The sequence below is a fragment of the Spinacia oleracea genome, chromosome 4 (genome assembly GCF_020520425.1).
Source record: "Spinacia oleracea cultivar Varoflay chromosome 4, BTI_SOV_V1, whole genome shotgun sequence".
Lineage (NCBI taxonomy): Eukaryota > Viridiplantae > Streptophyta > Magnoliopsida > Caryophyllales > Amaranthaceae > Spinacia > Spinacia oleracea.
In genome coordinates this window covers 82,263,087-82,335,175 of record NC_079490.1, presented here as the reverse complement: position 1 = coordinate 82,335,175, position 72,089 = coordinate 82,263,087, and the positions used below count along the sequence as shown (strand labels likewise).

Genomic DNA, 72,089 nt, shown 5'->3' with positions numbered 1-72,089 from the left:
CATATTTTCTATCCTATTTGGGCCATACTAGTCACTTCATAACCTGCAAAACAGTACATATACAATATATACCATTCACCCATTCATTATCATGAATGGCCCACATAGCTGGTTAGTAAAACACATTATGCATCACGTAAACATTTGCAGCAATTAATCAAGGGCACCAATAATCTACCAATTATTCAGTCCTTATTAATTCTAATCAAGTTGTTTTAACCTTAAGGATTTGTAGACCTAATCAAGAGTTTATGACTAAAAAGCGCTCCCACTTAAACCAATAAATTCATATGCTTTACCAATTTTAAACATAAAAATGTATTTCTAGTCTAACCGGAAACATACAAATTTAATTAAAATTTAAAGCTCATATCAATTTATAATTGAATCCAAAAATTTAATTTAATTTCAGTCGTATTTAAATTAATTCATGATTTTAATTTTAGTAAAATAATTAGAATAAATAACATTTATTATAATTATAATATTCAAAATTAAAATCCAAGAAAATAATTTAAATTATTAATTTTAAAATTAATTAAAATTACGTGAACTGAAATTTTCAAATTAAACATTCAAAACGATCTAATCGTAACGCAAACACCCTATGCGTTGCACGCCCATGGGCCGTACGCACACAGCCATTGCTGGCCATGTGCGCGCAGCCCATGCGCTCGTCGCATAGCTGCTGCTTCCCTATCGCAAGCCTCCGCACGCATTGGTGCTCGCTGCGCGCGCCAGCGCTCATCGCACGCGAGCTATCGCTCGCAGTGCGCGCGCGCGACATCGCTCGCTGGGCGCGCGACATCGCTCGCTGGGCGCGCGAGCCATCGCTCGCTGGGCGCGCGAGCCATCGCTCGCTGGGCGCGCGACATCGCTCGCTGGGCGCGCGACATCGCTCGTTGTGCGCGCGAGCCATCGCTCGCTGGGGCCCGACATCGCTCGCTGGGCGGGCGACATCGCGCGCTGTGCGCGCGAGTAATGCTGGGCGCAGCGCTCGTGGCACGCGAGCTTGCGCTCGCTGCGCGCGAGGCTGCGCGCTCTTGTGCGAGGCAGCGCGCTTTGTGGCGCAGCTCGCTTGCTGCCCACACGCGACTGCCTTGGCTCGCCCTTCGCCCATGCCCATTCGTTCGTTGCTCGTGGCACACGACACAAGGCAGGGCTGCTGCCTTGTGCTCGTGCACTACGCCCTTGCTCATTGCATTCGTGCCGCACGGGCGACGAGCTCCCTTGCTCGTCGTCGCATGCCCGCATTATACAACACCCCTTAAGGGTTACACGAAGCGTCCATTGCTTCGTGCGTGCAAGTTTTATGAACGAATCGCATAAAAATTTAAAATTTATATTTAAAATTAATGACAAATTAATAAATAATATTAATTTCATAATTTTAGGGCGAAAAATCGAAAATTTATTATCCAATTGATTTCCGATTGTTATGGATTCAAGTCTAGGTCATAAAAATTTAAAATTTATCGTAAATTTACAATTTTTATGGTGGTTTTTAATCATAGGTTTCTAATTAAATTACAATTAATTATGAAAATCAAATTAATTCTAAATTATTCTAATTTTCAACAAATTAATCATAATTACAAATTAGATTGCATAATTAACAAGACTAGGCATTCAAACTTGTTAAACATATGCAGTAGGTCAATCAAAAATTCAAGATTTATCAACAAGAATCGCAAATATTTAATTTAACATCTTAAATTTACGAAATTTTACATTCGAAAAACTAAAACCTTCGAAAAGTCATAGTTAGGCTTCGAATTTGAGAATTCTGGGTTCGGCAGAAAAATACTATTTTTGTCAAAATTTTAGAATGCCTTTTACATGCGGAATTGACACAAAAATCACTCGATTTGGATGAGTAACGAAGAAACTGCCGAAAAACTGCGTACGTATAATTAAATAAACGCAATTTGCAATTAATTAACAATTACGAAAATTAATCACCCCTTTTAATTCTTGCAAATTTGTAATATTTAACCATGTTCATGCAATTTAGAATATGAAAATAATAAGGGGCTCGTGATACCACTGTGAGGTTATGATACATATGACAATTCATAAATCATGCGGAAAAAACCATAAACCCAGAAAAACATATTATTTACACATAATCATTTAGCATAGTTTAGATGCATACTCTTTGTTGCGTGCCTTCCCTAGCTGCGCCCGAACCGAACAAGAACAAGTCTTTAGGACTCCAAGTGTCGTCCCTCCGTAGATAGTCCACAGCACGTCCGGATCCGCCTTAAGATTGACCAACTAGAATCGCCCTTAAGGTTCTAATATTTTCGGTTAGGTAGGCAAGAATATTGGCTGATTTTTCTGCTTAAAAATCTTAGTTTTGAATACTTAAAACTTGTGTATAAATAATGACCCCTAGGCCTTTATTTATAGAGTTATGGAAAAGGAATCGTAATCCTAGTAGGATACGAATTAATTGAAATTAGAATCCTACATGAATTCTATTTAATTAATTTATCCAATTAGGAATAGGAATTTAATCATACACTAACTCTTGTAGATTTAGGAATCACGCATGAGCACAAACTCACACACACACGGCAGCCACAAGGGCTGCCCATGCGCGTGCGAGCAGCAGCCCACGCAGCGCGGCCCACGCATCCGTGGCCTTGGCGCGCGCTGGGCCTGCCTTGCGGTAGGCCTGGGCGCTGCCTTGGCTGGGCTTGTGGCGCGCGTGCTTGCTGGGCGATGGCCCGGCTTCGTGCTGGGCCTTCGTCCGGCAGGCCTCGTCCGATGCTAATTCGTACGATACGCTTCCGATTAAATTTCCAGTTCCGGAATTTATTTCCGATACGAACAATATTTAATATTTCCGATTCCGGAATTAATTTCCGTTTCGAACAAATATTTAATATTTCCGTTTCCGGAATTATTTTCCGATTCCGGTAATATTTCCGATTCTGACAATATTTCCGTTTCCGGCAATATTTCCGATTCTGGTAATATTTCCATTTCCAATAATATTTTCCGATACGTACCATGTTTCCGTTTCCGGCAACATCTACGACTTGGATAATATTCATATTTCCGATACGATCCATATTTCCGTTTCCGGAAATATCATCGTTTCCGGAGTATTCATTTCTTGCCTGTGACGATCTTAGCTCCCACTGAAACCAAGATCCGTCGGTTCCGAATATTCATAGATGGAGTATTTAATGCCATTAAATACTTGATCCGTTTACGTACTATTTGTGTGACCCTACGGGTTCAGTCAAGAGTAAGCTGTGGATTAATATCATTAATTCCACTTGAACTGAAGCGGCCTCTAGCTAGGCATTCAGCTCACTTGATCTCACTGAATTATTAACTTGTTAATTAATACTGAACCGCATTTATTAGACTTAACATAGAATGCATACTTGGACCAAGGGCATTATTTCCTTCAGTTTGAGGTTGTGAACGAACATGTTATATTATTATGGATTCATGTTTGGTGTGATGAACAAGCATGACTGGATTATTGTGGAATTATGTTTTATTGAACAAGCATGTTGTGATTATTTATGATCGTTGAATTTAACGCCAAGCATGTTGTTCAAGTTTTATATGCATGTATGGGTGTTTCACATGCAATGGATTATTTTTATGTTATTGTACGTAATGTCTAGCATACTTTGAGCCAAGTATTCGTGCCTTGTTGCACTATTTATTCTACCCCGTTTGTAGGGTATGTTTGGGAAATCTACGTGAATTGAACTAAGGATTTTTCGTGTCTTGTGCACACCCCGCTTGTTAACTGGCATGTCGGGTTATCTCAATAGTATATTGAAAAGGAACAATGGGAGTAATATCACTTGAGTCTTGCATGTTTGATCACAAGTCCTAATGAATTAAAAAGGAGTGTTGTTTGGTTGCTTTTATTATATGCTTTGTGTTGTGTCTTGAGTCCACTGGGCTAGAAAATATTAATCAACGTAAAGTGCAACCAGAACAAGATTCAAAACTCTTGGAATGTATATACCTTGAGTATGAACAATGGGGGAGTCTTGCCGGAAAACTTGTACTCCTACGAATGATACAAGACGTTGTTTCATTCTTTTTATGCTCTGGAATTCCGTCGGTATGGTCCGACAATCGGTATGGTCCGACATTTACTTTATTTTTATATTTTGGTGTTTGGTTGGCTCCCAACACCTTTCCTTTTACGGATATTTCTTTTTGGCCCGTTCGAAGCTTATTCTTAATTAATCTATGAGTCAAGAGTCGTGTCAAGAGTCGAGTCTTGTCTCCATGATTAATTGTTTACTTATATGACTTTAATTATTTATTTACATGGCTTTTGCATGTGGATTAATTATTGTGAGTGAAGCATGTTAGACTAGGATTTCATTCTAGCTTGTTCGTACTCAGCTTTCGCTGACTTCGTGCTCCATGTTTCTTTTGGTCATGGTCTTTGCCTTAATGACCATATGATGATCTATCATTGCACTTGCGTTGTTGGGAGTAGATTTTAATAAGCAGGTTTTTAGAGATAACTTTAGGGAGAAGTTATCTAGCATGAGATTGTGTTTGAGCGTGTAACACCCCGTATTTTTAAGCCTCTTTTATTATTCTGTAATTATGATTATTATCGTAATTACGTCTTTAATTTTTCCGATATTATTTTTAATTGTCTTATTATGTCTACCTTTTTATTGTGACATAATATCAATTATTAGCCTAATCCTATTCATTTGATAAATCTTATTTCTATTCTTAAATTTGGAAATTTCATTTTTGACCCTAACTCAATTTTTTTTTTAACACACAACGGAGCCTTATATTAGATAAAGCCGCGCTAACGGCAAAGATATTAAAAACTACGATGGCCATATCCCAAAAACTTCCGGCCCAAAAGTTACAGTTATAACTACCATTAAGCCCACTAAAAGTCCAACCAAAAACTTCACCTAGGATCCAAAAACCATACAACACATATATTACATAACCACTAATTAATCCAATTCGGTGAAGAGTAAGATACTTAATAACTTTATTTTTCCAGTAGAATGCCCTTCCCCTTATCCTTGCCATATCCATGGTTAGTTGTTCCATCTTGAGCACTTAAGGAAGAAGAGCCTGCTCCATCTTGTCTCACTGAAACTGGAATAGAACCCACTAGGAAATGATCCTCTGAGGTATCCATATCTTCCACCATGGTCGAATCATTAATTTCCAGAGCTCCCCCTTCCTTTTCAGCAGGTGGAAAAGGGTCTTCAACACCAGTTCGAGGGCAGATAATGTGAAAGTCTTTCTCAAAAGCAGCTTTTGCAAATTCAGGAACTACATAATGCACCTTCTTTCTTTCCAACACATTCATTCCATAAGCAGCCAGCTCATGAGCCACAGTATTATTGGCTCTTGGGATGTGCATGAACTCCACGCTTTCAAACTTAGTCATCAAGCTCACAACATCATTGATAATTGGAGATAACTCATGATGATAATTCTGATCCAAAGTACGTGTCTAGCATAATCTTCAAAGAAATGGCATCAGTTTCTACCTCCAGCTTCTTGATTCCATACTCCTCTGCCATGATCAATCCATCTTTTACAGCATCAAGTTCAGCAGCCAGAGGAGAAACGGAGAAGTATTGGGAGGAGTATCCCAAAAACCAGGAACCAGAAGGTCTCCTAAAAACACCACCACCTCCTGCAATGTTGATTGCTTTCCAAGCACCATCTGTATTAAGTTTAATAAAGTCTTCTGGAGGTGCCTTCCAAGCATTCCTTAACCTATCAGCATGACTCACTTTCGCCTTTCCTTTGCCCTGCAAAATGTGATTAGTGGCAGAGAAATCCACGAATATTGAGTTAAATATGGAAAACACCTTTTTCATTTTATGATCAAAGACTGCCATGTTCTTGGATTTTCAAAGATGCCAAAGACAAACACAGAAAAGAACCTTCCAATCCATTCCTTGAGACATATTAAAACAGATCCACTCACTCCAACTACTATTAAAAAACAAGCTCAGATTAATGTTTTTTGCAAATCTGATTCTTTGAAAAACAAAATTCCATATGATACTAGATTCACAACAATCTCGGAAAAGATGCAAATGATTTTCAGCACTTAAACTACATCGAGTACAGTTGGGATTCAGATTAGGAATAAAGTGGGAGATTTTTTCAGCTACTGGCAGAATCTCATGGGCTGCATTCCAGAGAAGCATTTTATACTTAAAAGGACATTTAACTTTCCATAAGTTTTCCAACTAACAGTATTAGGGTTAGGGTTCCAGGAAGACTCACAAATCGAGAAGTAGACCGACTTTATGGTAAAGTCACCATTATTAGAAAATTTCCAGCGAATAAAATCTTCTTGATTTTGACTAGACAAGGGTGTGGCTAGAATTGTTAGGTTATGATACATATGACAATTCATAAATCATGCGGAAAAACCATTTAGCCAGGAATACATATTATTTACACATAATCATATAGCATAGTTTAGATGCATACTCTTTGTTGCGTGCCTTCCCTAGCTGCGCCCGAACCGAACAAGAACAAGTCTTTAGGACTCCAAGTGTCGTCCCTCCGTAGATAGTCCACAGCACGTCCGGATCCGCCTTAAGATTGACCAACTAGAATCGCCCTTAAGGTACTAAAAATTTCGGCACTTTTGAGCAAGGAATGTGACTGAATTTTTCTCTCAAAACTCACTTTGAATACTTGAAAACTTTTTTTTATAAATTGTGAACCCAGGCCACATATTTATAGGGGTATGGAAAGAGAATTGGAATCCTATTAGGATACGAATTAATTAAATTAGAATCATAATAAAACTCTTATTTAATTAATTTATCAAATAGAATTAGGAATTTAATCATTAAACGAATCATGTACGTTTTAGGTTTCGTATGTGAACACAAACACCCACGCACGCACAGCAGCCCACGAGGGGCGCCATGCGCGCGCGCGCACAGCCCGAGCATCGCAGCCCACGACTGCCGCAGCCTTGGGCGCGCGCTGGGCCTGCCTTACGGTGGGCCTGGCGCAGCCTTGGGCTGGCGTGTTGTGGCGCGCGTTTCCCTTGCTGGACGTGGGCCTGGCTTCGTGCTGGGCCTTCGTCTAGCAAGCTCGTCCGATGCTAATTCGTACGACGCGCTTCCGATTAATTTTCCGATTCCGGAATTCATTTCCGATACGAACAATATTTAACATTTCCGATTCCGGAATTAATTTCCGTTTCGAACAAATATTTAATATTTCCGTTTCCGGAATTATTTTCCGATTCCGATAATATTTCCGATTCAGACAATATTTCCGTTTCCGGCAATATTTCCGATTCCGGCAATATTTCCATTTCCAATAATATTTTCCGATACGTACCATGTTTCCGTTTCCGGCAACATCTACGACTTGGATAATATTTATATTTCCGATACGATCCATATTTCCGTTTCCGGCAATATCATCGTTTCCGGAGTATTCATTTCTTGCCTGTGACGATCTCAGCTCCCACTGAAACCAAGATCCGTCGATTCCGAATATCCATAGATGGAGTATTTAATGTCATTAAATACTTGATCCGTTTACGTACTATTTGTGTGACCCTACGGGTTCAGTCAAGAGTAAGCTGTGGATTAATATCATTAATTCCACTTGAACTGAAGCGGCCTCTAGCTAGGCATTCAGCTCACTTGATCTCACTGAATTATTAACTTGTTAATTAATACTGAACCGCATATATTAGACTTATCATTGAATGCATACTTGGACCAAGGGCATTATTTCCTTCAGTCTCCCACTTGTCCTTAGGGACAAGTGTGCATTTCCTAATTCCTTTGTCGCTCGATGCTTGCTCTTGAACATAAGGTAAGAGTTTGTCATCCTTATTATGTCCAGAGGTGTTCCTCGGTTTCAGAGTTCAACTGATCAAATAAATAGATAATCATAGCCTATGATTCATCCGAGCACGGCCATGCATTTCACAGTTTCTAGCTCTCCGAGTGGCCTTGTACAACTTTTAAGCATCTCATCCCGATTTATGGGAGGACAATCCCAATCTTGCGATCTTGAGATTAGACTTCGTTTGATAGGTGATTACCTGAGCGTTGCCTTTATAGCCTCCTTTTACGGTGCGACGGTTGGTCAACGTCAAAGCAACCAGTTCTCAAACAAGTAATCTCAAATCACTCAGGTATTGAGGATTTAGTGTCTAATAATTTTAATGAAATTTACTTATGACAGATTTTTATCTCTTACAGTAAAGTTTCATAGGTCTTGTCCGATACTAGTCTTCCCAAAGTAAGTATCTATGCAAATGATTATGACATTGCCATGTCCACATAGTTCAAGAAACAGAACTACTAGTCATCTTGCATTCTAGTCGTCTAACGTTTTCTATGCGTCCAATTTTATAGAAAACTCCGACTAGGGACCATTTTCAACCTTTGACATTCAAGTTCACTTGATAGACATTTCTTAGTCACAGGACTGGTCCTGACAGTCTATCTTGAATATATCGTCAAATTGAAGGGACTCATCATTTAATAAACCACAAATTAAATGGAAAATGAATTCTCTTCATTTATTGTGAATGATTAACCAATAATGTTTTACAAAGATTTAAACTCTAAAACTTTAAAACATTAAACAGAGACATCAAAGCCATTCTCCAATATGCTTGATTCCCATAGCTGCAGTGTGCGAGTTGTGCTTTGCCTGCGGCAGAGGTTTAGTCAATGGATCTGATATGTTGTCATCAGTTCCAATTTTGCTTATCTCGACTTCTTTTCTTTCAACGAACTCTCGTAGAAGGTGAAATCTACGAAGTACATGCTTGACTCTCTGGTGGTGTCTAGGCTCCTTTGCCTGTGCAATAGCTCCGTTATTATCACAATACAGGGCTATTGGTCCTTTAATGGAGGGGACTACACCAAGTTCACCTATGAACTTCCTTAGCCATATAGCTTCCTTTGCTGCTTCATGTGCAGCAATGTACTCCGCTTCAGTTGTAGAATCCGCAATGGTGCTTTGCTTAGCACTTTTCCAGCTTACTGCTCCTCCGTTGAGGCAGAAGACAAACCCAGACTGTGATCTGAAATCATCTTTGTCGGTTTGGAAACTTGCGTCCGTATAGCCTTTAACAATTAATTCATCATCTCCACCATAGACCAGGAAGTCATCTTTGTGCCTTTTCAGGTACTTCAGAATATTCTTGGCAGCAGTCCAATGCGCCTCCCCTGGGTCTGACTGGTATCTGCTCGTAGCACTGAGTGCATACGCAACATCCGGGCGTGTACATATCATAGCATACATTATTGAACCAATCAATGATGCATATGGAATCCCATTCATTCGTCTACGCTCATCAAGTGTTTTCGGGCACTGAGTCTTGCTTAGGGTTATTCCATGAGACATGGGTAGGTAGCCTCGCTTGGAGTCCGCCATCTTGAACCTATCAAGCACCTTATTGATATAAGTGCTTTGACTAAGTCCAATCATCCTTTTAGATCTATCTCTGTAAATCTTGATGCCCAGTATGTACTTTGCTTCTCCTAGATCTTTCATCGAAAAACATTTCCCAAGCCAAATCTTGACAGAGTTCAACATAGGAATGTCATTTCCGATAAGTAATATGTCGTCGACATATAATACTAGGAAAGCAATTTTTCTCCCACTGACCTTCTTGTATACACAAGATTCGTCTGCGTTCTTGATGAAACCAAAGTCACTGACTGCTTCATCAAAACGTATATTCCAGCTCCTGGATGCCTGCTTCAATCCGTAGATTGACTTCTTTAGCTTGCATACCTTTTTAGCATTCTTTGGATCCTCAAAACCTTCAGGCTGTGTCATAAACACAGTTTCTGTTAAAACGCCGTTTAAGAAAGCAGTTTTGACATCCATCTGCCATATTTCGTAATCGTAATATGCAGCGATTGCTAACATTATCCGAATAGACTTTAGCATTGCAACTGGTGAAAAGGTTTCATCGGAGTCCACACCGTGGACTTGCCTGTAACCTTTTGCAACCAATCTAGCTTTGAAAACTTCAAGTTTCCCATCCTTGTCCTTTTTCAGTTTGAAAACCCATTTGCTTCCAATGGCTTGGTAGCCATCTGGAAAATCGACCAAATCCCATACTTGGTTTTCAGACATGGAGTCTAATTCAGATTGCATGGCTTCTTGCCATTGCTTGGAGCTAGGGCTCGTCATAGCTTGTTTGTAAGTCGCAGGTTCATCACTTTCAAGTAATAGAACGTCATAGCTCTCGTTCGTCAAAATACCTAAGTACCTTTCTGGTTGAGATCTATATCTTTGCGATCTACGCGGGGTAAAATTTCTAGTTTGACCATGATTCTCACCAGATTCTTCTAAAGATCTCTGAGTTTCATCCTGAATGTCATCTTGAGCATTCTCTAGAGTTTGTTGTTCGACTCGAATTTCTTCGAGGTCTACTTTTCTCCCACTTGTCATTTTGGAAATGTGATCTCTCTCCAAAAAGACACCATCTCGAGCAACAAACACCTTGTTCTCAGATGTATTGTAGAAGTAATACCCCTTTGTTTCCTTTGGATAGCCCACAAGGATACATTTGTCAGATTTTGGATGAAGTTTGTCTGAAATTAATCGTTTGACGTATACTTCACATCCCCAAATCTTAAGAAAAGACACATTTGGAGGCTTTCCAAACCATAATTCGTATGGAGTCTTTTCGACAGCTTTAGACGGAGCTCTATTTATAGTGAGTGCAGCTGTATTTAGTGCATGTCCCCAAAATTCTAATGGAAGTTTGGCCTGACCCATCATTGACCTGACCATGTCTAGCAAGGTTCTGTTCCTCCGTTCCGACACACCGTTCCATTGTGGTGTTCCTGGAGGAGTCAATTCTGATAGAATTCCACATTCTTTCAGATGGTCATCAAATTCATAGCTCAGATATTCACCGCCTCTATCAGACCGCAGTGCCTTAATCTTCTTGCTTAATTGATTCTCTACTTCACTCTGAAATTCCTTGAACTTTTCAAAGGATTCAGACTTATGCTTCATTAGGTAGACATAACCATATCTACTGAAGTCATGAGTGAAAGTGATAAAGTAGCTGAAACCACCTCTAGCATTTGTACTCATTGGTCCACACACATCTGTATGGATTAAACCCAATAGTTCATTTGCTCTTTCTCCAACTTTAGAGAAAGGTTGCTTTGTCATTTTGCCAAGTAAACATGATTCGCATTTACCATAATCCTCTAAGTCAAATGGTTCTAGAATTCCTTCCTTTTGAAGTCTTTCTAAGCGTTTCAAGTTTATATGGCCTAATTGACAATGCCACATCTAGGTGAGATATGAATCATCCTTTTTGGCCCTTTTGGTATTTATGTTATATACTTGTTTGTCGTGATCTAATAAATAAAGTCCATTGACTAATCTAGCAGATCCATAAAACATCTCTTTAAAATAAAACGAACAACTATTGTCTTTTATTAAAAAGGAAAATCCCTTAGCATCTAAGCAAGAAACTGAAATGATGTTTTTAGTAAGACTTGGAACATGGAAACATTCTTCCAGTTCCAAAACTAGCCCGGAGGGCAACGACAAATAGTAAGTTCCTACAGCTAATGCAGCAATCCGTGCTCCATTTCCTACTCGTAGGTCGACTTCACCCTTGCTTAACTTTCTACTTCTTCTTAGTCCCTGTGGATTGGAACATAAGTGTGAGCCACAACCTGTATCTAATACCCAAGAAGTTGAATTAGCAAGTATACAGTCTATAACGAAAATACCTGAAGATGGAACGACTGTTCCGTTCTTCTGATCTTCCTTTAGCTTCAAGCAATCTCTCTTCCAATGCCCCTTCTTCTTGCAGTAGAAGCATTCGGAGTCAGAAGTGGGTTGACTGACCTTCCTCTTTACAGATTTGGCGCCAGTTTGCTTAGTTGGGCTGGCCTTGTTGCCACCTTTCTTAGCATTCCTCTTCTTTCCAGATTTCTTGAACTTGCCCCCACGCACCATAAGCACATCCTGCTTATCACTTTTGAGCGTCTTTTCAGCGGTCTTCAGCATACCGTGAAGCTCAGTGAGCGTTTTGTCCAGACTATTCATACTGTAGTTCAGTTTGAACTGATCATACCCGCTATGAAGAGAATGGAGGATGGTGTCTATAGCCATTTCCTGAGAAAATTGCTGATCCAGCCGACTCATATTCTCAATGAGTCCAATCATTTTGAGAACATGTGGACTTACGGGCTCGCCTTTCTTAAGCTTGGTCTCAAGAATTTGCCTATGAGTCTCGAATCTTTCGACTCGAGCCAGATCTTGGAACATGTTCTTCAACTCACTGATGATTGTGAAAGCTTCTGAGTTGATGAACGTTTTCTGCAGATCCGCACTCATGGTGGCGAGCATTAGATATTTCACATCCTTGTTGGCATCAATCCAACGATTGAGGGCTGCCTGAGTGACCCCGTCGCCTGCGGCTTCGGGCATCGCCTCTTCTAGGACATACTCCTTTTCTTCCTGCATAAGAACTATTTGCAAGTTCCTTTGCCAGTCAAGGAAGTTTTTCCCGTTCAACTTCTCCTTTTCGAGAATTGATCGAATGTTGAATGAATTGTTGTTTGCCATTTTAAAAACTACAATTGAAAAGAATAAACAAATAAATAACCATTCACAGTTTCTCTTAATAAACTTAAATTCTAGCATACATGCATAATTCAATGTTTATTAAGCATTTTATTCAAGTTATGTGTTCCGGCAGGTGTGAATAAAATGATTCCAAGATCCTAAAATCATTGAAGAACTAAGCACAGTTTGTCGACTTAATCCTATAACATCTTAGGTAAGCAAAAACCTTTTACTAATAGTCTAGAAACTATTCTTGGTTGATAGGTACGTCTAAGAACTTATTAGGTAAACCTATCTATTTTGCCACGACATAAAAGGACTCCTTACTTATATCGTTGAGTTTCACCAAAACTAACATGTACTCACAATTATTTGTGTACCTTGCCCCTTTAGGACCAATAAGTAACACCTCGCTGAGCGAAAACTATTACTAGATTGATGTAAAGGATATCCAAGCAAGTGTATATTTTGGCATGGCACCTTTTAACTCAATTTTTAAGTTTGGAACTTAAGGCTCTTACTATGTTGGTTAGATTTTAAGTGAACTAAAATCCTTAATCATGCAACATAATCAAGCTTTTGATCTCATGCATTTTAAGACATATTTAAAAGCAATAAATAACTTAAAACATGCATAAGATAGTTGTGATCTAGTATGGCCCGACTTCATCTTGAAGCTTTAACTTCAAAGTCCGTCTTGAAAATCTCCGTGGGAGGCACCATTTTCTTCAAATAGGATAAGCTATAATTAAAACTAATTACAACTATTTGATGGTACGCAGACCATATTTGAATTGAAAAACAACTTTGGTACTTTAGACCAATTACATTCAAATTAATGGTACGCAGACCATATTTGCTATCCTATTTGGGCCATACTAGTCACTTCATAACCTGCAAAACAGTACATATACAATATATACCATTCACCCATTCATTATCATGAATGGTCCACATAGCTGGTTAGTAAAACACATTATGCATCACGTAAACATTTGCAGCAATTAATCAAGGGCACCAATAATCTACCAATTATTCAGTCCTTATTAATTCTAATCAAGTTGTTTTAACCTTAAGGATTTGTAGACCTAATCAAGAGTTTATGACTAAAAAGGGCTCCTACTCAAACCAATAAATTCATATGCTTTACTAATTTTAAACATAAAAATGTATTTCTAGTCTAACCGGAAACATACAAATTTAATTAAAATTTAAAGCTCATATAAATTTATAATTGAATCCAAAAGTTTAATTTAATTTCAGTCGTATTTAAATTAATTCATGATTTTAATTTTAGTAAAATAATTAGAATAAATAAAAATTTATTATAATTACAATATTCAAAATTAAAATCCAAGAAAATAATTTAAATTATTAATTTTAAAATTAATTAAAATTACGTAAACTGAAAATTTCAAATTAAACATTCAAAACGATCTAATCGCAACGCAAACACCCTACGCATCGCACGCCCATGGGCCACACGCACACAGCCATCGCTGGCCATGTGCGCGCAGCCCATGCGCTGCGTCGCATAGCTGCTGCTTCTACCCTTCGCAAGCCATCGCACGAGTTGGTGCTCGCTGCGCGCGCGCCAGTGCTCGATGCACGCGAGCCATCGCTCGCTGTGCGCGCTCGCCAGCGCTCGATGTGCGCGCTCGCCAGCGCTCGCTTGATGCGAGCCAGCGCTCGCTTGTGCGAGCCAGCGCTTGCTGCGCGAGGCATCGACGCTGGGCGCAGCACTCGTGGCACGCGAGCTTGCGCGCGCTTGCGCGAGGCTGTGCGCGTTGTGGCGCAGCTCGCTTGCTGCCCACACACGACTGCCGTGCCTTGCCTTCGCCCATGCCCATTCGTCCATTGCTCGTAGCCCACGACACAAGGCAGGGCTGCTGCCTTGTGCTCGTGCACCATGCCCTTGCTCATTGCATTCGTGCCGCATGGCGACGAGCTCCCTTGCTCGTCGTCGCATGCCCGCACTATACAACACCCCTAAAGGGTAACACGTAGCGTCCATTGCTTCGTGCGTGCAAGTTATATGAACGAATCGCATAAAATTTAAAAAATTTATATTTAAACTTAATGACAAATTAATAAATTAATATTAATTTCATAATTTTGGGGCGAAAATTCGAAAATTTATTATTCAATTGATTTCCGATTAACATGGATTCAAGTCTAGGTCATAAAAATTTAAAATTTATCATAAATTTACAATTTTTATGGTGGTTTTTAATCATAGGTATCTAATTAAATTATAATTAATTATGAAAATCAAATTAATTCAAAATTATTCTAATTTTCAACAAATTAATCATAATTACAAATTAGATTGCATAATTAACAAGGCTAGGCATTCAAACTTGTTAAACATATACAGTAGGTCAATCAAAAATTCAAGATTTATCAACAAGAATCGCAAATATTTAATTTAACATCTTAAATTTACGAAATTTTGCATTCGAAAAACTAAAACCTTCGAAAAGTCATAGTTAGACTTCGAATTTGAGAATTCTGGGTTTGGCAGAAAAAATACTCTTTTTGTCAAAATTTTAGAATGCCTTTTACATGCGGAATTGACACAAAAATCACTCGATTTGGATGAGTAACGAATAAACTGCCGAAAAACTGCGTACGTATAATTAAATAAACGCAATTTGCAATTAATTAACAATTACGAAAATTAATCACCCCTTTTAATTCTTGCAAATTTGTAATATTTAACCATGTTCATGCAATTTAGATTATGAAAATAATAAGAGGCTCGTGATACCACTGTTAGGTTATGATACATATGACAATTCATAAATCATGCGGAAAAACCATTTAGCCAGGAATACATATTATTTACACATAATCATATAGCATAGTTTAGATGCATACTCTTTGTTGCGTGCCTTCCCTAGCTGCGCCCGAACCGAACAAGAACAAGTCTTTAGGACTCCAAGTGTCGTCCCTCCGTAGATAGTCCACAGCACGTCCGGATCCGCCTTAAGATTGACCAACTAGAATCGCCCTTAAGGTACTAAAAATTTCGGCACTTTTGAGCAAGGAATGTGACTGAATTTTTCTCTCAAAACTCACTTTGAATACTTGAAAACTTTTTTTATAAATTGTGAACCCAGGCCACATATTTATAGGGGTATGGAAAGAGAATTGGAATCCTATTAGGATACGAATTAATTAAATTAGAATCATAATAAAACTCTTATTTAATTAATTTATCAAATAGAATTAGGAATTTAATCATTAAACGAATCTTGTACGTTTTAGGTTTCGTATGTGAACACAAACACCCACGCACGCACAGCAGCCCACGAGGGGCGCCATGCGCGCGCGCGCACAGCCCGAGCATCGCAGCCCACGACTGCCGCAGCCTTGGGCGCGCGCTGGGCCTGCCTTGCGGTGGGCCTGGCGCAGCCTTGGGCTGGCGTGTTGTGGCGCGCGTTTCCCTTGCTGGACGTGGGCCTGGCTTCGTGCTGGGCCTTCGTCTAGCAAGCTCGTCCGATGCTAATTCGTACGACGCGCTTCCGATTAATTTTCCGATTCCGGAATTCATTTCCGATACGAACAATATTTAACATTTCCGATTCCGGAATTAATTTCCGTTTCGAACAAATATTTAATATTTCCGTTTCCGGAATTATTTTCCGATTCCGATAATATTTCCGATTCAGACAATATTTCCGTTTCCGGCAATATTTCCGATTCCGGCAATATTTCCATTTCCAATAATATTTTCCGATACGTACCATGTTTCCGTTTCCGGCAACATCTACGACTTGGATAATATTTATATTTCCGATACGATCCATATTTCCGTTTCCGGCAATATCATCGTTTCCGGAGTATTCATTTCTTGCCTGTGACGATCTCAGCTCCCACTGAAACCAAGATCCGTCGATTCCGAATATCCATAGATGGAGTATTTCATGCCATTAAATACTTGATCCGTTTACGTACTATTTGTGTGACCCTACGGGTTCAGTCAAGAGTAAGCTGTGGATTAATATCATTAATTCCACTTGAACTGAAGCGGCCTCTAGCTAGGCATTCAGCTCACTTGATCTCACTGGATTATTAACTTGTTAATTAATACTGAACCGCATATATTAGACTTATCATTGAATGCATACTTGGACCAAGGGCATTATTTCCTTCAAGAATTAAGTTATAAGTATCTTCTGAAATTAGGTGCTTAATATCCTCCAAATACCATTTATGATCCCGAATGATATGACTAACAAACCAATGCGCCTTAGATTCCGGGACGTCTCTAGTCATAAGCTTATACAACGGTCCATCTCCAACCCAATGATGATACCAGAGAGAAGTGCTCTTCCCATTTCCTATTCCTATAATTAGCCCATTTGCCAATATGTCACGGCCCTTCAAAATATCTCTCCAAATTGGGGAATTTGTGGAAGATGGTAAATAATCCATAAAATTTGATTTTTTCAAATATTTGTCCTTGAGTAAACGCACAATTTTTCTGGATTATTTATCATTTTCCATCCCAATTTTGCCATGAAAACCAAATTCCACTCCTTGAGTTTTCTAATACCTAAGCCCCCTAAGTTCATAGGATTAGTTACTGCACCCCAATTAGTACGAGGAACATAGTGTGATCTGTCCACCTTATTCCACAAAAACCTTCTACAACTTTTCTCCAGCATATTAAGAATACTACAAGGCAAAATACAGGTCTGCATAGAGTAGAGGGGGTACGAATTAAGAACAAATTTGACTATAGTGCATCTTCCTGCCATGTTAAGAAGTTTATCTTGCCACCCTTTTATTCGGTCCATTGTCCTATCCAACAACCCCAAAAAATTACTGATCTTAAGCTTATTAGGCCTAATGTCTACTCCTAAATATTAGCCAAAGCAACTAGTGACCCTAAAACCATGGCCAGCTGAAAGTTCACTCCTGATTACATGACTCATTTTCATAGGGAAGATTAAAGAAGATTTTTGAATGTTAAGCCGAAGGCCAGAAAGGGTGCCAAAATCCTCCAAAGTTTTCAAAACAATATCCAAATTAGTTTTGGTAGCGTTACCGAATAAGAAGACATCATCCGCATAAAAAACATGGGAAATACAGATAGACTTGGTTAATTTTAAAGGCTTCCACTCATTAATTCTTACCTTTTCCTCTATTAAAGTTGAAAGACGGTCTAAGCACATAACAAAAATGTAAGAAGAAAGCGGATCTGCCTGTCTAATTCCCCTAGTTGGATTGAAAGCAGAAGTAATTTCACCATTCCACAAAATAGAAATAGAAGGGGTAGTAATACAACACATAATAAGCCTAATTAAGTGATCCGGGAAATTAAACCACACTAAAGTGTCACGAATAAAATCCCACTCTAAACTATCATAAGCTTTAGTAAGATCAAGTTTTAAAGCAAAAATATTCTGACCCTTTCTCCACTTATGAAAAAAGTGAGCCACCTCCTTTATCAAAATGACGTTATCTTCGATGCCTCTACCCTTAATAAAGCTGGATTGTAAAGGGGTGATAATTCTATGAAGAAAACCTTTTATCCTTGAAGAACAAAGACCATCTTTTTCTTTGTCTGCCTTTCTTCCTCCCTTACACGTATGTAGAACTTGCTCACCAAACTTCTTCACTTTTCATTCTTCAGTCCAAATGCAAAGCAAAATCCAATTCTTCCTTCTTTCTCTCTTATGCTGTGGCAAAAACTTGTCAATTGAACTGCCAAATGTCCAATTTATTTCTCAATTTTCATGACTCATCCATGTCAATAATCAGTATAAATAGCCATTAAAATTCTGTAATCTTGAAGCTCAAAAATCCATCTTCAATTAATTAAGAGATTGATTAGATTTCCTTATTTATTCTCCTCTTTTTCGTGGGTATTGGCATCCATGGCCATTCAATTGGAGCTCTAATTTCTCCCAACAATACCCACAAAGAAAACCCATTTAAACCAGAAATTTATAAACCCGAAACCCGATTCGCTCATGCTTTTCTCCCTTCTTTATCTGCGGTTTCGGGAACCCATGGTTTACTGTTGCCGCCTCCTTTTTCCGCCTCAAAAATCACCGTGAGCCACCGGAGGTCCGGAGCTCCTCTGTCCTGGTGTCGCCTTTGACGGTGTAGCGTCGCCTAATTGCAAGCTTCCCTTTTTTTTTCTTTGTTCTTCGCTGCTTCAAATCTACTATGCTACTGCTTATATTCTCTTTCTCAAAAATAACCCAATCAAGTTTAAAAGGGGTTTGGTAGTGGACCATGAATTGTGAGCAATTGCTAACTGTTATACCCGGGTACAGCCAGCTCTGGCTGTACCCCCGAAAAACGACGCGCTCATATTGTTTGTTCATTCTTGTCGACTGTTTGTTCTTTTATATTGTACTGTTTGTTCATTCTTATTGTGTTGTTTGTTCTTTTTTGTTGTATTGTTTGTTCTTTCATGTTATTTTTTAAATTCATCATCAAATTTTCATAATTGTTGTATTTTTTGTTCTTTCTTCTGAAATTTTATGTTCTTTTTTATATTGTTTGTTCTTTCTTGTTTATTTGTTTGTTTATAATAATCATATGGTTAATGTTCATAATTAAACTCTTCATTAATCTTTTATTCTTTCTTTTTGTATTGTTTGTTCTTTCTTGTTGTACTGTTTGTTCTTTCTTGTTGTTTTTTAAATTCATTCATCAAACTTATTGTTGTATTGTTTGTTCTTTCATGTTGGCTTTAAAATTCATCATAAAATTGTTCATAATTGTTGTATTGTTTGTTCTTTTTTCTGGAATTTTATGTTCTTTTTTATATTGTTTGTTCTTTTTTGTTGAATTATTTGTTCTTTCTTGTTTATTTGTTTGTTCACAATAAATATATGGTTAATGTTCATAATGAAATTGTTCATTTCATTGGTCTTTTATGTTTTTACAAGCGCCTATATTGTTTATTTCCAAATAAATAAATAAATGTTCATTTCCAAAATAGTAAATGTTCATTAATTCCAAATAAATAAATAAATGTTCATTTCCGAAATAGTAAATGTTCATTTTTGTAGTTTATTTCCAAATAAATAAATAAATGTTCATTTCCAAAATAGTAAATGTTCATTCCAAATAAATAAATAAATGTTCATTTCCGGAATAGTAAATGTTCATTTTTGTAGTTTATTTCCAAATAAATAAATAAATGTTCATTTCCAAAATAGTAAATGTTCATTCCAAAGAAATAAATAAATGTTCATTTCCGAAATAGTAAATGTTCATTTTTGTACCAGTATATTAATGTTCATTTTAAACAACACAAAACGACATCGTTTTGGATGGGGTACAGCCAGCTCTGGCTGTACCCGGGTATAGCCAAAAATTTGCGAATTGCGAGTTTAAGGAACAAATATAAATTGGGCTTTGATCTTATGATGGAGTATCTATGATTATGGGCTTTTAAAAATAATGTAAGCATCTCCATTTTAGTTTAAGTTGATTATTAATTTAGGTGAGTAATTTATACGATTATATCTAATTTTGGGTTGTTATGGACTTATGGTTATGTTAATCATGGAGCAAAAAGCCAAAATCAAGCTATTATATGATGTATTTGGGATTACTTAATTAGTGATGGAGCTCATGGACGTTGATAACTGGAGTCCAATTAAGATGATTAATCTTAAGCGATCGAGGTAACTATTATGTCCAGCAATTATATTTATGCCCGTATTTAAAAGTACGCTATTATGTAATTTTTATGTCCAGCACTTATGTATATGCCCGTTTAATGTTTTAAGGTGTAACTATTATGTCCAGCAATTATATTTATGCCCGTATTTAAAAGTACGCTATTATGTAATTTTTATGTCCAGCACTTTAGTTATATGCCCGTATATGAAATGTGTGACTATTACGTGATTACATGTTTATTATGTGTTTTATGAGGTAAATGATATGTTATAGTTTGTGATTATGATCATGATGTTATGATGTTAAAGAAGTTGTTCGGAAATAATTATAATATTTATAAAGTTATTTTAAAGAAAGACGATGTTGCTTTTGTCGGCATGGAAAAGTGAACTAAACTAGTAAATGGGCAAGTTACAGGTAGAGGCAAGTTAGAGGTAAAGTTTGGGAAACAGTTCCCCCTGAAAAGATGAAAGAAAAGTCCCGCCAAAGCATGTACTTGCCAATGAGCTGTAAAGGAAATGATTCCTTGCCGACACAGTTTTCCAGATAACGAGATTAAGTTAGTTATTTCCGAACAATAAATGCTAATGATTGATATGTGCCAAATGATTTTCAAAATAAAACCGTTTTGACGGGCTGGAGTATTACTGAGTTTTCCACTCATTTTTGGATTTTTCCTGTGTTTTTCCTGTTTTCTATTTTTATGATGATGCACATGTCCGATTAAGGAGCTCAAGTTGCTCAAATGAAAGTTATTACTGGAGTTGGTTATTTATTATGGAGATATCGAGATGAGGAATTATTTATTATGGAAATCCTGTTACTGAGGTTGTTATAAGAATATGGATTTATAATTATTTTTGGGGAAGTGGTATTATTTATGGAATGTTATTAAGGATTATTTTATTTGTGGGCCCATACCGACAGGTCCCAGGATTAATTAAGCCTAATTCCGCTGCTAATGATGAGCTAAGTACGGTTTATTACCAAAAATTAAGGTATTGAAAAGTCGGGGCGTTACAGCGTTGTTTTCCCCTACATTCTAAACTCTATTTATTTTATTTAGTCTAGACTATAACGATTTCAAGGTAGTTCATGGATTTTGATTTAGAGTATTTTGGTGAGCTGTTTGGTTCCAACTTGTAGTAAGACCATTAACTATTATTTATTGTTTTGAAAGTTAGTTAATTCCGCTGCGCAATTCTGGTATTACTTAGCTGTTATCACGGTGGCAGTAATACTTTGATAATTCCTTTATTTTAAGTTGGAAAATAGTTTTATAAAGGCAAGTAATTATTAGGGTGTTACATGCAGCTCTTATCCCTTTGTGTTAATTGGGTTTTTTAGTGATTTCTTGAATATTTTGATCCAATTTTGATAAATTACAATCGTTTTGATTTTTATAATTGCCACTTAGAATTGATTTAATTTGAGGTAGTCTGTTGAAATTAGTGTTTTTTCAGGAAGAAATTTGTAGGATTTTTGGGGGAAATTAGTGTAAGTGGTTTAAATTAGTCAATGATTAACAAGTTTTTACAATTTTCAATTTGTGATTTTCGTCAGCTAATACTGGATAATGTTGATAAGGGGAAATTTCTGTAAATTTTATGTTTACTTTTGTCATGTTACATTTTCTAATGAAGTGTGACATGAAGTTTTTCATAGGTTGAAACATGGAAAAGGAGCAAGAGAAAGAATGGACAGAAGCACAGACTATACGTAGTACTGAGTGTTGATCTTCTCGAAACTGCCAAGAAACAACTTCAATTTCTTGCTGTTGTGGATCGTAATAGATATTTCATTTTTGTATGAAAGTCCTGCTTTGGAATGGGCTATCTTTTGGAATGGATCCAATGAACATTGTGAACAATATGATGCATAATTTTTATCTATATGATGCATACTTTTTTTAAGACGAACTTTGTGAACAATTTTATTGCCTAAATTTGTTGTGATATATATAATAGCACAATTTTTAGTTCATTTAATATTCCCGCACGCATCTCGTGTATATAAGACTAGTGAAGTATATAAGTAAGGGTAAACCCGTTTGATTATCAGAATTTTGGTTGATCACTATCAGAGGTTTCACCACTTCAATCCACTAATTCACGTGTTTGGTTGTAAGCGGATTTCAATAGCGGTTCAATCCCAAAACTCCAATTTTGAAAAACTAGGGTTAGGAGAGGTTAGTTGTTATGTGGTTAGCTGGTTGAATTAGCTGTTTGTGTAAAAGTGTTTGGTAAATTAGTTGTTTAATATGTAAAATGACCATTAAGGACATTACATACTTTGTTTCTTATAAATATTAGACAAATATTTGGGTTAATTATATTTTCTCTTTATTTTTTGAATAAGCATAGAATAAATAAAACAAAATTATTTTTTAAAAAAATATTCTTATTTTGAATACTATATTATTTGCAAATAGAGAAATATTACTATTGATATTACAAACATGATTGTAATATCTTTCAAGTGGTTCAAAGTACTAATATAAAATTTATTTACAACAAAAAACGAACCTAGTAAATAGGGTGAAATGAAAAAGAAAGTGTGAGTAATGTTCTTATGAGAGAAATAATGTAGGGTACCAACTTTTGTAGTAGTTGTAATTATAGGCAATAGTAGGACAATATAATCATTTTCATTCACTTTCTTAAACCTTTAATTGCAAAAGGCTTATATATTGAGCTTTTATACAGAGGGAGTAAGAGAAAGAGAGATTATTGTTTTTAAAACTCGAGGATACAGAGGTACAACCGTACGAATACTATAGAACATATCCTGTTCAAGTAGGTCGTGTAGAAAAAGAGATTATTTAGGTACTTTTTTTTGCAGGTTTCATTTTGTTGTTTGTTATATTTTACAGTTTCAACGCATCTTGTACTTTATCTTGCACATTCAACATCAATATATTCACCATTTAATTCATATATATATTCAACCTCTTCCACTCCATTACCCTCTTTAAAACTCAATATTGATTTACCATTTAATTTATATTATTTTTTCAAACCTTCATCTATTTATATCATATACTTACCACTTAAACCACAAGAACTCAATAAAATTATAATTTCAAAAGACGGTTAAACAACAATTATATAAATGTCCATTCTTTGAACGGACTCAAGAGCTAATTTTTGTTTTTTTTTTGTTTTTTTGTTTTGTTTTTTACAAACAAGACAACCAAATCAGCTAAACTAGACTGAAACCGATTAGAGAAAAGTTCCCTCCGAAGAGTAGTAGTAGCTAAGTCATGACCTGGACCAACCCTAGCTTTAGACACCTTTCTCACACGAACAGAGTCCAAAAACAATAGGAGGCTTTGCAGTTGGGAAAGCAAACAAGTGACAACAATTGGAGGTGAAAGATCAAGTAACAGCAAAAGTTCAACATATTCAATGAAAATAATTATCCTGGATTACCCTTGCCTGACTTCCATGCGCAAACAAGTTGTTACTTGAGCATGAAGAGTCGAACAATGCAGAGAAGCCTGAGCCCAACAACCCAAAATCATAGAAGAAAGTGGGTCTTGAAGTATTTAACTTACACCCGTTTCATCTGGTCAATCTATTCCTAACTTCATCACATACGAGACAAATGTTTGCAGAAAATGTTGTAGTAGGGAGTAATGGGCCCCATGACCCCGGTTGAACAAGTGTAATTGTTAGAATATGTATATAATATCTTTTATTATGTACATAATCTTTGTGATTGATTATAATTGATTGTGATTGATTTTGTAAATATTCCTTAGAGATATTTACCTAGTTTAGCCTACCTTGTAATTTGTATAAATACTTGATAAAGGTAATAATAAGGCCCATGGATTAATTCCTTCATCAAGTATTTATACAAATTACAAGGTAGGCTAAACTAGGTAAATATCTCTAAGGAATATTTACAAAATCAATCACAATCAATTATAATCAATCACAAAGATTATAATCCTTCATGCTCCTAAAATCATTAAAAATTTAGTGTCCGTTCGTAAATTTACTATTGATAACGAAGTTTCGGTTGAGTTTGACCCTTTTGGTTTTTGTGTGAAGGATATTCGGACGGGAATGCATCTCATGAGATGTAATAGCACGGGTAACTTATACCCACTCACATCGGCCCTCTCAAATCAAAGCCCATCACCTTCAACTTTTGCCGCTATCTCATCCTCCACATGGCATGATCGCCTTGGCCACCCCGGGATGCTATTTTTAATGTTCTTAGGAAATCTAATTCCATTGCATGTAATAAGACCGGTAGTTCTGTTTGTCATTCTTGTGAGCTTGGTAAACATGTTAAGTTGCCGTTTTATCCGTCAACCTCTATTACTATTGCACCATTTGATATCGTGCATAGTGATCTATTTACTTCTTCTATTTTAAGCAATAATGGGCATAAGTATTATGTTTTTTTTTTGGATGATTACACCAATTTCTTGTGGACCATTCCCCTACATACGAAATCACAAGTGTTCCCTAATTTCTTAAAATTCCACTCCTTTGTTCGCACTCAATTTGAACGGAATATCAAGACTTTTCAATGTGATAATGGGAGGGAATATAATAACGGACCTTTTCTAAAGCAATTTGAACTTCATGACATGCTTTTCCGTTTCTCTTGTCCACATACGTCCTCACAAAATGGGAAGGCCGAACGAAAAATTTGGTCCATCAATAACATTATTAGGACACTCCTAGTGCACTCATCCATGCCACCATCATTTGGCATCATGCTCTAGCTTTTGCAACTTACCTTCACAATATCTTACCAAGCAAAGTCTTAGATTATTCTTCCCCTACTAGTCGTTTGTATGGGCGCGCGGGAACTATCTCTATCTCATTTACGAGTGTTTGGGTGTTTGTGTTTTCCTCACCTTCCTAGTACTAGCATTCATAAATTTCAAGCTCGTTCTATCCCTTGCGTGTTTTTGGGTTTTCCGGACAATCATAGAGGATATAAATGCTTAGATCTCTCATCAAACAAAATAATCGTCTCTAGACATGTGACTTTTGATGAAACGGAATTTCCATTTCGTAAAATTCACAAGCCAACACCCACCTCTTATGACTTTCTAGATGATGATGTATCCCCATTTATAATCCATCATGTCCAATTTCCAGCACCCAATATTGCTACTGAAATCCACCTACCTGCTGGCCCACTTTCCTCCACTACCCACCCAACATCAAATGAGGCCCACCAACCTCATACTTCATTTCCCAGCAGCGTTTTAAACCAAATGGGCCAAAATGCTTCCCCTCCCAGCAATAACACGCTGCTTTTGCAGCAGCCGAACTCGCCCACCCATACCAGCGTCACCCCCAGCCAGGCCGCCATCCCGCAGCGGCCCACGGCCCAAACACAGACACCTCAGCCCACTGTCTCACCTCCTCCTACACAGCCTACCATCTCCCCTCAAATGGTCACACGGAGTAAACATGGCATCTATAAACCTAAGACCCTCTTCAATCTTAGTGCCACTACTCCCCCTCAGATTTCTCCACTTCCAAAAAATCCTATTAAGGCTTTAAATGATCCTAATTGGAAAATGGCCATGGATGATAAATATAATGCTCTTGTTGAAAATAAGACGTGGGAGTTGGTGCCCCGTCCTTTGGATGCTAACATTATTCGTAGTATGTGGATTTTCAGGCATAAGAAGAACAAGGATGGATCTTTTGATAAACACAAAGCCCGTCTTGTAGGTGATGGTGCAGGACAACAAGTTGGCATTGATTGTTCTGAAACTTTTAGTCCCGTGGTCAAACCATCTACTATTCGCACTGTGTTTAGTATTGCTTTGTCAAAAGGGTGGTGCCTTCATCAATTGGATGTCAACAATGCCTTTCTGCATGGCAATCTTGATGAAACAGTCTATATGCACCAAGTTCCCGGCTATCGAGACTCAGCTCATCCAGATTATGTATGCCTTCTGAAAAAGTCGTTATACGGCTTGAAGCAAGCTCCTAGGGCTTGGTATCAGCGGTTTCAGACTATGTTTCTTCTATTGGCTTCGTCAACAGCAGATCAGATCACTCTCTTTTTGTCTATCATCGGGGGAAAGATATGACATATATTCTGCTCTATATCGACGACATCATCTTAGCCACATCTTCCGACACTCTTCGGAAATCCTTCATATCTTTGCTCTTTTCTGAGTGCAAAATGAAGGACTTGGGTCCTTTAAGCTATTTCTTGGGCATAGCTGTCACTCGTCACTCAGGTGGTCTTTTCTTATCTTAGAAACAATATGCTACAGAAATAATTGAACGAGCAGGCATGGCTTCCTGCAAGCCTTCTTCCACTACAGTTGACACTAAGGCCAAACCCAGCGCCTCCACTGGTTCTCCTGCTGATGATCCCTCTCTTTATCGCAGTCTTGCTGGTGCCTTAAAGTATCTCACATTCACGAGACCAGACATCTCATATGCGGTTCAGCAAGTGTCTTTTCATGCATGATCCGCGGCAGGAGCATATGAATGCTCTCAAACGTGTGATACGTTACATCCAAGGTACCATTGACCTTGGTCTGCACTTATACCCCTCTTCGGTTACCTCTCTCACTTCTTATACAGATGCCGATTGGGGTGGATGTCCTGATACGAGACGTTCGACATCTGGCTATTGTGTATTTTTGGGTGACAATCTTCTCTCTTGGTCGTCCAAACGAAAACCTACACTTTCTCGGTCTAGTGTGGAGGCGGAATATAGAGGTGTCGCAAATGTCGTATCTGAATCTTGTTGGATTCGAAACTTACTACTGGAACTTCTTTGTCCTGTCAGTAAGGCTACTTTGGTCTATTGCGATAATGTAAGTGCGATTTATCTCTCCGGAAACCCAGTTCAACATCAACGCACCAAACACATCGAGATGGACATTCATTTCGTACGCAAAAAGGTTGCTAAAGGTCACGTCCGTGTCCTACATGTCCCTTCCCGTTATCAAATTGCTGACATTTTCACGAAATGACTTCCGTTGGTACTCTTTGATAAATTTCGGGACAGTCTCAACGTACGCAAACCTCCCGCTTCAACTGCGGGGGTGTGTTAGAATATGTATATAATATCTTTTATTATGTACATAATCTTTGTGATTGATTTTGTAAATATTCCTTAGAGATATTTACCTAGTTTAGCATACCTTGTAATTTGTATAAATACTTGATAAAGGTAATAATAAGGCTCACGGATTAATTCCTTCAGTAATAAATCATACTTGGTTGGCATCTGATATACATTGTAGCAACGAGCACGCCAAACATCAACCATTGTAAAAAAAAAAACCATATGGATCAAGCGTTGCGTCCTTGAAACGGATGTCATTACGAATCATCCAGATTGACTATAACATAGATAGAAAACTTCTAGCGATCGAGAGCTCGAAACTGCAGAGGATGGCAAGATTACATCCACACACTAGGACAAAACGAAGTCCGAGCAGGAGTTTGGTTGTCCACTCGAAAAAAGCATGATGTTGTCTCCGGCACCAGATGGCAGAGGGGGTATAATGGATCAACTGGAATTTCCGATTCTGAAGCAACGCGGCCACAGGCAAAGCATTCTAAAGCCGTTTCCAGAAAAAGAGCTTGAACCGCGGAAGACTACCAAGGCCCCATAAATGCTTCCACCAAGAAGAAGCAGGATGGATACATCGAAGTCGTAGATGTTTGATAAACATCTTGCTAAGGCATAGCATATGCAGGACGAACAGAGAAAGTTCCATTCAGAGTGAACTTCCAGTACATTGAATCATCCATTGGAACAAAAGAACTCTTCAACGCTAGTATACCGGAAGATGTCGCATTATCAAAGAAACGACGAATAAGCTTAACCTCCCACGCGCAAGAACGTGTATTACTAAGAGAAGAAACACGAGTCACCTATGCAAAGAGGACTTAAACGCTACCTTGTCCTTGTCAACCCAAGTGTCATCGACGACCGTTACCAACTTCCCAGCTTATTCCGACTAAGGACTGAAAATCCTTCGTCAATACTCTGTTAACTCCAAGAGGGAGGATAAGGAGAATGAGCCCAACAGTTGGTTTAACTGGAATGAAGAGTAGTATGGAGTATGAACATCATTCTACTACAACTTAGAGGTTCCTCGTGTACATTGCTTCAGCTTAGAGCTTCAGCTTGTTCCCACACCTAGCTTCAACAAGATTCAACTGCCCGGCAACTATAATGTTCACATCACTAATCAGTCCAGAAACATTCATCCAAGAACATCCACCACAAATAAAACGGGCCGTGAAATAAATAAAGGGAAATCCGTACATCTCATTTTCTTCGCACCAAAAAATACATATAGTTTTCAAAATAATTTCATAAACAAATGTCTAACAGAAAACGAGCTTTACTTCTCCTATATATTTTCTACTCAGAATCTGAATCTGGATCTGCATCTACGATATCAGGAAATGAATCGGATAACTCATCTTCCTCGTCTATCATTGCCATCTTAAATGTGTTGTAATCCAAATGAGCATTAGCTACATTATCTACTCCTGTTGTCGAAGAAATGCCCTTAGCATCTGATACATTGTTCTCAATCCCCTTCTTAACAGACGGTGAACTGCTTATTAGTAAAACAACAGTCTCATCGCAGGAAACAGATGCTTTATTACACTCTTCATGATGTTGCACATCCACCATTACACTTGATTCTATTTTACTGACAAGGTTAGCTGGTTTTGAGACTTCGTCTGTTTCCATTGGCATCGCAATGTCAAGTAAACCATTGACAACATTAGGCTCTTCGTAATTTTGATCCCCAGAAACAACTTTGAGAGTTTCAAACGCAGGAACTTCTGTATCAGGACTTTCTTCCTTGTATTTATCTTTTAGATAGTCATAAACAACACACAAACTGTCGTGGCCAGTGCTCAAATTGCCATCCTTTTGAGGTGGCTTGTTTTTAGGATCACCATAATCTGTCCTTCCAAAAGAGTAGCTATTGCTATTTGGCAGTTGGGTATCTATCAGAGGAAGTGCTCTAGGATGTATAAGCACTTCCAAAGAGACAAGAGCTTGAGAACAAAATTCTGCAACCTTGGTTCCAGAATTTTGCTTACCTGTAGAGATAAATGATAGAATCTAAATACATCGATATTCCATTGAAAAGTATCAAAAGTTCTAATAAGTGCAAGCAGGCAAATCTAATACATGTCTCGGAGACTTGTGAACAAATTTACTAAAAAAAAAAATTGACTACTCCCCCGTCCTTAAAAGTTTGTCCCAAACCATATTTTTCACTTTACTGAGAGAGAAGGCAAATGAAAAGCAAGTAGGATGGTAGTTGTCTTTTTGCTAAACTAAATAATAGGGTGTGAAGGGAGATATGCGAGGACCACATACCACTAATGGTATGGGGCAAACAAATAGGGACACCCCAAAAAGGAATACGGGGAAATCTTTTAGGAAAGGAAAGAGTATATGACAACTATGGCAATGAATACTATACCAAGATGAAGGAACAAGACACATTCCTATAGTAATTACCTTTAAGGAAAAGCGAAAGGCCCTTGGATAGATATGGTGGTCGATAACCAGCAGGGGAAAGAATAGAAGCCAAAAGAGCACGCAATGCCACGAGCTGGAAATCCTCCCAATTTACCCTTGTGTCCATACAATGGAAATGCTTTTCAAAATGGGTCCATCCCCCTTTACAAGCATTTGTCGCAACTTCTATCATAAGATCATCCATTCTCCTACGCCAGCTATCACAACTCAAAGCACCACCCTGCAAGACTGACCACATGTTAAGGCATTCAGATAATAAGTTATAATCCACACTTCCTAACAAATACAACATTGTAAACAAAAATCATAACATAGATCATCTGTTTCACTTTGTCTTCCAAATTAACATTCTATATTAACAATGATTCCATTTTATTGAAAGGCAACAAAAGCCAAAGTGATCAAGATAACTAGGTCTCATTAAATAAAGCCAGTACTTGGTACTTAGCTGTGCAACTTCAAAAGGTTACTTTTTTATTTTAACCAAACTCTATCAATATAAAAGCAGATGGCAAGATGACGTGCTCCCCAGCCCTCTAAAATCAACTTCTCTCACAAACAATCTCCAGCATGACCGCTAGGCTACCTCACATTCCAGAGACAGCTGACCTTATTTTCTCCACAACTACAACAATTAATGCAATACATAGATAAATCAATTTTGCCTCTGGATAGACAACATTTTAGCATGATTTAACCAAAATTTGGCCCAGAATAAAATCTCTCAACCTCGAGGAACTTTTTCTTACAAGTAAATATGGCAACCAAAACACATTGGCGTGAAAGACATTATGCAAGTTAGTAAACAGCTGTAGAAAGAGTCAGAAATGCAAAATGACAATAAAACACTTCAGAATCTCCACCAAAAAGTATTATCAAAGTCATCAGAAAGTCACAAAGCTCCAACTCCACATCTTGCGAGTTTTTCCTGATATGGAAAACATAATAGCCTGAGATAAAGGTTGAAGAAAGGCCAAATTGCTGAAATCCGAAGGGTGGTTCGGTTGGCTACTTGAGGAGCACTGGGAAAGAAAGAAACCAGCCCAATTTGCAGGGTACTGCTTGCTCATGTGACTCGTGTCAAGAGTTCAAGTTCCATTTTTAAGGGCAAGGAATAGCTGTTATCCGGTTCTAGAATCTCAGATGCACTTGATTTCGTAAATTATTACATGACATACTCAGGGCATGACAATTTTTACCTAAGCTCTCTTTTAGCATATTCGTGATACTCCCTCGGTATCTTGTCCAAAAAGATAATTCCATAAAAATCCACAGGTTGCTCCCTGCCAAAACTTTGCACTTAAGAGAAGGAAAATAAATGCTACCACAATCCTAAGAAACTCACAAGGAAGCAAAGAGACAAAGAGACTTATGTTATCAAGTACATACTTTCTGACCCGTCCAGAACCTCCACAGGATTCTAATGGACAGGGCCTTGGGTGATCCTGTTCTTCCTACTTTAGGTTGGCCTCTCTTTACCTCGTATAATATGCAAGACTAAAGTAGGCCTCCAGCCCAGCGAGGGCATACATCTTTCCAGTCTCATTATATTGTGTCGTCAACCTCACCTCCCACTTCAGCGCAGACAGAAGTACCAATGCTCTAGGGTAGGGACTATACATCACCTAAAACATCAGCTTCTGAAACATGGACCAGAAGGTAACATCTATCTATCTATCCTAGTATTTAAAAACGAAAACCATAGATGATTAGATGACACGTGTCACCCCCATCTTTCATCCATAAATTTGGTTTTTTGTCATTTTTTCCTTTTGTTTTTTGTCATACGAAGTATTTTACAACTTCAACACCTCTTCCACTTCATCTTCCTCACTCAACAGTCAACACCAATTCACTATTTAATGCATATATTCATTCAACCTCTTCCACACCATCTGTCTCTTTTAACACTCGATATTAATTCACCATTCATTTCATACGTTCCCACTAAAATTACAAGCCCTCAATAAAATTAGCATTTTAAAAGACTTTATAACTACCACCAATGCTCAAAATCTAGTGTAAATAAACAACAAATTAGTATCTTTAGATTCCTGCAAATTGGAAACTATAATCACTGAGAACCCTGTGTAATGGGGAGCTACCACGTAATACCAAACTACGTGGCATATAAATTTTGGCGTTACATCTCATTCAACGCCAGGTAAGTTTCAAGATATGCATCTTCTTATTCTTCCGCGATCCGCTAAGAATGAAGAAAATCCTCTTGTTTCAGCCCATCTATTCTACACATCTGAAGTCTGAAGCTATTTCATTTAGGCATCTGGAAAGCGATGTCCAAGAATTATTTATTTTGAAAGAGTAGGTAAAAAGAAACTCGAGTACATACCAGCACAAATAATTTGAATTTCTTTCGTAGACGGATTCTCCATCGTCCCCTTACATGAGAGAGTCCAACTTTTGTACTGAGATTTGTAACTTTTTCAAAATCGTAACAAGTTCTAGAAGTAAAAACGAAATAAAAAATAAAAACTAAGAAACCAAGCTAAACCACTCCTAGAAACACCTATTCAATTAAGATCTCATATTTTAAGTTGGGCTGTTGGGAATGAATAAATATCAAGATTTTTCCTTTTGTTTTTGCCAAATGTATAAACTATATCACTTCGAAATGGAAGAAGAGAATTTTCACAGTTCCAACACTTAAAACATCAGATATCCTCCAAAACATCAAATATATTCTACTACTACGTATATGGAGATATCATATATTCATATCCTCTCAGATATTAAGATGAAAACAGGAACAGCAGGTCCAGAGGACCACAAAACATATAGAATATCGAAAATCAGTCTCTGGCCACAACTACCTATGGGTGAGGGGAAAAGAGAAATCACACATTTGGGTAACTCCAATTCTCAGCTAAAAGACAAGCAACAGCACATACCATCACTAGAAGAGCCTCCAGGGTTTCTATTGCAGCTATTTTCAAAGCAATTGATGACTGGCTGTCTTTAGATTCCGAGCATAATGAAGCCTGCTCTTCATCTGAAGGTCCAGTTGAAGCTCCGTGCTTTCTCTTCTTCTGTCGAGACTGTTGAGATGGTTTAACAATTGACGGCTCATCCAAAGGGGAACCACCATAGTTAGAATCAGCAAACTTCAAATCAACAGATATATTGTCGATGACTTCCTCAGAGATGTACAATGTCATTCCTGATTGATCCATAAAAAGCGGAATAACTAAACTAACCATAATCCATATCCATCAGAAATAGTAAAACGTAAAGAGGGGAACAGCTCGGGAAGCAGCAGAAAGACAAACATCAATATAATCCCAATGCCTCAAAATATGGTTCCCAAGTCCCGATTACACAGAGTGTAGGAGGTCAAATATACACAGCCTAAGCCTTGGAAATACAGAGAGGTTTGGTTTGATCCTTCACTCAAAAGCCAGCCTTCTCCTACTTCACAACAGATATGAGGACATTTAGATAAGCTTTTCTGATTCAGTCCATTAAGAACAAAAGCCAGATTTAAGGAACACAGAAGCTCAGTTAAAACAACCACACAAACAAACAGGATATTATCCAAATTCCACTGCAATTCCATTCAACAGTGAGGGCCTACAAAACTGAATAGGAAACTCTCTACAGAGTTGGAACTGAAAGAAAAGTGATGCAGTAAAAGCTTTGCAGGTTGAATGTACATGATTCTACAACTACCAAAAAAAAATTTGAATATCCCCTTAACTAGATTAACAAAAAATGTTTCTTATCCAAATATAGCATGCCTTTTCCAAACTGCTTTCTAACCAAATAAGATCATCAATAAGTTAAAGAAATGCCTACCAACCAATGTCAGTTTATGACATATATCCTGTTTATTTCAGAGATTAGTCAAGGTAAGAAGTCAGATATTAATAGCATCTCCAAGTTTACGAGCTGAAACTGGTTCAAGGATACAATAAACCATTACCAATATCTTCTTTGGTAACATAATTACTACACAATTAATTTGAAATCAGGCAAACTAACATATCCACAGCTAAACAGGTGGACATACCATTCCAATTGGCTAACACCTCAGAGCACCAAAGAAGAGCTGAAGCATTTCTACTTCATAGTAACAAAAAAACACTGACTACTACTGCAGTTATAGCAGCAAATCTCTGCTTTGCTCAACTAAAGATTTGACAGGGTATCATAAATATTGCAAAATAAGTACCTTAAAAAAAGGCAACTACAGTTGTTGCCAATGTATAAAAAAGCACAAGGCGTACAACGGTGCAAAAGCGATAAGAGTCCTAGAGCCTAAGAGCAAGGGCAAGGGCACTTTATAATTAAAGGTTTCTTTACTAATATATATATATATAATTAAAGGTTTCACAGCCATGGTAAAACGATCTTAGTTTGTGGTCCATGTCCATCTAAGTGCATCCAAAGCACTAAGCAAAACTACAGCTACATTATATGTGAGAAAACCATCAAGCTGCAAAGTCGCACAGAATATAGCTTTCATGTTTGTCCAAGGATGACAAACTAACACAAAGAAAATAGAATTGTGATCTATTTCCTGATAGCTTAAAATGTTTCAAGAGTACACACACTAAGATTGGAAACACGTCTGATTGTGTTGGTTAATTCCAGAACCTCAACTTACTGGAAGGGGGGATATAAAAACAAGTACACAATAATTCCTCCATTCTCTTTTTATTGCAACATGAGGGATGCACAGTTTTAAAGGAAAGTAGAGAGATAAAGAGAGATAAATAGAGGAACCTGTGTGAGAGATAGAGAGAACCATTAGACACATAATGTAATGTTGTACTCCCTCCCCTTTTTTTTATGTATCCACTTTCCAAAAAGAGGTGTTTTTTTATGTATAACTTCTACTTTATTCTATTTTTGGCTATCATTTTTTACCATTATACCTCTTTTCCCATAATAATTACATCTTTTCATCATCTCTCTCCTACTTTAGCCACTATTACCCATTAATTTATTACATCTTTCTTACTCTTTCCACATTTTTCTTACACCCAACCATCACTGCTCGAAACAAGAGTCTACGGTAAATGAGAACATTAAAAAAAAAACGGAAGGAGTAATTGTTTTGCTACTTCCCAAAAAGGAATATGTTGCAATTAAAATAGAACAGAGGAAATAATAAAATAAATTCATGACATCTACAAAACCTACCAGCACCCATGGAGATCAATAAATCTTTAATGATTGAGTAAGCCTTAGTTCTTAGCTCCGGTATGCAGCATGTTTTAAGAAATTTCATTAACAGCCACATAATGCCTGCTGCATGAGGTAAAAGCTGACTGGAAAACAAAATAGCATGAATAAGAAATAACTCCAGCAAAATAAGCATTATAATGGGACTTAGAAAAGCAGGAAAAAAAAAACATAATTTACCTGCGTAAACCCTTAATAACTGCTGCAAGAATCTCCAACATATTTAGGTGCAGAACAGGAAGTTGCAAGCATACAAACTCTTGTTGCATTGCAGTCGTAAATGGCTTTAAGGTGTCTGGCAAAGACCCATTGACCATCAACACCCTTCTGATTATGGCCAATAATGGGCAAACTGGGACTGTTACCTGTGCTTAACATAGAAGAAAATGATACTCAAAAGCAGTGATTACCAGTCATCCACAAATCTTAGACAAAGTCATTCGAAGTCATAATCCTTAATGTCTATGACCAAGATAAGTACATGATTATGCATCTACTAACTTCTTTTACAACAGTTATTGCAGAGCTACCTGAACAGGATAATAGTTCGTGAGCATGATGCAGCAACACTGCACAAGTGAAGAAATGGATGATATTAGCATTTTCTGGGACCTCTCTCCACTGTTTAATGCCTTTCCTGCCATCACTTTTCCCCCCAAGGACAATGGACGGTCTTTTCCTGGCAGAACCAATAATGTAACAGCCTCTACACGTCTTGTTTCTGCAGGGTAAACATGAAGCTGTTATTTAACAACAAAACAAAGGTAAAACAAAAAACAAAAAAAGAGTGCAATTGATTAGTATACCTTCTTCAAGGCCTTCTAAAGTGCTATTCAGAAGATCACTCAGAGTTAGTAAAATCTTTTGCATCATCAAAGACCAGCTACCCTCATCTCCCTTCGATTTAGGAAGCGAAGCTAAGCAATTCGATAGTTTCTGAATACATGGACAAGAAAAACAACTGTCAACTAAATCCAACCAAAACTAAACTCTAATGTGACTGCAGAAAGGCCCACACCTTCAACACGTTGGCATTGCAGTTAGCAGACATGATTTTTGACACAATAACATCTTCAGCCTGCAAAATTAGTTAATGATCAGTTTGCCACGTGTACCCTAGACAGAGATCCTGAATAGTGTAGGATAATCTCTCAAATAAACTCAAAGTAGTCCAAAAGTAGTCTAAATGAAGAGAGTACTTCCTAAAATAATCATTCACTACAAGTGACATGCCCTTAGATAGCAGGGGAGGTGTAAACCAACATTTGACTGAATTATCATATCAAGCTGGGTATAGGTCCCTTCAGACCTGCACTAATTCGCAGTTCCCCATAATAACACAAAAACTTGGGTATAGGTCCCTTCAGACCTGTCCTCTCCAAGTAGTGAGCCATTTATGCATAGCCCCATATGTAACCTTGTACTACATATGTTGAGTATGTTGAGTTCTTCATTAAAACCGTAGATCCGAAAAGGAAAAAAAAAACTATTGATTTCTTCACGTATAGATTAATAAGAGTTGCTTGCCTTCATTTTAATTCGCTACAAGCCTTATAGAGAATTAATGAAGGCAAGCAACTCTTTTATTAATCTATACGTGAAGAAATCAATAGTTTTTTTTTCGGATCTACGGTTTTAGTTAAGAACTCAACATACTAAAAAAATTAACCATGTACAGAACAATAGTGAGGAATGTATTCTGTTGCAACTAGTTTCTTGTTAGTGTTTAGTTGCATTAACACCACAGCATCGCTCTCTTCCGGTGACTTAGAATGATATCACTATCATTATCGTTACCCCTGCGCCTTCAAAGAGGCTCCCGCAACAAGTTTGGAGGGGGGCGGGGGATATGCAAGAACCTTACCCTGCGATTGCAGAAAGGTTGTTTCCAATTGACACATAAGTTACAATTATAGCACTATGAAAAGTAAAGTTTCCTAAAAAGTAAGCTCACGTTATCATGATGGCGATGAACTGAAGGAGGGAAATTATTTAAGATGGTCAGCAACAAATGAGCTGCTACATCCTGCAAACAACCATCAAAAGAGTTATAACAACTTTAAATCATGGATCAAAGAATTACAGACCCGCCCCTCCCAATCTCAGCGTTATGAGAACACTCAAAGTAATACACATATACTACTCCGCAAAGTGATACAGAAATTTGAGTCAGTGAACCAGTAAAAGACTAATATATCACAACAAAGAGATGCCTCACAGAAGAATATGAGGGGTGATATATAACAGATAGAGTTATAAATAAATGAAAATAGCCATTGACTTTGTTTTTCTCTTTTTGTAAGATAAGGAATGGTCCATAAAAACAAAATTTCATGCTTATATTTTTTACCTGATATCTCCCAATTTGGAAATTTTTTTAGAGTAGTTGACTTTTTATTTTCCTTTTTTAGCATTAACTGTTTATTTTTATTAAATGCATGATTTATATTTTTGGTGATTATGTGCAATTTGAGTTTTACTTGATAATTTATTTTTCATAGTAATAGGCATAGCGTGTGTCTTCTGCTTGAGTAGTGGAACTACACTTACTAATTTCAAGTTAATTAGGAAAGAAATTCAAGGTATATTATATTTGAAGAGCTTGCCCTACAATCTTCCGATATCTCAGCTACAAGAAACGGCAAAACACCCTTTCAAAACTCGGTGGCAGAAAATCATCTTCCTTAGGAGGAGCTTCCAAGTTGCCTGGATTTGCAACCTCTCCTAACCCCGTTTCTCTATTCAGAAATGTTTCACTTCTTCTACAGTAACTTCAATTTCATGTGTATAAATTGATTGGATTTTTCATGAAATACCCCCGAGGTTTAACTTAATTCACCTAATACCCTCATGTTTCAAAAATTCACCGTATACCCCTGAGGTTGTAAAAAAATTCACAACTTGCCCTTAATGTCTAACGCCGTCAAATCGTCAATGTTCCGTTAGTTTACACCATCTTCTTTCTCCCAACTTCATCCACACCCCACACGCACTATGGCAACATATTTGATCTTTCTCCTTCCTTTTATTATTGTATTCATCCCCATCAACATCCATAAGTTCATACTCCTAACTCCTCTCCTTACCATACAAATCTTAATGGAACATTCCCCAATTAAACAAGTAATTTACAAAATTATAACAAATAAAAAAAAAATCAATTAAAAGCACAAATTTCACAAGTTCACGATTACAACCCACCCACCTTCAATGTCTCCTTAATCTTCTCTGTCCACCTCCAATCAACTCTTTCGCCTTTTCAAGCCTTAGTAACCAAAGCTAATCAAATCCCTAACTACCTATCACTAATATCCTATCAACAGAAACATCAAACCCCATCTACTCCACATCAGGAGCCGCAAGGCAGGAGCGCCAGGTGCAGCAACATCCAACATGGGCAGTCGGGGTGAATGATGCGGCGGATACTCCCTTGAAGTCAGTCAACCAAAACTCTCGTTTCCTCAACGGTGAGTCCTGAGATCTGAGTGTGGAGTTGCTCGATTTTCTTGGCGCTTCGACAACAACGACGGGCAGAGAAGGGTCGTGCAAGTGGAAGAGATGGAAAGAGAATTTGTGGTGGTCGAAAAGGGAATTGGAGGGGGTCAGGGTGTTTTGGGAAAGTGGAGGAGTTAGGTGGGGGGGGTTGAGGGTTGTCAAATGTAGTTGCTGCCATTGTTACAGTTGCTGTTGGTTGTAGTTGCTACAATGGTTGGTTGTTAGATTGAAATTGACATTGATTTTTATTGGTTTCAGTAGGAGTTAAGCGGCAGGGATTCAATTCACAATGATGAACTCAAATTGTTGATGATTTCAATGAGTTGACTGCTTTTGACAACGAGCTGTTACTTTTCCGCGACCTCTTCATCGATTAGCAGTGGCAGTAACGACGATCCTTTTGATACTGACATTGAGGATTGCTTTGACATTGTACGTTTTTTTATTTTGTTGTTAACTTGTTCAAAGATTTGATGAAGGTTGAGAGAGAAGAGGAAGAAGGAGAGATGAAGAAGATGAGAAACACTAAATCATAACGGCGACTTAACATTAGGGTCAAGTCATGAATGTTTTTAAAACCTCAGGGTATACGGTAAATTATTAAAAACACGAGGGTATTTGGTGAATTAAGTTAAACCTCGGGGGTATTTCATGAAAAATCTGTAAATTGATTACGCTGTTCAATTTGATTTTTAGTTATTGCCATCTGTGGGAACTTTTATACGGGTTTCCAAGACGGTTAGATTGCTAAATTGATTAGGAGTATTCTTTAGTGAAGATTTAAATGAAACTTTGGGTTGAGTGCTGAATTGATTATTAAATTATCATAGTAAATTACCAATTAGTTTATGTTTGGTTATAAGCTCATTATGAGAGGCTTTCATGTATAATGACTGCCCGTTTGAACCAAACAGCACAATTTTTCCTAATTCTCAATTGTTTGTGTAATACTAGGATGCTCAGACTCGGACACGGGTGTCCGACTCCGGTACGGGTCCAATTGTCGAACTCGGAGACACGTTTTAGAAGTGTCCCAAATTCGGATATAGACTCGGGGACACGGCAACCATATTTATAATAACTATTTAGATATTTATAATTTAGAGTAATATTTTTTGTGATTATAAAAAATCTTTAAAAAGTAAAATATAGTTTGTTGTTTTGCAAGTTGAAGCTAGTAAATTCAAAATTACGTGATTATCTGTTTTCCCAAAAAAATAAAGCGGGGTTAGAATTCAAAAAGAATATCAAAAGTTGGAAGCAAAATTAAAAAAAAATATAGTTGGCAACAACCCACGTTGTTCTTTTTAGTTTACTTCCAAAGAAAAGATGGTAGCTGGTAGTTGTCCCACACCTGGCTTACTTATTTTAAAAAATAAAAAACCTAAAGTTATCGATTTACATGGAGTCTCTCTGCAACATGCAACAGCATCGAAGCTGGCCGGCAAATATTCTAGTGGGCTTGGATTTCTTAATATAAAATTATTAACATGAATGACATTTAAAAGGAAAATAACCATAACTATAAATGGAGTAAAAAGTTTTTGGAACATATTACTGCGTTCCTTTTTTGTGAGGGTAATACTTTATTTTGCTCTTATCTATCCCACAATAAAAAATCAATTCTATTTTATCTTTGAAATCTCTATAGAGTTAATTGATCTGATTAAAGTATCTTCAAATCTACAACAGTCTTTGAAAAGAAAGCTTGGGAGCTATTTCTGATTTTCTCTACAAAACTCACACACTCCGTTTCGAGGTAACTCTATGACTCACTACAATTAAATTATACTTGTATTATACTGCATTACCTTGATATTGAAGAAGCTAAATTGTTTAACTAAATATGTCATCACCACAGGAATAAAACAGATACGCTTGCTAGAGAACAAAAAGGTTCATACTTCCAATTGAAGTTCTTCTGAAGCCAAGACAATGCATCATCCTCAATGCAAATAATGTAAATAACAAATCAAATATACTTGCTTCTCCGTGTATAAGTATATAGCTGCGTTCATACTATTTTATTAGTTTGACACATTTCGGACATATAGAATAATTTCAATGTGATGGTAGACTGATAGATGTAATACTGAATATTTCGGCAAATTCTTTGTACTTAATATTTTTCTGTTGTTTATAAAGTACTTTGCTTTTTGAAATGTTAATAATATAGCAATATTGAAATAAAAAGAACTTGTACCAAGTTACTAGTAATATCTAAAAGAACAAGTTATTATGTAAAATACAATTTGATTGTCTCAAAATATATTTTCAAATAACAAGTTTTATAAGTTTTACTTGTAGATAATTAGAGAAATTAATGGTCAAAATTGTGCATTACCAAATGCAGAAGTTAGAATAGGAGAGTGGAACAACAAAACAACGGAGGGAGCATAGGATTAAAAAAAAGGCTAGCGCAACAAATAATTAATAGGAGTGTCAAAGCTAAAAATACTAACCAACACGGCTTCAGGTACATCCTCACTGAACATCTTCAAAATTGGCTGGACAAGTTTTCCCGCATAAGAGTTCCCATCCTTCTTTAGGTGTGAGAATCCACCAAGCCTGGTTCAGGACATATAATGCAAGTGTCATAAGCACACTGCAATTAAAAATTACAAGAGATGTTTTAGAGAAAGACATTAATCTATTTCAAGATTCTATTATCAAAATTCCAACATTAAAATATACACATTCGATCCTTCTTGAAATACAATTGACGGACCAGCTACAGCACTGATGAGACTAGAACTAGAAACCAACCTCGTTAGCAGATCTGACACAGCAGCGCATGAAGCTACCTTGACAAATTGTGAAGATCCACCAGATGGCTGCTTAAGACATGAGATAGAGACATTATGCAATATATAGAACTGTATCTGTTAAATATATATAAACACCAAGCGGCATACAGGTTAATGATATTATTTCTTTATCTAGGATATAAACCCGGAATTCTTTGACAACCTTGCAGAGCCTTCTACAGAATATATGCAAGTTTGAGGTTATTGGAAGCAAAAATTCCGTCTAATATGGAGGTGAGTGTAACAATTTTAAACCTTCTAAAAGCTGTAGAAAGAAGGGCCACCTAGGGCTAATAGTATAGTAGCAAATTCATAACTTCAACTACCCATGGTAGCCGATCATAAATGGCAAAAATGGCAATGACTTTAAGTATAATTTAGCAAGGGAAGTTACATCACAATTTCCATGGTAATGCAATTTCATCCATACTTGTGTTTTTTCTTCATAAATTCAAATTTCCACCCAATACCACCCACCAAGTGGTGATGAGTGGTAACGAAGATTTACGAAAAAAATAAGATACTTAGATGAATTAGCATTATCATGGGCATTGGTATATGACTTTCCTCATAAAATTTACAATATAATTTCGTTCCATGACCACTATTTTATTACCCCTACCAAACGAATCGTAAGTTGTTTTAAAAAAAAAATCAGTCTAGGTACTACAAAGTACTTAAATCTTCGTATGTTTTACCTAAAAACTGTCATCAAACTTCAGAGGTCAAACATAAGTCACCCACATAATGTTGAAAAGACGTGAAAATTTTAAAAACCTAAACTAACACCTAAAAGCTTACTGTTCAATGATTGTCTACAAGATATACTCACATCTCATATGGAATGGATGTTAGAAAGCATATACTACTAGTACTAGCAGTGGGACAAAAGCTGTAGAGGAAGACATTCAAGATTCATCAAAAGAAGAAAGGCAACAGAATCCACTCTATTCATCAAAGGAAGCATGACCTAATTTTTTTAAGCAAATTGTTGTAGATATTATGACTCGATCAATGTGTATACCTGAATATGTGATAGGAGCACAGTAAACCATTTTGAGTATGAATACAGGAAGCGTGCAGAGCTGCATTCCACAATAGTCACTCCAAGCAAGCACACTCCAGCCCAGCTTTTATCTGGCTAGAAAAGAAATCTTCAGTCATTTATATGCATACATGCAATTTACCCTCAACAAAAAATAATGAAAGAAAGAGAAGAACTTCGTTGAACCAACGCCTGTGTAGCATAATTAATAAGTTCACTAGGCCAAATTGTTTTGACATGCTCCCTCCGTATTTTAAAAAGAGATACATTTTTCTTAAACGGCCGTATTTTAAAAAGAGATACACTTTCCTTTTTTGACATGTTTTGGTCCCCACTTCCAATTACATTAATATTCTATCTTTCTTGCGGTCCCCACACTTACTCACAAATAAATAATTCACCCATTACCCCACTTTCATCTTATTTTAATAAATTCAACTCACTCTCCTAAAACTATGTGCCGGTCAAAGTGTATCTCTTTTTAAAATACGGAGGGAGTAGTATTCATATGGCAAGGCAAAGATAAAAAGTTCAATACATGATTCATTTCTACAGGAATAAAGTTCTTGATTAAGCTCAACTAGAACATTTATGCAGTAGGATAAACTACTCTGTAGAATAAATTAAAATGATCCTATTGAATTTTCAGTTGAAAGTTACAAAAAAAAAACCCAAATTTAAGAAGCAAATCAGGGTTGGCAGTTAACAGTAACATCAAATGAAATCGTTCAATTTGCACCATGTAAAAAGGTCTCCTCAAACAGTAGACAGAAATTACTTGACACATGGAACTTGTGAATCTCCAGTACAGTAGACCAAAAGAATTCCCAGAAACGAAAAGAAAATCTATGTACCAAAAAATAATCAGCTAGTATTTGAGCACAAACACATAAAAACAGACTCCATGGCCGCAGCTCACACCTTCAAAGTTCAACTAGTTTTCAAATCTATCGGTTTCGCCCTGTGCATTTTCTCTTGCACTCATAACCAACCGAGCTAATACTTCTCTGATTTAAAATTTGACATAAATCAAGAAATGTGAAAAGGTGGAACTTCCTCAGAATTCAACTCAAGAAAATCCAGCTATTCGTCTTGAACGACCTCCATTCCGAAATAAAAAATAAAACAAGCAATTTCAAACACACTCAGAAACACACGCAACATTTACCTAATGAACAAAAATGTTAACAAACTTAACCTCAATCAACTAATTCTCATCACTATTTTCAATCCTAAGCTACACTAAACTGTCACAGCCAGGTCCAACTATGGCCGGTCATCATTAAAAAGTCCCAACTGTCAATTAACATTGGATGGTCCTAACTTGGCAGAACCTCTATTATGCTCCTGGTGCAACTAGCTGGAGGTGCACCTAGAAGAAAAAAGTCTGCTCATTTGATATAGCTCAGATTTTCAAATGAATAAAAATTATCTAATGAGCAATAAGAATTTACTAACTTCTTAGGCTTTTCCCCAAATCGTTCATTGCACGTACTTAACTTACTAAACCAGATAATAGTATCACAGAGTACAAACCTTAAACACTAAAACAACCAATACCAATAATAATGACGAACCTAAACATCAATATTCAAATTCAATTGAAAAGAGGGGTGTTGTAGAAATTCACCATATCGCTTCGACAAAGCATCAAAATCCGATCAACCCAACTATCGAAAGAGGAATTCCAATCAGAAACATGCTTTTGGACAGTTTTAGGGGGGAATTCTTCGCAGAGAAGGCTATGGATTTTGAGAGTGGAAACAATGGAGGAGACTTCAGATGCGTCACGAAGCGGGCGGGTTTCATCCGGTAGTTGTTCTTGGACAGCGCGAAGCAAGCGAGGCTTCAAGGCGATGTCGCGGAGGTCTTTGCAGTGGTTGAAGGCCGCCATTACAGAGTGTGGTTGAAGGAGGTGAGTGAAACGATGGAAATGGTTTTAGCCTCTTTGGTGGTTTATGGTTAAACCCTAACCTTCTTTTTCTTTTTGAAAGTTCACAAATTCTTATTTACAAAGGTTGTACAATAAATATTGTACACTAGAGTAAAAGTTAACTCAAATTGCTTAAAAGTCAAGCTTATATATGTAAAAGTTATCTATTTTTTAGTGAATTTTTTTCATTTTTAATAAAACTTATTTCTTCAAAATTTCTAATAATGTATAAAATTAATCATATAACCCTTTAAAATGTTTATCTATCAACTTTTTTTTACTAATATAAAAGTTAATCAAAACTAGGTTAAAGTTACAAGAAAATGAGTAAAAGTTATATTGGTGTACAATAAATTTATTGTGCACCTTGTGCGCGCAAAACCTTTTGTTGAAAGTTTGTTAAACTAAGGGTGTTTGGTTCTCGCAGAGTAAACGGAATGGATACATAAAGGGAATTAAGGAGAAAGGAGTAGAATGACCCTGATTTTCCCTACCTATTTGGGTATGTTCCATAAAAGGAATAGAATACACCCAGATTTCCTTTGTGGCTGTTTGGTTCAAAGCAGGGAATCAACTGTATTTTTTTTTCTAAACATGTATTTATGAATAACATGTTTAAAATATAAATATAAATAATTATATTTTCTTCCTTATTTTTTTATTTTAAATGAATAAATAAAAAGAAAAAATAAGCAATATATTTACCCATCCAAATTGTTCAACTTCATTGATAACAAGTACGAAACAAGGGATTTTTCATTAATTAGGCCATAGCCATTAACATTCATGAACAATAATATATTAGGGAATACATAATTGAGCTCAAGACCATTGTTAAATAAAGCTAGATAAAAAGGAGCTTTTTGTCTAAGAATACATCAAATAAGACCTCTTGCGTTGTCTTAACATCCACAAAAGAGAGAGCACTAGTAATTGTCCTTCACAAACATATCCAAAATGTATGTCTAGTAAACCATACATCAACTACCAACACCAAATATCATCCAAAGATAATAAAACATCGCTACATAAAGTTCATACCAAAAGAAATAGGTTTTGATAACAACCTATTTGAAAGCCATACATGAAGTATCAACACAAGAATTAAGCATTGCCACCACCACTTCTGCCAAGAAGACTCTTGACGTAAGTAGTTTTCAAAGCATCGGGACACTTTGAAAAAATCATTAGCTTATTTGGTTGTGCCGTTAGAATGTGGGCTACTTCAAAACTTGAGTAGGAGTGATACCTTCCAAATTCAAAGAGAGTAGTTCTCCTAGTACTTGCTCACTTTTCTCGGCTATTGCTTTCTCTCGATCATCAATGCGTTGCTCTCGATCATCGGCACGTGTCATTACATTGGCCATGGTGGAAAGATGAACATTCATGTCTTTCATGAATGCTTGTAAACTAGCCAACTCATTAGAACTACTTCCAACACCATCACTTCTTCTCTTACCTCTTTTTGTAGATTTTTCAATCTTGATTTTTTTCAATGGAGGAGCATGGGCAGATTCAACAGTTTGAGTAATATTAGCACCAACATCATCCTCATCACTTGAATCAAGAGTAACTTGAGTAGGAGCAACTTTTTCCATGTGGGTTACCGCATCAACAAATCATTTAGCCTATATTCCAGTGTCATAGTTGTAACACTCTGATAATTCCTTATATTTATAATTACCTTTTCCGACTAATATAAAAGAATTACCAAGATATTACCGCCACCGTGATAACGGCTAAGGCTATTTACCAGAATTACGCAGCGGAAATAACTAACTTTCAAATCATATAAATAGTTAATGATCATCTTACAAACTAGAACCATTAAGGCCCAAAACCAAAGTATTAAATAGTTTAAGTTTAATAATTAAAGTAGTAATAGTGATAGTCATGACAAAAATCAAAATAGAGTTTATAAATGCGAAAGATGAAATAGTCTCTCAACACTTTTCCCATGATAACTTCTCCCGCAAGTTATCTCTACCAACCTGCTTATTGAAGACTACTCCCCAACAATGCAAGTGCAATGATGGATCATCATAGGGTCATTAAGGCACAGGTCATGACCGGAAGTCTTAAAGCACGAAGTCAACAAAAGCTGAGTACGAACAAGCTAGAATGAAATCCTAGTCTAACATACTTCACTCAAAAGTAATGATAATCCACATGCAAAAGTCATTCAAGTAAACAATTAATCATGAAGACCTACTCGAGACTTGACACGACTCTTAACTCATAGATTAATAAGAATTACCTTCGAACGGGTAAAGTATAATAACAAAGACCACTGAGGGGAAGTGAGGGTGTTGATGAAGGAAATAATGTCCTTGGTCCAAGTATGCATTTAATGTTAAGTCTAATAAATGCGGTTTAGTATTAATTAACAAGTTAATAATTCAGTGAGATCAAGTGACCTAAATGCCTAGCTAGAGGTCGCTTCAGTTTAAGTGGAATTAATGATATTAATCCACAACTTACTCTTGACTGAACCCGTAGGGTCACACAAATAGTACGTAAACGGATCAAGTATTTAATGGCATTAAATACTCCATCTATGGATATTCGGAATCGACGGATCTTGGTTTCAGTGGGAGCTAAGATCGTCAAAGGCAAACAATGAATACTCCGGAAACGATGATACTGCCGGAAACGGAAGTATGGATCGTATCGGAAATATAAATATTATCCAAGTCGTAGATGTTGCCGGAAACGGAAACATGGTACGTATCGGAAAATATTATCGGAAATGGAAATGTTGCCGGAATCTGAAATATTGCCGGAAACGGAAATATTGTCGGAATCGGAAATATTATTGGAATCGGAAAATAATTCCGGAAACGGAAATATTAAATATTTGTTCGAGACGGAAATTAATTCCGGAATCAGAAATGTTAAATATTGTACGTATCGGAAATGAATTCCGGAATCGGGAAATTAATCGGAAGCGCATCGTACGAATTTGCATCGGACGAGACTTGCTAGACGAAGGCCCAGCACGAAGCCAAGCCCGCGTCCAGCAAGCCAAGCGCCCAACACAACGCTGCCAAAGCCTCGCCAGGCCCAGCGCAAGGCCAGGCCCAGCAAGGCCATGGCGCGCGCGCGAGCTCGTGGGCTGCGGGCTGTGCATCTCGCGTGGGCCGCAAGGCTTGCGCGGGCTGTGCGGCTCGTGCTCGTGCTCGGGCTCGTGCAATGCTTGTGTTCAATACGAATCCTAAAGCTAATGGAATTCGTTCTATGATTAAATCCTAATCCTAATAGATAGAATTTGTTTAATAGAGTTTTTATGAGATTCTAATTAAACTAATTGGTATCCTAATAGGATTCTAAATCCCTTTCCATGACTCTATAAATATGTGCCTAGGTTCACAATTTATGGACGAGAATTCAAGAATTCAAAGGTAAGATTTTCAAGCAAAAATCAGCCAAGCACTTGCCACATATTAGCCGAAAATTCTAAGTACCTTAAGGGCGATTCTAGTTGGTCAAGCTTAAGGAGGATCCGGACGTGTTGTGGACTTTCTACGGAGGGACGACACTTGGAGTCCTAAAGTCTTGTTCTTGTTCGGTTCGGGCGCAGCTAGGGAGGGCACGCTACAAAGTGTATGCATCCTAGACTAATTATATGATTATGTGCAATTAATATGTATCCTGGCATATAGGTTTTTCCGCATGATTTATGTTGTTCATATGTATCATAACCTAACAGTGGTATCACGAGCCTCTTATTATTTGCATAATCTATAAATTGCTTAACATGGTTAAATTTTACAAATTTGCAAAGAATTAAAAGGGGTGATTAATTTTCGTAATTGTTAATTAATTGCAAATTGCGTTTATTTAATTATATGTACACAGTTTTTCGGCAGTTTCTTCGTTACTCAACCAAATCGAGTGATTTTTGTGTCAATTCCGCATGTAAAAGGCATTCTAAAATTTTGACAAAAACATTATTTTTCGGCCGAACCCAGAATTCCCAAATTCGAAGCCTAACTATGACTTTTCGGACGTTTTAGTTTTTCGAACGCAAAAGTTTGTAATTTTAAGATGTTAAATTGAATATTTGCGATTCTTGTTGTTAAATCTTGAATTTTTGATTGACTTACTGTATATGTTTAACAATTTTGAATGCCTAAGCTTGTTAATTATACAACCTAATTTGTAATTGTAATTAATTTGTTGAAATTCGAATAATTTAGAATTTGATTTGATTTTCATAATTAATTGAAAATTTAATTAGGTATCAATGATTAAAAACCACCATAAAAATTGTTAATTTGTGATAAATTTTAAATTTTTATGATCTAGATTTGAATCCATGTTAATCGGAAATTAATTGATTAATAAATTTTCGATTTTTCGCCCTAAAATTATGAAATTAATATGATTTATTAATTTGTCGTTATTTTTAAATTAAAAATTTTAAATTTTTATGAAAAACACTCATAAATGTTGCACGCACAAAGCAAAGGACGCTACGTGTTACCCTTAAGGGGTGTTGTATAGTGCGGGCACGCGACGACGAGCAAGGGAGCTCGTCGCCCGTGCGGTACGAATGCAGCGATCAACATCGCATGGCGCGCGCGCGAGGCAATGGTGCTGGCCGTGTGTGCTATGCGATGGGCGAGGGCGACGAGGCAAGGCACAAGAGACGAGCAAGACGCGTGTGGGCAGCGATGGTGCTGCGCCACAGCGCGCCTGGCTCGCCCAAGCAATGCAGCAGCAGACGCGACACAGCACAAGGTTGCGCGCAGCGTGGCCAGCAATGGCTGCATGTGCGTATGGCGTGTGGCTGCGTGTGGCGTGTGGCTGTGTGTGCCTTGTGCAATGATCGATCGTACGGGGCGCACAGCCTCGTGGCTTGATGGGGCTTGGGCGCAAGCTCAAGTGCCTCGTTTTGCGACGATTGATACGTTTTGATTTTAATTTGAGATTTTCAGTTCGGAAATAATTTTAATTAACTTTAAAATTAATAATTTAAATTGTTTTCTCGGAATTTAATTTTGATTATTATAATTATTATAAATTTTAATTTATACTAATTATTTTACTAAAATTAAACCTTGAATTATTTTAAATTCGTTTAATTCAACTGAAAATAAATTAAATGGATTCGATTATAATTTTATATGAGCTTTAAATTTTAATTAAACTTGTATGTTTCCGGTTAGACTAGAAATACATTTTTTATGTTTAAAATTAGTAAAGCATATAAAGTTATTGGTTTAAGTGGGAGCATTTTAGTCATAAACTCTTAATTAGGTCTACATTCCTTTAAGGTTAAAACAACTTGATTAGAATTAATAAGGATTGAATAATTGGTAGATTATTGGTGCCCTTGATTAATTGCTGCAAATATGTATGTGATGCATAACATGTTCTACTAACTAGCTATGTGGGCCATTCATGATAATGAATGGGTGAATGGTATATATTGTATATGTACTGTTTTGCAGGTTATGGAAAGTGACTAGTATGGCCCAAACAGGATAGAAAATATGGTCTGCGTACCATTAATTTGAATGTAATATTGGTCTAATGCACCAAAGTTTTTTCAATTTAAATATGGTATGCGTACCATCATATAGTTGTAATTAGTTTAATTATAGCTGATCCTATTTGAAGAAAATGGCGCCTCCCATGGTGAAATTCAAGACGGAGTTTCCAATCCATTTTCAAGACGGACTATGAAGTTGAAGCTTCAAGATGAAGTCGGGCCATACTAGATCACATTTATATCTTGTGCATGTTTTAAGTTATTTATTGCTTTAAATATGTCTTAATTATGCATGAGATTATAGCTTGATTATGTTGCATGATTAAGGATTTTAGTTCACTTAAAATCTAACCAACATAGTGAAAGCCTTAAGTTCAAAACTTTAAAAATTGAGTTAAAAGGTGCCATGCCAAAATAACACTTACTTGGATTACCTTTACATCAATCTTAGTAATAGTTTTCCGCCATAGCGAGGTGTTACTTATTGATTCTAAAGGGGTAAGGTACACAAATAATTGTGAGTACATGTTAGTTTTGGTGAAACTCAACGATATAAGTAAGGAGTCCTTTTATGTCGTGGCAAATTCGATAGGTTTACCTAATAAGTTCTTAGACGTACCTATCAACCAAGAGTAGTTTATAGACTATTAGCAAAAGGCTTTTGCTTACCTAAAATATTTTAGAATTGAGTCTAAATACATAATGTGCTTAATTCTTCAATGATTTAAGGATCTTTGAATCATTTTATTCACACCTGCCGGAACAATAAATTCGAATAAAATGCCAATGACTTGTTTAAATTGCATGATTGCTTTAATTTTCAAGTTATTACTCATGATAAATGTTTAGACTTTGCATGCTTCAATGTATGTTTTAATTATTGTTTATAATTAAATATCTTGCACTGCAGTAAATCCTTTTAGAAAGGTAACAGTAAATTTCCTCTATTGGTAGTGAATCCAAGAACAATTCACGGAAATGAGAGAAAATGAGCAATTTAAAATGTACGTTTCTTATAGCGACTTTTATGGTTGTTTTCGAGTATCAAAGTCGAATGGCAAACCGATTGGTGCTTGTGAATTCAAAATACAATGTAGTTTTGAGATCATAAAGCATTGAGTTTAAACGCTCAGCTTTACCAATGGTTAACAACCTAATATCTTTGTCCATTTAATTCTCGAATGAGTCTAGTGTCTAGTCCCTAGACATTCGAATAGATCGATGCTTAGAGAACTTTAGAAGCTTCTGGTAAGATCATCTTGTTGAAGCAAAATATTCAACATAAATTAAATGGTAAGAACTTTGTTGAATAACATTGGAAATGTCTAACAAAGAATAAAAGTCAACACTAGAGAATTCAATTCTTAGGACTATAAGAAAGGGTACAAGAAATAAGAAAACAAGGAACAAGTGAAAGGAATTTACAATTCCGTTTCTACCTAAAAGTTAATGTTTAAAGAGAAGTGACCTAGCAATCAAACTTCCTTGGTATCATATACAGCTTGAGGTTCTTATTTTGGTAATAACTCAAACAATGGAAGCTAGGATACACTAATGACCTACAAGTGGGAAATGAAGCATGGCAATGCTACATTAGTTGTAGGGTCATCTAGTTTGTTTTAAGTCCTTTCAAAGGCTGGAACTTAATGGCTATTTTGTTCCATAATCAGCATACCTAAATTTCTGTTTTCAAACACAGAAAGACTCACATTCAAGAAAAAAAAACAATGTTTGTTTGTTTATTTGAATGAAATGGTCATTTACGGGTTGAGTCAATATGCTTGATTAAAACAAACAATTCTTTAACAATAAGAACTTTACTAGGTTCAAATCAACCCCTTGATTTGAGTTCCACTGATCTTTGGCATTGTTACTTAGACTATATCAACAAAGTTAACATTCATAAGCTCTATTTTGATGGACTTTTGAAAGTTGGTTGATTTCTAGATCAATTCAAGACAAGCTAGTCTTACTTGTTGAAAGTAACAAAAGCTATGAACTATTGTTAGAACACCTAGACAATAGATTTCAAAGCTAAAGAAAGATTTTATGACTTTATTATTTCACATGGATTTGAGTGAATATAGGTTTATTTACTCAATATGATTCAGAAGTATAAAATCCACTTGGCAAGAAATCATAAAGATGTAGGTTAGATCATGTTGTTGATTACTTATACCAAGAATGATCATCAATGATTGTGTGTTGTAATTTCACGATCTAGCTCCATAAGATATGGCATATCTACGTTGGAATGATCGAAGTCAATTAGTACTTGATTCGATCAATGATGAATCATAAAGACTTTTCCTAAAATTTCAAAACAAAATGCTCAACTACCACCAAACTAAACCAAATTCGTCAAAGCTATTGAAAAGTAATTTCAGAATATCTTTTCATAATATATATATGTAAAGAGTTCCTAAACTCAGTGGGAGCTTAGTGTTTGTTATTCAACAAACTAAGGCCCAAGTATAAATATATGTTTCATTGTGATTTATTCAAATGAAACACAAGGGTATTGTTTCTACCACGAATTTTTGAGAACATAATGTTTGTTTGCTCGAAATAATGTCCTTTTGAAGATTCGTTTCCAAAATGACAAGTGGGAGAAAATAGACCTCGAAAGTCCTCGAAAGTCTTCGAGGCGAACAACAAACATAAAACGGAGATTCCGGAGGCTTTTCGAAGTTCTTTAGAAAATCCGAACACTTATTCTTTGAGGACTTTAGAAGTGGCTTTAAAGAATGAACATCTCTTAGAAGACTTTACAAGTGCTTCAAGGAGAACGGAATATTCAAAGGATTTTTAATTGGCTATTGATATTTTATTGTTTGATGTTCTATACCCAAGTAGGCATAGAGTTCAAGTCACTGAAACTATGAGATTCTTCTATTAGATAGTTAAGAAACCTACAACTTACAGTCAAACTATTATCATGTAGATTAATGAGTTATGACGAAACCTAGATTCCCTAAAATGGTTAGAGGCCATATATAGACTCAATGTTTTAAATGGTTAAAGGCCATAAAACATAACCAATGTTTTGATGACAAAATTGAAAATTTGTTGATTTGCAAGAATAGGTTAACACCTATTGGTTGCAAATTGGGTTTAAGGATAAAAACCATAAAACATGGAATTGTGTTCACACACAAAGCTAGATTAGTTGCTAAAAGGTTACAAGCAAATTCACGTCGTGGATTGTGTTGAAACCTCATGCATAATCGTAATGCTCAAGTCTATAATTCAAGCAAGGATTGCATATTGGTACATATGGCAATTGGATGACAAAACGTATTCCTCAATCAAATGTTGGAAGAAACTATGTACATGGCATGTCATAGGATTTGTGGATCCAAATAAATACTTGAAAAGAAAGCTAGCTTATGAAATCTAAGTACAGATTTAAGCAAGCAATTGGGAATCAGAACTGTATTTTAGTGAAGCTAATAAGTATTTTAGTTTCACAAAATGTACATGATTCTTATAGATATATAAGAAGTTTAGTGGGAGTACGTAAAACTCAATTGGTCCTATGTGTATCACACACATATCTCTCTATTGTGAAATAACATTCAAATGCTAATGACTTAGATTTGAAATTATTTATCAATAATGGACCAAGGCGAAACTTAGTACATACTGGGTATTAAGATCTATTTACAAAGATCTTATAATAGTGTTTTGGATTAAGTAATGGCATTTACTAAATCAAACACGAAAGACTCCATTGGAGATATTCGACCCATGTGAATAAATCTAAGTAGTGAATGTTTGAACTATGTATAAGCATTTACTAAGTTAAACATCAAAGAGTCTAAATGAGATTCTTAACCTATATTATATGTCGAAGAATTTAGCTGGAATTAGTATCTACTGAAACTAGATGAGCTAAAGTTACATGAATAGAATTCAATTGGGAATCATTCTGCAAAAGAATTAATCATGTATGATATAATATGAGGATCGCCAAAAACGTATCGTATGGCTTTAGGCATGACGAACATATACCAATTTCTATTGATCTAAGTGAAGATCAACTAGATTGAGATCAAGAAAAACTTATGGTACTTGAAAAGGTACATAGGAATAGTTCTTGACTCAAGGAAATAAAGATATGCTAAATATTGATGCTACACGCATAAACACTGGCAAAGGATCAAGCAAGATTCTTTTGGAGTTAACCATTGACAAGGACGAGCTAAAGAGCATCATGTTTTGAAATGGCAACATGGATTAGAGACCATGAGTTGTTGCGTGGGAAATCAAATATTAATTTCTATGTTCTAAGATATAGCTGGAAAGTCTTCCACAAATCTGTGAACTTCTTGGATAAGTGAATCCAAACAAAGCATCACTAGCAACCTATACAGTTGAAGTAAAAGTACTTATTGCCTAAGAAGCAATAAAACAGGGTTGTTTATGTTAAAGAGTTCTTCACTGAACTTGGGTAGATCACATGTTTGCTGACTTGATGGTTCTTCATTGCGAAATGTGTAGAACCACCATTGTAACAAGAAAGACTAGATCACAAAATAAACATACTCAAAAGATCTCATCATCATATCTCGAAGAACATTTGATGAAAAGGATATTAAGATTGGCAAAGCATGATAACTAAACCTATGCAACAAGTGAGAAGCAACACTCACATTGTAGCACTGGAAATCAAGCATAGCTATGAATTCCATGAACTGTTTTAAAGATGGGTTTGAGGCCCATGGTTGTAAAACATTGGGGTTGAACATTTATCATATATGAAATGTATTTTCATATTCCATTTAATCTTGGTTTAGTATTAAATGATGAGTCCCTTCAATTTCACGATATATTCAAGATAGACTGTCAGGACCAGTCCTGTGACTAAGAAATGTATATCAAGTGAACTTGAATGTCAAAAGTTGAAAATGGTCCCCGGTCGGAGTTTTCTATAAAGATGGACGCATAAAAAACGTTAGACGACTAGAATGCAAGATGACTAGTAGTTCTGTTTCTTGAACTATGTGGACATGGCAATGTCGTAATCATTTGCATAGATACTTACTTTGGGAAGACTAGTATCGGAAAGACCTATGAAACTTTACTGTAAGAGATGAAAATCTGTCATAAGTAAATTTCATTAAAATTATTAGACACTAATCCTCAATACCCACTAGTAGAAAAAACCCCTGTTGTAGACCCCTTGTTGCAGCGTACATGTATTAATACGCTTCAACAACCAGCCGGTCAACGCGGGTCAAACCCTTTAAAGGGTTGTTGCAGCGTACAATTTAATTGTTCCCTGCAATAAACATTTTTGCAGGGGGCTTTTATTTGTTCGCTGCAATAGCCTCTATCCTGTTGCAGCGTACATCTCTTTGTTCGCTGCGACAGGTCAGTCTAAAATTAATTTGTTCCCTGTAACAGTCTCAAAAATTTACTCGCGTTCAAGGGACTTAATTTTATTTTTCATTTTCAAAATTTTCAATTCTTCCATTCTTCCCTCACCTCAGCTCTACCGGAAACACCGCCCTTCTTCTTCTTCTTCTTCTTCTTCTTCTTCTTCGATCTTCCTCTCAACTTTGTTCACCTTCCCATCTACATTGTTCATCTTCCTCTCTACTTTGTTCAACTCTGGGTTTTTTCTCTCTCCTCTGCTTCTCAGTCACTCTCCTCTACTCCTCTTATCTGGTGCGGTTGAAAAATATTTTGCAAGCAGACCTAACTTGCCGTAATTCAACCACGGAGACCTAGGTTGCCGGGATTTCACAAGAAAACCTAGCACGACGGCACCATTCCCTTCTCTTGCCGGGATTTTGATTTGTAATTAAGTTTAAGAAATTAGGGTTTGTGAAGAATTTCGGGATTTGGGAGTTCGGGCGTTTCGTATCGGCGGCAAAGCACTACTCGGAACCACTCTACAGCAGCAGCGGAGTGACGGACGACAGCCCGCGGTGGTGGTTGACGGAGCTTGCTAGGTCTGTTTTTTATTTTTGAATTTTCAATTAAAATTACTAATTAAATTGTATTTGAATTATTTTGTGCAATTATGTTTTATACTTTGTAAATATAAATTGAAGAATCGAGAGCCTTGTGCACTGCGATTGTAGGTTGGTTTGATTTAGTTAATTGGAGTTGGCAAGTTAACCAAAGTATCAGTTTAGTGGTCAGTTGGGAAATTAATGAATTAAGCAATGGATTACCTGGTCTGGCTTTATGGTATGCAGGCTTTAAGTTAATAGACTGATGTCTGGTTGAATCATGAATCAATTTCGATTTAGTCATACTGATTATCCCTCTTTCTTGCCCTGTTTCTTGTTTTAGGATGATTGGTGAATGGTGGTTCCTTCAATGTCAGAAATTAAAGCCATGGTTGCCGACATGCTAGACTTGCGTTTCGCGGATGATTCTTTTGATGTGGTTATTGAGAAAGGAACAATGGTAAGAACAACATTTCTAGTCTGGACTTCATTTTTTTTCTTTCGAAAGTGCAATTTGGCTTTTAATCTGCCAAGTTTGAATAAACTTGTGATTCAAGGATGTATTGTTCGTGGACAGTGGTGATCCGTGGATTCCAAAACCTGAAACCGTAAGCAAGGTAACGACAATGCTTCAAGGCATCATCTGGTCTTGAAGCCAGATGGTATCTACATATCAATTTCTTTTGGGCAGGTAAATGCATTCGAAATTTTGTTTTCTGAGCTAGTGCATAAGTTTAAAAGGTTTGCCGTTTCTTCTCTTTACTGTTCCTTAACTTTCTGTTGTATGTTGCAGCCACACTTCAGGCGTCCGTTATTTGAAGCTCCTAATTTTACATGGTCTATGAAATGGAGTACCTTTGGTGATGGATTCCATTATTTCTTCTACACTCTAAAGAAGGTTAGTTTAATTGCTTATGGTTGTATAAACACTACGTAGAAAGTATAAACTAGGTTAGATTTTAAGCCTGAGAACATGAACAACAATTACTAAATTAAAATCTTTATTGATTCCTATTATCTGCATTTTGAAATTGCTATTAAGTTGCAATTCGAAGTCGTACAAAACGACAAAAGTTCCCCTAAGTTAATTTTTTATTCTTCTTCTGCACCTGCTTAGAAGACCGCAGTATTGAAAAACGTTTTATTTGGCTGCATATGATAATGTATTCTCGTCTGAAAATTATGTATTATGCTTTTTGTTGATTGGATATTGGATGGAGCTTCATATATACTGGGTTTTAGGGAGAAAAACGTGATAGTACAAAAATAGTATCTAGCGGATGTAAAGTAGTTGTTGCCTGTTTTGCTGCCCTCTGCCATAAATTAAGATAATAATAATATCTTCATTTACTGTCTGGGTTTTTTCTGCAACTAATAAAATATTTCCATCTTCTGATTTTAGTCCATTGAGTGAGAGTGCTGGTACTGTTGGTGCTGGAGTAGTAGTGCCCGCTGAACATTCTGGACATATGCCAATAGCTGAGGTCTTCAAGCTTTTTGTTTCCAGCTTCAAAGTCCATAATTGGAGCCTTTTTAACCCTTAAGGATGTTATTCTTGGTAAATAGCAGTGGTGCACCCTAGTTTGGTAGACGATCGAGGTACTCTAATCATATATATCCCTCAATTAATTTGTTCAATGTAGAATTTCCCTACCAGAAAGTTAATACTTGAATTTGTCAATGATTTACTTCACCTCTTGTATTACAAACTTCTCCATGATAAAAACAAATAAATAGTGATATGTCTGTTACAGATATTGTTTGTCAAGCATTAAATGGAATCAAGATGGGTGATAAAACCCCTTACTGTTCGGCGTGCTAACCAGGGTACTTAACAACCAAAGCCAGAGCAAGAGAGTGTATATATGCATGCCCAACAGCAGATTGCATTGCAGGTTATATATATTGTCCATATTCTATTTTCCACTGTCGTGTTTGAGACCTTGCTAATATTTTTCGCACTTTATCTTCTGTACTCTGTAGTGCCACCAAAGAAGCTTATTTTACAGGTTCTAACTAGCTCATACAAGCACAAGCTAGTCATGATTGCACTTGATAACAGCCTTAGGTTCCTAGCCAAGCTAAACCTGTAATTAGCCAACACAGATTTCAAGCAACTTACTCATTTCTAACCTTTTACTTACTGATGTAATGTCTCTTATGCAGTCGTTCGTGCTGTTTTGGACGTATCCTTTCCCCAACTTTGATTCATCTTCCACTTGCTTAGTGGATCTGTTTTTTATTTCTACTTTTGCATGCATAATTTTGGTCGATTGCAGAATTCAGAGTTTGGTTCCCGTGTCCTTTGCTCTCCATCTTATTGTGAGTCGACACTCTATCTTAATACATCCATGTCTATCCCACTATGCTTTTACTACACACATCCCAACAACTGGTAAACAATCTATATGCCCACCTTAGTTCAAGAGGTATAATTTAAGAAAACTTGTGTTGACACCAGAAATATCAGTGCATTGTAGACAAGGTGATATGCATAAATCAGAATAGAATCAGTTAATGCTGAGAAAGATGGAAAACTCTTCATTCCAATCTATTTAAGGCACATTTAAGGCAATTATAAGCATTGTATTCCTTTTCACTTTGTCCGTACTTCTCATAAGCGCTATTTATAGAAGAACAAAAAAGTGAAAAACAATATGAAGCTATTAAAGTGAAGTACATAACTGAAACATATGAGCTAATTAATCTTATACTCCAGGCCACCTAAGAACCTAAGGACTTTCGTTCCAACTTTAACCTAAATAACCTAGGGACTCATTTCAAACTTATTACATGAATAATATGCTTAGTTTTAAGTTTTCAATACTCGTTCCAATCTATTTATGCACATTTAAGGATCATTGGATCGTTATAGGTCATATTTAGGCTAAAATGACATTTCCGCTCCCAACTTTGAACTAACGAACTTAAGAACTCATTTCAAACTTACTACATGATTCATATTATTAGTTTTAACTTTTCAAGATTCAATCCAATTTATTTATGCACATTTGAGACTTGTTTGGCCATTATAGGTCATATTTAGGCTAAAATGACATTTTCGCTCACAACTTTGAACTAACGAGCCTAAGGACTCACTTCCAACTTATTACATGATTAATATGATTATTTTAAGTTTTCAAGACTCAATCCAATCGATTTATGCACATTTGAGACTTGTTTGGTCATTATAGGTCATATTTAGGCTAAAATGAGGCATTTTCGCTCCCAACTTTGAACTAACGAACCTAATAACTCATTTCAATCTTACTACAAGATTCATATGATTAGTTTTAACTTTCCAAGACTCAATCCAATCTATTTATGCACATTTGAGACTTTTTTGGCCATTATAGGTCATATTTAGGCTAATATTACATTTTCGCTCCCAACTTTGAAGTAACGAACCTAAAAGCTCATTTCAAACTTACTACATGATTCATATGATTATTTTTAACTTTTCAAGACTCAATCCAGTCTATTTATGCACATTTGAGACTTGTTTGGCCGTTATTGGTCATATTTAGGCTAAAATGACATTTTCGCTCACAACTTTTAACTAACAAACTTTAGAACTCATTTCAAACTTATTACATGATTCATATAATAAGTTTTAAGGTTCCAAGACTCAATCCAATATATTTATGCACATTTGAGACTTGTTTGGTCGTTATAGGTCATATTTAGGCTAAAATGAGACATTTTCGCCCCTAATTTTGAACTAAATAACCTAAGGACTCATTTCAAACTTATTACATGATTAATATGATTAGTTTTAAGTTTTCAATACTCCTTCCAATCTATCTATGCACATTTAAGGATCATTGGATCTTTATAGGTCATATTTAGGCTAAAATGACATTTTCGCTCCCAACTTTGAACTAACGAACTTAAGAACTCATTTCAAACTTATTATATGATTCATATGATTATTTTTAACTTTCCAAGACTCAATCCGATCTGTTTATGCACATTTGAGACTTGTTTGGTCGTTATAGGTCTTATTTAGGCTAAAATGAGACATTTTCGCTCCTAACTTTGAAATAAAGAACCTAAAGACTCATTTTAAACCCTTTACATGATTAATATGCTTATTTTAAGTTTCCAAGACTCTTTCCAATCTATTTATGCACATTGGAGACTTGTTTGGCCATTATAGGTCATATTTAGGCTAAAATGACATTTTTGCTCCCAACTTTAAACTAACGAACCTAAAAACTCATTTCAAACTTACTACATGATTCATAAGATTATTTTGAACTTTTCAATACTCAATCCAATCTATTTATGCACATTTGAGACTTATTTGGCCGTTATAGTTCATATTTAGGCTAAAATGACATTTTCGTTCACAACTTTGAACTAACGAACTTAAGAACTCATTTCAAACTTATTACATGATTCATATGATTAGTTTGTCCGTTATAGGTCATATTTAGGCTAAAATGAGGCATTTTCGCTCCGAACTATGAACTAAATAACCTAAACACTCATTTTAAACCAATTACATGATTAATATGCTTAGTTTTAAGTTTCCAAGTCTCATTCCAATCTATTTACGCACATTTAAGGCTAAAATGATATTCTCGCTCCCAACTTTGAACTAACGAACCTAAGAACTCATTTCAAATTCATTACACGATTCATATGCTTAGTTTTAAGTTTTCAAAACGCATTCCAATCTATTTATGCACATTTAAGGCTTATTGTGTCGTTATAGGACATTATTTAATTTGCATTTAATTTAATCTTTTGTTTAATTGAAATTTCTGATTTTGTGAAGGTCTATACTCCGAGGAATGCGCCTTATGCTAGTGAGATTGATGTGGTTCGTGAGCAATGGGCTAAGTTTTTTACCAGCTAGGAAGTATTTATTATTTAATTTGTCTGAGCGCGCTTGATCGAGTTGGTTTAGATGTCATAGAACAATCTTTTATATTAAAATGTATGCGTACGTTGAAATTGGAACGTATATATATTTAAATGTATGTGGTACGTGCACTTTGATTTTGGAATATATACAAAACGACAGTTATTGTTTTTTATATTTGTTGTACAGGTTGCGATATTCTATTATTGTTGTGACAGGTTTCTATATTTGGTGCAAGGCACTCTAGGTATCCCTAAACAAAACTAAAATTTTCCCGCCAAAAGTGCTTTGTTGCAGCGTACATATATATGTGTACGCTGCAACAAGGGTGTAAAATTTGGCAAAATTTCAGACTTGTTGCAGCGTACAAATAGATGTACCCTGCAACAGGTGGGGTCTTTTGCAGCGTACATGAGCGTACATGAATTTGTACGCTGCAACAAGTCAAGATTTTGGCCAAATGTTTAACACTTGTTGCAGCGTACATGTATATGTACGCTGAAAAAAGTACTTTTTGCAGCGAACATTGTACGCTGCAACAAGTCTAGACTTGTTGCAGGCCCCTCAATTGCAGCATACGATGTACGCTGCAACAGGGGTCTAAAAGCCCGCTGCAATAAGGGTTTTTCTACTAGTGACCTGAGTGATTTGAGATTACTTGTTTGAGAACTGCTTACTTTGACGTTGTTAACCATCGCACCGTAAAAGGAGGCTATAAAGGCAACGCTCAGGTAATCACCTATCAAACGAAGTCTAATCTCAAGATCGCAAGATTGGGATTGTCCTCCCATAAATCGGGATGAGATACTGAAAGTTGTACAAGGCCACTCGGAGAGCTAGAAACTGTAAAATGCATGGCCGTGCTCAGATGAATCATAGGCTATGATTATCTGTTTATTTGATCAGTTGAACTCTGAAACCGAGAAACACCTCTGGACATAATAAAGATGACAACTCTTACCTTATGTTCAAGAGCAAGCATCGAGCGACAAAGGAATTAGGAAATGCACACTTGTCCCTAAGGACAAGTGGGAGCCTGAAGGAAATAATGCCCTTGGTCCAAGTACACATTTAATGTTAAGTCTAATAAATGCGGTTCAGTATTAATTAACAAGTTAATAATTCAGTGAGATCAAGTGAGCTGAATGCCTAGCTAGAGGCCGCTTCAGGTCAAGTGGAATTAATGATATTAATCCACAACTTAACTCTTGACTGAACCCGTAGGGTCACACAAATAGTACGTAAATGGATCAAGTATTTAATGGCATCAAATACTCCATCTATGGATATTCAGAATCGACGGATCTTGGTTTCAGTGGGAGCTAAGATCGTCAAAGGCAAACAATGAATACTCCGGAAACGATGATACTGCCGGAAATGGAAATATGGAGCGTATCGGAAATGTAAATATTATCCAAGTCGTAGATGTTGCCGGAAACGGAAACATGGTACGTATCGGAAAATATTATCGGAAATGGAAATATTGTCGGAAACGGAAATATTGTCGGAATCGGAAATATTATTGGAATTGGAAAATAATTCCGGAAACGGAAATATTAAATATTTGTTCGAGACGGAAATTAATTCCGGAATCGGAAATGTTAAATATTGTTCGTATCGGAAATGAATTCCGGAATCGGGAAATTAATCGGAAGCGCATCGTACGAATTAGCATCGGACGAGACTTGCTAGACGAAGGCCCAGCACGAAGCCAGGCCCGCGTCCAGCAAGCCAAGCGCCCAACACAATGCTGCCAAAGCCTCACCAGGCCTAGCGCAAGGCCAGGCCCAGCAAGGCCATGGCGCGCGCGCGAGCTCGTGGGCTGCGGACTGTGCATCTCGCGTGGGCCGCAAGGCTTGCGCGGGCTGTACGGCTCGTGCTCGGGCTCGTGCAACTCTTGTGTTCAATACGAATCCTAAAGCTAATGGAATTCGTTCTATGATTAAATCCTAATCCTAATAGATAGAATTTGTTTAATAGAGTTTTTATGAGATTCTAATTAAATTAATTGGTATCCTAATAGGATTCTAAATCCCTTTCCATGACTCTATAAATATGTGCCTAGGTTCACAATTTATGGACGAGAATTCAAGTATTCAAAGGTAAGATTTTCAAGCAAAAATCTGCCAAGCACTTGCCACATATTAGCCGAAAATTCTAAGTACCTTAAGGGCGATTCTAGTTGGTCAAGCTTAAGGCGGATCCGGACGTGCTGTGGACTTTCTACGGAGGAACGACACTTGGAGTCCTAAAGACTTGTTCTTGTTTGGTTCGGGCGCAGCTAGGGAAGGCACGCTACAAAGTGTATGCATCCTAGACTAATTATATGATTATGTGCAATTAATATGTATCCTGGCATATAGGTTTTTCCGCATGATTTATGTTGTTCATATGTATCATAACCTAACAGTTGAGAGCCCACCAAGCACCAAATAATTAAGGTCGGGCTTTTTACCGACAGTCGGACCATACCGACGGAATTCCTGCGCATTTTATAAGCGATTAACCAAAAGAATGAAACAACGTCTTGTATTTATCATTCAAGGAGTACGAGTTTCTCCGACGCGACTCCCCCCATTGTTCATACTCAAGGTATCTACGTTCCAAGAGTTTTGAAGCTCATTCGGGTTACACTTTACATTAATTAGTATGTTATGTTCAAGACTCAACCCAATGACATAACATGCAAGCAATTCAACAAATAAACAATTAAATAATGACACTTCATTTTAATCCTTTAGTACTTGTGATCAAACATAGGACTCAAGTGAAATTACTCCCATTATTTCTTCTCAAAAACACTGTTTGAGATAACCCGACATTGTCTGTTAACAAACGGGGTGTGCCCTTAGCACGAATAGTCCTTAGTTCAACTCACATAAACTCCTTAAATGTATTCTACACGGCGGTAGAATAAACGTTGCACTGAGACAATACTCAATAGGCTCAATGTATGCTAGACATTCCGTACAATAGCATAATCATAATAACTTGCATGCGAAACACTCATACATGCATATCAATTTGAACAACATGCTTGACATAATTCAATGATTATAAAAGTCCATAACATGATAGTTCAATAGAATCTATAAAGCATTAACAGTTCATAACATGCTCGTTCACGTAGAACACATAGATTCAATAATAATTCCCACCCTGATTGTTCACCCATCAGACATGAATTCTCAACACTTTAAGTTCACATGATTCACAATCAATATACTTCATAAAGTCCTCATGGGATAGGTGGTCACCCTAGTCATGTACGTACCTGGAATACCTAAGTACGGGGGCCACTGTGCGAATCACGACTCAAGCTAGAAATCAACTCCTATAAACACAAAGGAGAAACTTAATTATTATCCATGTTTACTAAATTTTCAGCAACTATTTAAGATTCTAAAACCTTTGTTTTATTTAGAAATTAATCGTTATTCGTTAAATTAATAGTCTCAAATAGTCAACGCAAGTCCTAGCACAAAAACTTTGACTTTTTGGCCTTAAAATCATTAAAATCAACACTTTAAAGCTTTATAATAAATCTGAGAAATTTAAGTTGATTCCCATAATTTAAATCGTCATTAAATTATGTGAATCAATTGCTTAACCAATTGGAATTAAAATCCTATTAATAGGTCATCAATAAAACCATGTTTTGACCATAAAAATTGACACTTTATTTAATCATTAAATCTGAAAATAATAGTTATTATGATTAAAAATAATCTCATCAATATTAAATACGACAATATTAAAACACGGTGTTCATAACCGTTCACAGCAATTTAAATAATCCAAAACAATAATCATAATTAAATAATTAAAAAAACGGAATTTGGAAAAGTTAAAAGTATACGGAATACGGAATTGATCAATAACAACACACACACAACACGATTGTGATGCGTGTGGGGGAGCGGCACAAAGCAATAGCAGCAGCACGAGCACTTAGTGCGCAAGGCACGCGGGTGCGCTGCGAGCAGGGGCGAGCAACGGGCGAGTGGGGCGCGGCTGCTCGGCATGGCACAACAACAACGCACATCAGTGTGCATTGCTGGGTAGCGAGGGGATGCGAGAGAGATGCGAGGGAGTGTGAGGGTGTGCGTGAGGCATGGGGCAAGGCAGGCAACAGCACGGCACGGGTGTGCGCTGGGCGCTGCGCGACACTTCACGAGGCTAGGGCTCGGGATGCGCGGGCTGGGCAGCGAGCCAAGCTCGTGGCTTACTTGCGGCCGAAGGCAAGGGAACGAGAGGAGAGATAAACGGCCGAAAGAGAGAGGAGAGAGTGAGAGAGAGAGAGAAATTCTGAAATTAATGTGGGGATTTAATGAGGGGAAGGGTTGTATTTATTGCGTTTCCTTCTCTCATGGGCTAGGTTTTTGAATTTGAGTTGGGCTTGCTTACGGGCTTAATTGAAATTAGTTTCTTGCAAGCCTTGTTGTGTTTGTCAAAGAAATTGGATCGAGCTTAGATAAGAATTAAATTCGTTTTCAAAATACGACCCAACAATTCCTGAATAAATAAATTCGTTTAATTTATTTAATAAAAATTCGGTTTTCGTAAATAATTAATAATTAAATTATTTAAAAATAAAATACATTTCATTCTCATTAAATGCAATTAAATTCATAAATATATTTGTAAATACAATAAAATATATTTATAAATTACGAAAAATACGAGGTATTACAGTCTACCCTCCTTAAAAGAAGTTTCGTCCCGAAACTTGGGCACGGAAATCACAATTTGAAAATCTAGACTTGAGACTTTATGAGACTTTAATGCGTTTTCTTGTAGAAAATTTTAGTTGCTGTACTCTTTAAGTAATTCAACATGACAATATAGAGTGAAACTTCACTAAAAAGCACTAAATTAGGCATACCGTAAGGGGAAAATAAGGTAAATAAGGTAAAAAGCGCAAAATTCTACCGCACTCTACCCCCCTTAAAGAAAACGAGTTACGGCCCCGTAACCCAACTAACCTCGGGAAAAAGCTCGGGGTATTTCTTCCTCATTTCCTCCTCGGCTTCCAGGTAGCTTCCTCAGATTCTTGGGTAGACCATAACACTTTAACAATCTTAACATCCTTAGTCTGTGTCCTACGCACTTTGCTATATCAAGGATTTTGACAGGTCTTTCCTCAAATGTCAAACTTTGGTCTAACTCTATGGTCTCCGGTTGCAGTACATGCGACTTGTCCAGGACATACTTTCTCAACTGAGATATATGGAACACATTGTGCACTCTATGCAAGTCCATGGGTAAGGCTAATCTATACGCCACCTTTCCTATCCTTTCTAGGATCTCATATGGGCTATATATTTTGGGCTTAACTTTCCTTTCTTCCCAAATCTCATTACACCCTTCATTGGTGAAACCTTAAGTAACACTTTGTCACCTATTTGGAACTCTTCGTCCCTACGTTTCAAGTCTGCATAACTCTTTTGACGATCTTGCGCGGCTTGAATTTTGGATTGAATAGTCCTAACTTGGTTCATTGTGTCCTCTATCATTTGGGGACCTAGTACAACGGTTTCACTGATGTCACTCCAACATAAGGGACTTCTGCATTTTCGCCCATACAAGGCTTCGAATGGTGCCATTCCAATACTGGCATGATAGCTATTATTGTATGAGAACTCGATCAGATCTAGGCTATCTTCCCATCCACCTTGAAAATCTATCACACAAGCTCTTAGCGTATCCTCTAGGGTTTGGATAGTCCTTTCGGTTTGTCCATCTGTGGCTGGATCCCAGAAATTCGAAAGGAACCTAGAATCCCTATCTGATACGATATCCTTAGGAACTCCATGTAGTCTCACTACATATTTGATGTAAGCTTTGGCGAGTTATTCCATTTTCCAGGTTTCTTTCATTGGTATGAACATTGCCGACTTAGTCAACCTATCTACTACCACCCGAATGGTGTCATTTCCACTTTTCGACTTGGGTAAACGACGAAGTCCATTGAGATACAGTCCCATTTCCAACTCGGAATTTCTAAGGGTTATACCTTTCCTCGAGGTCTCCCATGCTCAATCTTAACCTTCTAACAAGTCAAGCATCTTGCCACAAATTCAGCCACTTCGCTCTTCATTCTTGGCCACCAATAGAACTTTTTGAGATCCTTATACAGCTTATCACCACCCGGGTGAACAAAATATGGTGTATTGTGACCTTCTTGAAGGAAATGTGTCGTTCACTCAAGGTGCATTAGTCTAATACCAAGGTGCAGATTAATTGCAAACAATTAATTCAGTAAGATCAAGTGATCGGAACAGCTAGCTGGAGAAATTCTTCCGATCACTGAGTTCAAAAATATATTAGGCTCACAGCTTACTCTTGACTGAACCAATAAGGTCACACCAATGACATGTAACAGATCACCGGATTAAATGAATCGGAAATTCATTTATTAGCTTTTCGGGAATTAGTTCGGAAAAACATAATATACGATATGACGTTGGACCGGAATCGTATACCGTATCGCGAATATTCGTAAGCTGGGCGAAACGAATAATTGTATCGTACGACGGTGATTCGTCGTGTACGATACGATAAATAATATCCGTAAGGCGTTAGTCGCGAATACGAGCCGCAACGGAGCTGCCGGCCCATCGAGCCAAGCGCGCATGCGCGCAAGGCCCAACGAGCCAGCAAGCTCGCGTACATCAAGCGACCAGCCCGCGGCACAACATGTGCGCGCAGTTGGGAAGCAGCGCAACAAGCAAGCAGCAAGGCCCGCGGCCCACTGCTGCGTTGCTTGGCTGCCGCGCATATGGGCTTCGTTGAGTGTAGGCTTGTGTGGCCGGTTAGGGCTTGTGCCTTAGCCGGTTACACAAATATAACCTTAGGGTTATATTCCACACTTACTAGTTGTTTTTCCAATCAGAAAACCTAATTCTGAAATTACGTTGTTTTCAGTTTTCCTCTCTACTCAAAACTGTTCTTCCCGAAAAAGCAAAACTCTTGAACGTTGTCTGAGCTACAATTATCAAGACGGATCTGAATGTGTCGGTGAACCAAATAGAGGAACGACAATTGGAGTTCTTTGTTCGTGTTCGTTGATACTATACTCGGGAAAATACGCTTCAAATGTAAGTATGCTTAATCTGTGCTTTATACATGTTTTCTGGCTTTGGGGATGTTCCGCACATGTTATGTATGTTTAACTGTATTCCCCTACAGTGGTATCAAAGCCTTATGTATTCAAAGAATTTTTTAGCATGATTTATTGTTTTTGCATGTTGTCGAATTTTTTGGATTTTTTATTGAATTTTTCGAATTATTATGGATTATTGGATGAATCGTGTAATAAGTTCTGAATTCAAAAGTTTTAGTAATTTCGACTTTTCTGACCGTAATCTGATTGAAAATGATTTTCTAAGATCAACTCATGAGAACGGAATTGCAAAAACAGGCCCCGAAGTATGTGTTTTTGGGCGTTTTTGTTAATTAACGAATTAAAATTAACAAATCCGGAAGATTTTTCAATTAATTGGTCGATCTAAACTACTCGGAATTTATTGAAATTTTGACACAATGCTGTTGGGTATATTTTAAAAATATGGTAAAATTTGCGGCCATAAATGTTAAGTATAAACCCTAATTTAGCTTTCCCCAAATTCGTAAATTTTAGATTGCTAATTGATTTTTTAAATAATTTAGATCTGGAAATTTGGTTAATTGGGAAAGGGAATATAATTTCATGTAAAGTGGCAGATTTTAAAAATTATTGGATTAAAATTTGGATTAGATTCGTTAATTTTAATCAACACTTAAACCAAATTGGTAAAAATCTGAAATTTAAATGTTTAGAACGATTTAAAGTTTTAGATTCGATTATCAAAAGTTCAAATTTTTGTTGACATTGTTCGTTCTTAAAATTTGAATAAAGTTAGCCTAGATTTAATAAATTTAACAAAATCAGATTGTTGTTAAAAATTAATTAAATCGTAAAGTCGTTATTTTTCGAAAATAAAAATTGTTAATTTTGTGAAAAATAACTAAATACTAATATGTTCGTGAAATTGATTTTTTTTAATTAGTTGGTTTGTTTGCACGAACCAAAGGCACGAACACAAGGTGTGTGTGGACGTGTGGCTTGTCCTAGCCACGCGGGCTGCCTCCCCATTGCCGAGCCACAGCAACGCGGGCAGCAACAAGCGAGCAACGTCGCTGGGCGGAGTGAGCAAGCAAGGGCAAGCTGCCTTACCTTGTTGCGCGCAGCGTCGAGCACCACAACGAGCAGCATGCCACACATCAGCGACGAGCTGCGACATTTGTGTGCGATGGCTTCGGGGCCATGGGCGACGTGCTCATGTGCCTCGTAGGCCACACAACACGAGGCAGTGTTGGGCTGGGCGCAAGCCTAGCCCGCATGCACTTTTGGGCATTTTTCGTTTCGCTGGGCTTTAAAATTGTATTTGCATTAAAATGGCTAACAGGATAATTAGTAATTATTTTATTTAACTTGGGCCGGGCCGTGAGTTTAATTTAATATTTAAATATTTAATTATCCGGAATAATTATTGGTTTGAGTGGGAGCCGCTTAATGAAATTAAAATGAAATAATTATTTTAATTATTTTCGTAGGTCGCTTTATTTTAATTAAATTAAATTTTAATTAGAATAAATTCTAAGGATTAATAATTTGGAAATTGATTAATCTTTTAGGACGCGTTTATGTGAACGTGAATTTAAAATAATTCACGTAAATACTTGCATATTTAAATGGGCCATTCGTTTTAGGATACGAATGGGTGAATGCATAGAATGTATATGTTATGTAATGCAGGTATTCCAAGTGACTAGTATGGCCTATCTAGGATAGTTAAATACGGTATGCGAACCGTTTTATCTTTAAATGTAAAGTTTTAAAATATGGTCTGCGAACCATTGAAATTTTGATGTAATTTTTATTATTTCAAGTATCACTACAAGAAATTGTACCATTAACGACGGGAAATCCCGTCACGGAAGGCCAATAATCTTTTATTAATGACGGGATTTCCTGTCGTGAACACGTCATAAAAGAGGGTCGTCGTTAATGGAAAATCCCCTCCTTAATCCGTCGTAAAAGACATTTGCGACGGTATTTCCCGTCTTTGTTTGATTGTTAGCCCCGTCGCAAAAGGCTTTTGCGACAGAATTTTTGACCCGTCGTAATTAGGTTGTCATTAAAGATACAAATTTTTGTAGTGTATTTCTAGTTTAGAACTTTAAGTTAGCATTGACTTAAGATTCAAGACGATGCCAAGCTAACAAGATGGTGAAGAAGATTGGATGTTTCAAGAGAAGAGTTTTGGGCCATACTAGTTCACCAATTTTATTTATGCACTATATATTATGCTTGTATGAATATATTATGCATGAATGTTGTTTGTATGCTCGATTAAATTTAGTTCACTAAATAATCGAACAAACATAGAAACAACTAGGTCCAAAGTAATATTGAGTTCAAAAGTTGCCTTCCAAATCAAGCACTTACAAAAATCTAAGGATCTAACGTAGTAGGTTTATGTCAAAGCGAGGTGCTATATTAGTTGACTTAGATGGTAAGGCGTCCCAAAGGAGCACGTTGATTGTGGTTTCAACTCAAAAAACAATGGCATTATGTTGTTGCAATGGGATAAATTATGGTATTAATTTATTAACCAAGAGTAATTTGGAGATTACTAGCAATAGGTTTTGCTTACCTAGAACCTTAAAATACTTAAGACATGCCAAAGCTGCTTAAGGATTTAGGACTTTTAGGGTCTTGGAATCGCTTCATTCATTTTTGGACCATGTTTTATTTTTGCATGAATTAAATGTTTAATAGCTTTGATGATTGCGTGAATGCTTTTATTTCAAGTTATTAAAGTATGATAAATGTTTTCTTTGCTAGTTCATTTTGTAGAATCGTAAATCTTCAACTTTATTGCGCTTGGATAATAGAACTGCAATATTTCCTCGATCGATTGTTAACTAAATTTGAGAGCTATTCTCAAAGAAAAGGAGAGTGAGAGTGTAATCCCCCGTAATTTTATACATTTAATTAATATAATTTAACGTATAGTTAATTATATTTAAATATAATTTACGAATTTTAGAAATAAATATGTAATTAACGTATATTTATTTTACTACATTTTGAATATTTTTAACGACTTACGAAATCAAAATAATTTTAGAATTTTACATTGAAAAGAATTCGAATTACGAAAACACGTTTGATTAGAAAACAATCCTAACCATTTTGGATTCAAACAACCTTAATCCTACTCCTAGCCCAATTGGGTAAAGCCCAAAACAATCCTCCCTCCCCTTTTCTATTTCACGTGAAACCAAAAGAATTACAGCAGACCCTCTTCTCCTTCACTATTCACGTAAAAAAAAAACAAGAACCCTCAACGCTGCTCCTCCTTACTGCCGCTGCCCACGCCGCCGGACCACCACCTGCACGTCACTGGCATCTCTCACCGTCGCCGCTGGCAACTCTCATCTCCCCTATCGTCGTTCTCTTTTCCCTCTTTGTTTCTTTTTCTCTCGTTCGTTTTCTTGCTCTCCTCCTCAACCGTTATGTTTTCGCACAACACCACCACCACGCTGAGCGTTCGTGGCCTTGCTGTAACCGCCGTCCTGCGTCCTCGCCGTCCACCTTGCACGGTAGTTTTCTCCTCCCTATTTCCTTTCTCCTTCGTTCTTTTTCTTTCTCTTTCGTTGTCTTTTCATGGCTTCTCAAACCGTGCCTTGGTTATTTGCCAGCCACACCACTTCGCCGCACCGCCCTGTGCCGCCCAGCCCCGCCTTGTCGCCGGCAGTTTCTCTCTCTCCCCTTATTCGGTTAAATCCTTAAACCTTAGGCTAATTGAATGTCTTAATTATATTTTTAGTTTAAATTATGATTCTTGAATTTAAATTATAAGTTTCATGATTTAATTTGCAAATTTCAGATTTTTATTTTTGCGTAATTGAATTATTAATTTTCAGATTTGTATATTATGTTTAAACAATATATTTAATTTTCAGATTATATAAATGCATTGAAATATTGATTTTAATTATTTAAAGTATTAATTTTAAGGTTTTAATGGTTGGAAAACAAGGTAGGACGATTGTGGATTATTAAAATTATTGTTTCAACGTCTAGGAATGTTAAGTTGGTCTTGGCGAAGCTTTTAAACGAGTTTATATTGCTGAAATTTAAAGTATGATGTTTGCGAAGAGTTTTCAACAAATTTCAATCATTGATTCAATAATTATTATGCTAGGAAATCAAATACTCAGTTTTGATATTGGGGAAGGTTCTAAATATGTTTAAGATGTATTTAGAATGCTTTGTTATTGTTGTGAATGATTAGAAGTTGATTGGGAATCCTTGTTGGTTGTTTTAGGCGGAGATTTCTCTTTAGGCGACTTTTGAAAGTGTTAAAGGGGCCTATCAGTTTGTCTACACAAGGTACGCAAATACCTGTGTGCTTGGGGATGTGTACGTGCTTATGTGGA

The 72,089-nt window shown here is 36.8% G+C and overlaps 2 protein-coding genes and 1 long non-coding RNA gene across 5 annotated transcripts; 2 read left to right on the top strand and 1 right to left on the bottom strand.

Annotated features, from left to right (window-relative positions):
* Nucleotides 1–19,957: 19,957 nt before the first annotated feature.
* Nucleotides 19,958–22,217, top strand: LOC110799110 (uncharacterized). Its single transcript, XR_008919070.1, has 2 exons — nt 19,958–20,255; nt 21,909–22,217. It is a non-coding gene; the product is annotated as an uncharacterized lncRNA (long non-coding RNA).
* Nucleotides 22,218–26,325: 4,108 nt separating this feature from the next.
* Nucleotides 26,326–26,718, top strand: LOC130471662 (uncharacterized mitochondrial protein AtMg00810). Its single transcript, XM_056841912.1, has 2 exons — nt 26,326–26,482; nt 26,537–26,718. The coding sequence occupies exons 1-2, from the start codon at nt 26,326–26,328 to the stop codon at nt 26,716–26,718; spliced, it is 339 nt and encodes a 112-aa protein (XP_056697890.1).
* A 1,778-nt stretch (nt 26,719–28,496) lies between these two features.
* Nucleotides 28,497–44,308, bottom strand: LOC110799108 (uncharacterized). Of its 3 annotated transcripts, none has more exons than XM_022004309.2 (13): nt 43,964–44,308; nt 42,313–42,429; nt 41,248–41,315; nt 40,944–41,049; nt 36,941–37,012; nt 36,005–36,064; nt 35,793–35,922; nt 35,517–35,707; nt 35,167–35,351; nt 34,945–35,072; nt 32,691–32,959; nt 29,761–30,001; nt 28,497–29,333 (listed from the first exon to the last, which is right to left on the bottom strand). In XM_022004309.2, exons 1-13 carry the CDS (start codon nt 44,225–44,227, stop codon nt 28,636–28,638), a joined length of 2,529 nt encoding a protein of 842 aa, XP_021860001.1. In that variant the 5' UTR covers nt 44,228–44,308; the 3' UTR covers nt 28,497–28,635. The 3 variants fall into 3 exon arrangements, with proteins under 3 accessions (XP_021860001.1, XP_056698834.1, XP_056698833.1); XM_056842856.1 differs by having other exon boundaries at nt 40,944–41,086; nt 42,313–42,425; nt 43,964–44,104; XM_056842855.1 differs by having other exon boundaries at nt 42,313–42,425; nt 43,964–44,104.
* Between the last annotated feature and the right edge of the window lie 27,781 nt (nt 44,309–72,089).

Excerpts from the sequence above, each read along its gene's own strand:
- LOC110799108 (XM_022004309.2), bottom strand. The coding sequence starts at position 44,227 with ATGGCGGCCTTCAACCACTGCAAAGACCTCCGCGACATCGCCTTGAAG. Across the intron at positions 35,073-35,166 it reads GTTATTAAGGGTTTACGCAG|TCAGCTTTTACCTCATGCAG; the intron begins GTAAATTATGTT and ends TTTGTTTTCCAG. Across the intron at positions 32,960-34,944 it reads ATTGATCTCCATGGGTGCTG|GAATGACATTGTACATCTCT; the intron begins GTAGGTTTTGTA and ends TGGATCAATCAG.
- LOC130471662 (XM_056841912.1), top strand. The coding sequence starts at position 26,326 with ATGACATATATTCTGCTCTATATCGACGACATCATCTTAGCCACATCT. Across the intron at positions 26,483-26,536 it reads AGCTGTCACTCGTCACTCAG|GCATGGCTTCCTGCAAGCCT; the intron begins GTGGTCTTTTCT and ends TTGAACGAGCAG.